Source organism: Phyllobates terribilis, unplaced genomic scaffold (assembly GCF_046119375.1).
Source record: "Phyllobates terribilis strain yellow unplaced genomic scaffold, ASM4611937v1 Scaffold_7__3_contigs__length_470593459, whole genome shotgun sequence".
Lineage (NCBI taxonomy): Eukaryota > Metazoa > Chordata > Amphibia > Anura > Dendrobatidae > Phyllobates > Phyllobates terribilis.
In genome coordinates, this window is record NW_027362767.1 from 224,538,265 (window position 1) to 224,610,353 (window position 72,089).

General features: G+C 39.4%; 1 protein-coding gene across 6 annotated transcripts; it reads left to right on the forward strand.

Annotated features, from left to right (window-relative positions):
- Positions 1–2,933: 2,933 nt before the first annotated feature.
- Positions 2,934–46,145, forward strand: LHX2 (LIM homeobox 2). Of its 6 annotated transcripts, XM_073639761.1 has the most exons (6): positions 2,934–3,137; positions 12,149–12,716; positions 15,567–15,769; positions 16,960–17,339; positions 41,690–41,895; positions 43,255–46,145. In XM_073639761.1, the coding sequence occupies exons 2-6, from the start codon at positions 12,426–12,428 to the stop codon at positions 43,540–43,542; spliced, it is 1,368 nt and encodes a 455-aa protein (XP_073495862.1). In that variant the 5' UTR covers positions 2,934–3,137; positions 12,149–12,425; the 3' UTR covers positions 43,543–46,145. The 6 variants fall into 6 exon arrangements, with proteins under 6 accessions (XP_073495862.1, XP_073495865.1, XP_073495861.1 ...); XM_073639764.1 differs by lacking the exon at positions 12,149–12,716 and having other exon boundaries at positions 2,935–3,137; positions 43,255–46,144; XM_073639760.1 differs by lacking the exon at positions 2,934–3,137 and having other exon boundaries at positions 11,790–12,716.
- Positions 46,146–72,089: the final 25,944 nt, after the last annotated feature.

Sequence of the window (72,089 nt, forward strand, 5' to 3'; positions counted from 1 at the left end):
GCTGTCTCAGAGATTTAACCTGTCAGTTTCCACTGTGAGGAACATAGTAAGGAAATGGAAGAACACAGGGACAGTTCTTGTTAAGGCCAGAAGTGGCAGGCCAAGAAAAACATCAGAAAGGCAGAGAAGAAGAATGGTGAGATCAGTCAAGGACAATCCTCAGACCACCTCCAGAGAGCTGCAGCATCAACTTGCTGCAGATGGTGTCACTGTGCATCGGTCAACTATACAACGCAGTTTGCACAAGGAGAAGCTGTATGGGAGAGTGATGCGAAAGAAGTCGCTTCTGCAAGCACGCCACAAACAGAGTCGGCTGAGGTATGCAAAAGCACATTTGGAGAAGCCAATTTCCTTTTGGAAGAAGGTCCTGTGGACTGATGAAACCAAGATTGAGTTGTTTGGTCATACAAAAAGGCATTATGCATGGCGGCAAAAAAACACAGCATTCCAAGAAAAACACTTGCTACCCACAGTAAAATTTGGTGGAGGTTCCATCGTGCTTTGGGGCTGTGTGGCCAATGCTGGCACCGGGAATCTTGTTAAAGTCGAAGGACGCATGGATTCCACTCAGTATCAGCAGATTCTTGACAATAATGTTCAAGAATCAGTGACAAAGTTGAAGTTACGCAGGGGATGGATCTTTCAGCAAGACCATGATCCAAAACACCGCTCCAAATCTACTCAGGCATTCATGCAGAGGAACAATTACAATGTTCTGGAATGGCCATCCCAGTCCCCAGACCTGAATATCATTGAACATCTGTGGGATCATTTGAAGAGGGCTGTCCATGCTCGGCGACCATCAAACTTAACTGAACTGGAATTGTTTTGTAAAGAGGAATGGTCAAAAATACCTTCATCCAGGATCCAGGAACTCATTAAAAGCTACAGGAAGCGACTAGAGGCTGTTATTTTTGCAAAAGGAGGATCTACTAAGTATTAATGTCACTTTTCTGGTGAGGTGCCCATACTTATGCACCTGTCAAATTTTGTTTGAATGCAGATTGCACATTTTCTGTTAGTACAATAAACCTCATTTCAAGGCAGAAACATTACTGTGTCCAACAGTTATTACATATATCAAACTGAAATAGCTGTTGCAAAAACACCAATTTTTATAAAACATTAAGCTTAAGATTAATAGGGGTGCCCAAACTTTTTCATATAACTGTATCTATTATCTATCTATCCCATATCTATCTATCTATCCTACATCTATCTATCTATTATCTATCTATCTAGCTATCCCATAGCTATGTATCTATCTATCCATCTATCTATTATCTATCATCTATCTACTGTATCTATCTATCTAAAGAAAAAAAGGTGCAAAGAAATGATGGGTGCAAATCCTCCCAGGCAAAACCAAACCAAATCCAAAAAATAGAACAGCACTCCAAAGTCAAAAAAATTGAAGAATTATTTATTGGCCCATGGTAAAAATGGCAACGTATCATTCCAAGTGAGGAAATTTCTCAAGCGTGGGAAAGTTCCTCACTTGGAACTATACATTGCCATTTTTACTATGGGCCAATAAATAACTCTTCGATTTTTTTTACTTTGGAGTACTGACTCTATTTTTTGGATCTATCTAACTATTTAATCTATTCATTAGTTACATCTATCTATCTACATTCTATATACATTTCTTTTATCTATCTACATATCTATATATCTGTCTATCTATATACATCTATATATATATATATATATATATATATTTATCTATCCATATATGTTGTCTATCTATCTATTTATATATATCTATTTGTCTTTCCATATACATCTATCTATCTATCTATCTATCTATCTGTCTGCCTATCTTTGCATATATCCGTATCACATTCCTTGAATTTTTGGTGCTTGCACTTTTAAATAAAAAAGACAACATTATATAAATTACATCCATTTATTGTATGAACTGTAATAACTTATAACACATATGAGTGATGTCTTGTGTGTATGTAGATGTATATAGCTCAACATCTGTAAAATGTCTACAAGACACTCAAGTTTACAGTATTTCGTTTACTGAACATTGTGTGTTTCTCTTCTGGTAATATTGTTTCCATATTTTTTATTATTACGGTATTTCAAAATATTTCCTAATATTAAAAAAAGAAGAATCGTGCAAATAATTTCACAATATCACTATAATGTCCACTCTCATGAGGATGATTAGGCTGCAATATCTTCATAAATTGTTGCATCTTCATACATAGAAATGTCTGCTGTATTTTTTGTGAGCAAAGAATGAGATAACAAATATGATTTGGGAATGTCTATTTATTTAATACATTATTATATATGCATAGAATTGTCTAAAGTATATATGATTGTAAAGGCTTCAATCTGCTCCCCTGATCTTCAGCAGTCACAAGAGGTTCATAGTATGGGAATATATATCAGTATATGATACATTTATTATTCCATGTTTTTTTTTAATCCAACTTTTTGGTTAACCTGGCAATTGTGCTTTGAGACACTGGGGTTTTAATTGATTTTGTGGCTTTTTTTTCTAATAAATAGATAAATAGTTGGTGTTCTATAAATGTAGATTTTCTTTTTCATCTGAAGAGATTTGGATGTAAATTAATTAATAGATATGGGATTTATATAGATAGCTAGATAGATTAGATAGATAGATAGATAGATAGATAGATAGATAGATAGATAGATAGATGATAGATAGATAGATAGATAGATAGATGATAGATAGATAGATAGATAGATAGATGATAGATAGATAGATAGATAGATAGATAGATAGATAGATAGATAGATAGATAGAGTAGTGATGGTGACCTGAGTTGTACTAAGAAGCCTCTACCTGGGACTTTGCTATGGAGAGCTGGTGCTGATGATGATAATCATTACCATGGGATTCTTGCTGAGCAGCATCTTTCTATATAGTCAGCCCCTTATGTGCCAAGGCATATATGCCAACTAAGTGAAGATGTGCTCAGTAGTGCAGACTGTACCATGCAGAAAAGAATAGGGCTGATTTATAGAGACTCACACACACTCCCTTCTCTGTGTGTTACTGTACATATGCATATAGCAGAATATACCCCACCCAGAGAACAGCACACAGGAGCATCCAGGTCTACTCTACCCATACTGTTTGGACCAGCAAGGTAAGAGCTCCTTTCTTTCTCCTCCATTATATGTCATGGGATGGCAAGGGAGTATGATTTGGTCTTAAAGCACCCCCAATCCCTCACCCCCTTCTGTCCATAGGGACCATAGCTTTTGTGCATGGTTGTTGCTGCCAGGTCCTGCTAGTTGCAAAAGAATTGAGTGTGGTGATAAAGTCTCAGTGCTGTATTAATTCCTCCCTGAGAGCCTGTTATTGGAGTGTTTAGTAGAATTCTGCTAATTTATGACATAGAGCCAGATAAACTTATAATGACATTGCACTGGAAATAAAGGATTCACCTTTTTATTATTTGCAGGGATCAGGAAAAACCAACTTCCATGCTCTTAGAACAAATAGATATATCTATAAGCTTTTGTGCAGTTCCATAGAAGAGGTGAAAGAAAGGAGGTTTAACCCTGGTGCTGCCTCAGTGGGATCCCTGGGAGGACGCAGGGAGCAGTGGATACAAAAGCATTTAGATCGCTTTGGAGCAGTTAATCCTGGGCAGGCTGGCCACCTTTTGTTTCCAAGTCCTCTGTGGGTTTTTTTTTTTTTTTCAGCTTGTCCTCTGTGCCTGATTGACTGCCCAATGGGTGCTAATTATCCAAATGTCGCTGCCGTCCTTTGACTGACTTGCCATGTATTGTGGGACAACTGTCATGCATTCTGTCATTGCAGATCATATTACAATATCATCATATGAAAATGGTCTCTCTTAGAAAAGAGGCTTGTGTGATCCAGCAGATGCTGGGAGGATTGCAGCCTTCCCTATACATATAGCAAGGGATTGACATTCAGAGGTGTAGATTTCTGCATTTGCATCATAATAATCAAGAATATGCCTGTATAATTCCTAAAGCTGCTGGCAGAAGGGTGTGCAGCCATTGTATAATGCAGATCTAGTCAAAGTAATTAAACACATACCTGTCTAATTAGTGCCAGCATGATACAAACAAAACAGATTTGGAAGGAGAGGGGGGTTTGGCTCATAGTAACACAGTACACCTGAGCCTCCATGGAGTAAATGGACCTCTACTTACTCTTCCTAGCTAATGATTTTTTTTTTACCTATTAAAAAATAGTAACTAATATTATATTAGTACAATAAAATCTGCTAATTATTAATAGTAATATAAGTATTAATTTGCTCTACATAGAGCCACAAAAAATCACACTAGTCCTGTCACTTCTGTAATGGTCCAATATACAGATCTCCTGTGTATTCCTCAGTGACAAAGATATATCTATGAAAGTATTAGTAATCAGAACATGAAGCATTGTCCCAGTGTATATTATATATATATACATATACATATATATATATATATATATATATATATATACATACATACACATATATATATAGAGAGAGAGAGAGCAGAGGAGTTTCAGAATAATTAAGTGATTGCGAGCAGCAACTTATACTGTAACATATAGATATACCTATCTTTCTATTATTTAGTTCTGTTCAAGAGCATGGAAAGTCCTCTATCCTCATAGGGAGGGGGATAATCTATCAGTAGCCTAAAGTAACCTTTCCCTCTATATGCCTGATCCTGCATTTAATTTATATGAAAAGCATATCTATCTATCTTTCTACCTGTTATATATTTTCTCTTTTCCTTTCTTTTTTTTACGTTATTTCTTTTTTTGTTGTTTTTTTTTTCTATTTGAATGGCTAGAAAATTTAGTAATATTGTTAAATTAAGTAATAATTAACTAAATAGGCAATTAAAAAAAATAGATAATAGATATAATTTATAGATAGACATTAGAGAGATAGATAGATAGATAGATAGATAGACAGATAGATAGATAGATAGATAGATAGATAGATAGACAGATAGATAGATAGATAGATAGATAGATAGATAGATAGATAGATAGATAGACAGATAGATAGATAGATAGATAGATAGATAGATAGATAGATAGATAGACAGATAGATAGATAGATAGATAGATAGATAGATAGATAGATAGATAGATAGATAGATAGATAGATAGACAGATAGATAGATAGAAAATGTATATAGAATGAAATATGTTTCTGTCTAGATATGTTATATATGTAGCTAGGGATATAAGAAAGTAGTTAATGATAGATACTAGATAAATAGATATAGAGAGAAATAAGATAGATATTAGATAGATAAATAGATATGAAGTTGATAGATATGAGGTTGATAGATGGATATTTAATGTAAATATAAAATGGCTAATGATGGTTGGATAGATGGATAGTCAGATATGTATAATTTCCCCAGCCTACTAGTTTTTTCCTTGTAGGAGCTGATGTGATGACTTGAGTGATGGTCAGGCAGGATGAGTAAAGGGATTGTGTATTTATTGCAGTAGTTAATGTACAGCACATCACACATCATATTCTGTAACAGAACCTATTACTCCTATACCAATAATGATAATACTACACAGCACATGCAGACTGTTGTGAGATGGATGGAATGTGAAAGCATTAAGCAGCTATTCCCATTGTCAGTGTGATTTGCAACTCCTGATCCTTCTATAGAGGTTTGCCTGCTGCTGTGTGCAAGATATTTTGTGGGACACCTAAAATGGAAGGTTGGGGGGGGGGGGGGAGATAGGAATGAAATGTGTTAAGTGGGGCTTTAGCAATTAACCCCCTATTTCCCTGGCTACTTGCAGCTCTTGCTTTGGTTGCACAGTAATTGGATACTGTTGTAATAAAGAATGCGGATGTTTTAAGGTTTTCAGCAACACTTCTCTTAAAAGAAAATCAACTGTAGACAGATTTCCAGCAGCAGGACCCCCTCCCCCTAAATACAAGTATAAAACCCAAACTATTCTTCATCAATTGTTGTAGAGCTCCATGTCAGGAAATGTATTGGGATACTATGATGGGACTAGATTGATTGATTTAGTAAACTCCAGCCACCATTCATGCAGTGCATTAGTAATGTGTCTATCTATTATCTATCTATCATCTATCTTCTATCTATTAAATATATATATCATCTATCTATATCTAGCTATCAATCATATACCTATTTTCTATCTATTTATAATCTTTTAATTATTTTATTTGAGTATCTTTCTATTCTTGTATAACTTTATTACTAGTTTTCCCTGTATTTAGCTAGTGTATGTTATAATATCATACTGAGAAGTGAATAGTTTGGGTTGCACCCTTCTGCTTATAGCCCACCTATCCTAATTCACTATTAATTAGCATATTCAACCTGACTAAGAAATTCAGATATTGAGCTGAATTTTTCATTTATCTATGCAGTACTTAATTAAGCAAACTCTGAAAGTTTAAATCACAATATGTAAACTTAACTCTTTTCATTTTGTCCTTAACCCTTTGCACTCAGTTGTCATCAGTATCCTTTGGCTTGGGTGCAAATAAAATAATTCAGATTAAAAATTACATTTTTTTTTCTCAATACAATGTGATTTAAAATATTACTATGATTATATAAATACATACATACATATATATGTATATTTGACATACACACTATATACCAGCTTTATATATGTTATATTAGACCTTATCTCTGCTCTATCTATACTCATTTATTCACTAAAAGTGTGTCCTATGCAAAGTTTGTGATGTTACTATAATGTGTGTTAAGTGACACACTCAGTTCGATTACAGTGACAGACTCAGCCCTGCTGCATCTGTAGCATCTCAGCATCTATCTATCTATCTATCTATCTATCTATCTATGTATCACTCATGTATCTACCCATCCATCGATCCTCCTATCCATCTATCCATCTTGCCAATCCACCCACACACCCATCCTTCCATTTTTCCAACCATCTATTTATCCATGCATTCAGTCTATGCTTCATGGCCACTATTTATCTAATCATCCATAGCATCTATCTATCTATCTATCTATCTATCTATCTATCTATCTATCTATCTATCTATCTATTATCTATCAATCATCTATCTATTATCTATCTATCTATTATCTATCAATCATCTATCTATTATCTATCTATTATCTATCTATCTATCAATCATCTATCTATTATCTATCTATCTATTATCTATCTATCAATCATCTATCTATTATCTATCTATCGGTCTATCTATCTATCTAATCATCATCCATAGCATCTATCTATCAATTATCTATCTATATATATCTATATTAAATCATCATCCATATCATCTATCTATCCTTCTATCTACCCATTAATCATCTATCTACCCATCAATCATCTATCTATCTATCTATCTATCTATCAATCATCTATCTATATATTAGCTATCTATCTAATCATCATCCATATAATCTATCTATTATCTATCAATCACCTATCTAGTATCTATCTATCTAATCATCATCCATAGCATCTATCTATCTATCTATCTATCTATCTATCTGTCGAATCATCCATAGCATCTATCAATCATCTATCTATATATTATCTATTTATCTATCTATATTAAATAATCATCCATATCATCTATATATCTATATTAAATCAACCTCCATATCATCTATCTATCCTTGTATATTTCTACCCATCAATCATCTATCTATCTATCTATCTATCTATCTATCTATCCATCTATCTATCCATGTTCTTTACCCAACCACATGTAACACACCACTTTACAGTAACCCCAGTTACCTGGATCCCACAGCTGGTAGACTGGTGATAAATCCAGCGGTGGTCCCTTCCTCTGTAAATGTAGTTAATATCATTGTGATATATTATCTGTGCCTATTTATGGCATGCACAGTCTTTGGGTGTAATATGAATGAGAGCTTCTTTCTACAGAAGAAATGTACAGGTATCCTCCAGGGACAACAAGAACTGTAGATCTGATCTTGCTGTCAAAAAGCAAAGTGCCTCATGTGTTAGCTGCACATCAGTGCCTGGAAAGTGAAGAACACATCCACAGAGCATAAACAATGCAGTTATCATGAACACAAAGCATGAGGTCCTTACCCCACATCCCATCAGCTCTACATACATCATTGTCTCCCTCCTGGATGTAGAGAGGGAGAGTGATCTGCTGCTTGTTACACCAGTGCAGGCAATGAATGGATTAGGCCCCATTTCCATGTGAGTAAAATGATTAATTACCCAATGTCACTGACTGATCTATGAAGACATAACACCACAGCAGACAATGTGCAGGCTGCCTCCAGCTACAACCATGTTTTAATTCCTGCTTTATTGTATGCTGTGCTATATATTAAGTCTTAATGACCGTATGAGACTTGGGAAACATATGACAGATCAATCACATCCTCCTCCTCACTTCTTCCCACTGATTCCTGCCTTTAACCCCTTACTTACCCGTGCCATCCCATGGTCCAGCCAACCCCAGCAGAGATGATCCTATTAACATGACACATACAGGGTTGAGCTTGTGATATGGATTGTGCACCAGGTTCCCAGCCTTGTGCCTTGTGTAAGGTCCCTTTGTTGGGCTTTAGTCACACTAGCTAGGCTGAGCTGGTACAGGCTCTGGGCTCCTAGTAGCTAGCAGATGGTATACTATAGATGATTGCTGCATACAGGCGTTGGCTGGGGATTCTCAGCATTTGTGGTTTGTTCACCTGTCATTTTAATGCAGAATAAGAGGTTGCAGGACCATCCCTGGACCCTAGGATGCTGCTTGTCAGCAATCTTTAGATGTAACCCTAGAAACAGGAACATCCATTTATACAAAGGCTAGGAAGCAACCAATCAGTGTAAAGATGAGAAGCGTAAGCTTTATATATTTACTAAACAGATCCGAACTTATAATTGCATGAAACCCATGCTTGTTATTAGTTGCTGCCCAATATCTGTGGCCATTGCCCCACGTCTTGTGCCAGGTTTAAACTTTTGGTTGTATTCAGTTTCTACACATATTTTGATATCACCATAATATGTCGCATTATTTCTTTTTCTGCAGATTGTGTATTATTTGGTTACTTTCCGACAAACTACTTAGCTAACTGTTGCCTAATATTGAAGGAATTGAGTTTATACATAATAGAAAATGTTCACCAAATGTAGTTAACTCCAATATTTCTGATTTTTTTTTTGGTTTTGTTTTTTTAATCCCCCTTTGACAAAAAAAAAGGTTAAACATTTATTTCCTTTTGAGCAAAAAAAAAAAAAACCCATAAAGCCGCCAGAACAAATAGTCTTTGCTGCTCTGGTACAGGAGACTCCTCTGCATTGGGTTGGTCTGAGCAGATCCCACAGGCGCCAGATTAGGCAGCTACTTACAAATTCTGAAAGGTTCCTTGTGTTTTATAAGGAAATCTCCCCAGGATAATACGCTAGCACTCTTTCACCCACTATCCAACATGCACAGACACACATAGGATGTGTTTGGGTCCCTGGCAGCAAGGGGGTTAACTGTAGAGTAGACATATATGTGCATGCTTAGGCTGTGTGCAGAGAAGGGGCTCAGTATGTGTAAGGATGGATTCATACTGCTTGTAAAATGTATAATATTCTATTGGTTTCAATCGGAGAAGTGACATTATAATGTTTTGTAAGTAACAGAATTACAAGATACAGTAATGCAAAAACTATCAATAATAATATAATATAACTTCTATTATCACTCTAATTTATACTTCACATTATCCATAACTATCTATCTAATGTATCTTTATCTATCCATCTCTCTACTTTATATATTTCCATCTATCTATATATATCAAGATATAGCTAGTTATCAATTATTTATATAATATCTATCGATCTCATCTATCTATCTAGTTTATCTTTATCTATCCATCTATCTATCTATCTAGTTATCAATTATTTATATATTATCTATCTATTATCAATAGATATATCTATTTATCTATCTATCATCTATTTTCTATGATTCTATATTATGTATCTTATATCCAACTATCATCTATCTATTATCTATCTATCGATCAATCTATCTTCTATAATCTATCTATATTATTTATTTTTTATTCATCTATCGTCTATCTATCATCTATCTATTATCTATCTATCTATCTATTATCTATCTATCTGTCCATTATCTATCTATCTATCTGTCTGTCTATTCATCTATCTATCTATCTGTCTATTATCTATCTATCTATCTGTCTATTCATCTATCTATCTATCAATCTGTCTATCTATTATCTATCTATCTGTCCATTATCTATCTATCTGTCCATTATCTATCTATCTATATGTCTGTCTATTCATCTATCTATCTATCTATCTATCTATCTATCTGTCTGTCTATTCATCTATCTATCTATCAATCTGTCTATCTATCTATTATCTATCTATCTGTCCATTATCTATCTGTCCATTATCTATCTATCTATCTGTCTGTCTATTCATCTATCTATCTATCTATCTATCTATCTATCTATCTATCTATCTATTATCTATCTACCTATCTATCTATCTACCTATCTATCTATCTATCTATCTACCTATCTATCTATCTATCTATTATCTATCTATCTATCTATCTACCTATCTATCTATCTATCTATTATCTATCTATCTATCTATCTATCTATCTATCTATATGTCTATCCATCTATCTATATGTTCTAACTGAAAGCGGAGGATTGCTATCTTTCATGTCCACTTGTGCCTGTGCTGATGCAGTGTGTCAGTAGCTCGTTAGCAGCTATGTTGTATCATTGGATCTATTTCATGTATAACTAAATATTTCATACACCAAGTGGATGGGGAGGATATATATATATATATATATATATATATATATATATATATATATATGTATATATATATATATATATATATATATATATATATATATACAGTATACACCCTGTGCAATGTCTCTGATGGATTTGAAGACTGAACCGCCGAATTTGTTAGACTAAATGTTTGGTTTTCTAATCAACAAACCTTTTTTTTCTAATTGATCTCTGTTAACCCTCTTGCTGCTGGAAAGACTGCGTACTATTACATACATTTTGCAAGGAGTCTGTGGTAATGTAGGAGTTAATCTCTCCTCTCATCCTCCCCTCCTCCCATCCTTTTTTTTTTTCTTCCCCTTGCATTTTTAAATTCCATCCACATTTCCAAAATGCTTTTGTATTAGAAGAGAGACCTCATGTATTCTCATAGATAGTGAATGTGAAAGACATTGATACTTTATAAGACATGACAAGGGGGTACTTAAAAAAAAAAAAAAGGATTATTGAGTATATTGTACTATTATAACTTCATTTACCCAGTATAACTCAGCTTTATATTTATGAAGCATGTGATTTAATTTGTTGCACAAAACAATATATTGTTTAATAACAGTAAATATTATGATTTATTATTAATTATTAAACATTATTATTAGTAGTAGTATTATTAAATGCAATGCTATATTTATAAATATAGTTTTATGCAAATATTGGTGCACTCTGTTAAAATGTCCTTATAGTGCTTGCTATTAGAAACAATGGATGATTTCCAAAAAAATGAAGCTGAAAGAAGATGCAGTGCCCATGTGTCCCCTCTAAGATTATGACACAGGTTAGCATATTATAAGGGAGAGCTGTACAGACCCTCTGCTGCATGCAAACTGCTGTGCCCCCCACCCCATACACACAGTGCTATCTATAATAAGCAGCCAGTGGCAGGCAGCAGCCAATAGGGAAGAGGCCTGTGATGACATCACAGGCCCTGTAGAAAAGGTGCAGAGCTCAGTGCACACAGGACTGCAGAACAGAAATAAAGAAGAGAGCTTCTCACTTTAAGGGATTACACCAAGTCCATGCAGAAGACCCTCCTCCCCCATTACTCATACTCAGCCCTGCCTGCAGGAAGATCCACAGGACCCACACACCACTCTCAAGTTGATTTGGGGAATTTAGTTGTGATCAATAAATAAGAAATTTATTTCTTCCTTGCACAAACTTCTTGCTCCTTTTTGAAGGTCGAGGACTGAGTTAAAGATGTAGCAAATGACGATTGGATCCTGTCCCTTCTGCACTGTGTAAGGCCTAGATGTCTAATTGCATCTTTTTCATCTGATCTTCATAGTATTTAAAGCTACAGGACAGTTGTGCTTGTGACCACACTGAGAAGTCCTTCAACTCCAGAGGCCACCTGAGGATCACCAGCACCTCCACCTCCACCACCACCACCAGCAGCAGCAGCAATGTCATCAAGGTTAGCCTTCTAGTTATCAGGATCATCACATGACATTTTTGAGGAAGGACACCTTCTTAGGACATTGACTTTTAACACCTGTGGGTTTTTGGTTTCATCGGCAAAGAACCATCCCAGGAACCAGTCTGCTCCACAGGGGAGACAGTCAATGCATGGCTTAGGACTCCTGTTTATGGAAGTAGGTTGCAGCTACAACAGCATCTGTAAAGATTCCCACCACACGTGTTCTTTCCACGCTCCAGAGATGCTTTTCCACAGTCTGTCAGGGGGGGAGATGCATGGGGTCATCGACGAGATGGACAGAAGATCTAAAACTGAAGCCTCAGCCATCAGCTCTGCCATAGACAGAGGGGAGACTGAGACGGTAGGCAGCGGACGGGATTCAAGTCTGGGGTGGGGAGAAGCCAAGGTTGAAGGCTGCAAATTTATCAAATCCGTGGTAAACAAACAATAATAATAATAATAAATGTTGTTACTACTAATATTAATAGTAATGCTAGAAGATGCTGCAATATTCACTGCAATAACTCCAATCATGTAGAACAGGAAGGATCTGTGTAATTAATGTGTATATGCAATGTGTATGTATATCTAATAGAACCAGGTATATATAGAGAGAGGGAGAGATCATAGCATTGAAACTTCACAAGAAAAACACAAAACAAAATAACTTTATACTACGAATTTATAAGAATCTTTTAAAAAAAGAACTTGTATAGATTAGATTAGACTTTATGCTACTATATGTATTGCATTGTAAAAAAAAAGAATGCAAAGTAGACACCAAGAAACAAAATATGCAGAATAATCCAAAATTATTGGACAGAACAGAAAGCAAAGAAATGTATATATATATATATATATATATATATATATATATATATATATATGTGTGTGAATATATATATATATATATAAATATATATAATATTCAGAGAGTAATTCAGGAGAAATGTGTCTTATTTTCTTTTTCATTTACTTGTTTAGAAAGTTATTTAAAAACTCCTAAGAGCTAAATAGTATATTAAAAAAATCCTCTGCAATATTTGCTATTTTACTCAATTAAGACACTTTTTTTTACCCTATTTTATTCCCCTTTATTTTGCCCATCAATGACTGCCATATAGAGAGTTTGTATTCCCAGTCCTGATACTTTTTCGGAAATTGCTTGGAAAATTATTAAGAGTGAGTTCAGACCATTGATCTGTATGTCCTGCGATCACCGGTGTCCCCAGTATAAAGTGAGTGACTCTATTCTGTGTCATCTACATTGTGCACAGTAAAATCTGGATTAAGAAAAGCAAATTAATTGCAAGATAAAATTGCCTTTTTATTTTGTCTTACTGCCTAATATATATATATTAAAATGTGAGTATTTAAAACATTACTGATTAATAACTACCTCCCAAAAATAAAATTTAATTTGTACAAAAAAAAAAATATATATATTTTTTTGAGGGACAGACTCTGTTTATTTTATTAAAGGGCGAGACCCCAGTTGCATCTATATATCTCAATAATCAGCTCTGCCATAGATAGAGACTGAGATGTAAGCCATGGCCGGGATTCAAGTCCGGGTTTGGGAGGGGCCCAGGTCTGCAGGCTACAATTATATCAAATCAACGATAAACAAACAATAGTGATAACTGTTGTTACTACTAGCAATAGGAATACTCCTGCTACATCCCACAGTAATTATAACAATAATAATAGGAAGGAGAACAGCAATATATGTGTATCATTTTCTTATATATGTTTGATATTATTATATTCTCAGTACTAAATACTACACCCAAAAATCTAATACAAGTGTAGATATATGTAATAGAACAATTGGATTTGCATGCAGCTTTAAAATAAAGAAAAAGGACAAAAGAATATATTTTTTTAAATAGAAGAGAAAAAAACTATGGTATTAATTCTGATCCAAAACCAAAGATTACAATTTGTATTTTTTTTTATTATTTCGTTAAATATTTTGAATAGGATATACAACCATGCACAGCAAAGAAAACTAAAATGGATTTAGTTATTTGAGATGTAGTTACAAATAATAATAATAATAATATCATTAGCTAAATGTTCAGTTATTATATGTAGTTATATATATATATATATATATGCACATATTATATATACATATATCAGATTGGGATGTTGCTTTTAGACTAACATATATACAATTATATATATATGTTATAAGCAATTAATTTTAATAACAGAAATAGTGTGTAGCTTTTTTTATATTTATAATGCTAAGAATATTAATGTTAAGAATATCAAGGTGAAATAAATAAGTGTGTGTGTATATATATATATATATATATATACATATATATATATATATATATATATAACCTCTGCTCTGTAATTCACCTGACCAGTATATGCATTTAGTTTGTACTCCTGGGGCTGTGGCTTTCCAGGAAATTGCTTATAAAATTATTGAGAGTGAGTCCAGTCCGGTGATCGGTATTTCCTGTGATTAGCCGGTGTCTCCAGTGTAAAGCCAGTGACTGTTCTCAGTGTTATTTACATGTGCACAGTAAATGGATATGGATTAATAAATGCAAATTAATAGATAGAAATACGATGCTTTGCAAACAGAGGTCAAGGCTAGGCGAGTGTGTGTGCATATATATATATATATATATATATATATATATATATATATATATATATACATATACACGATGCATTGAGCAGAGGTTTGGACACGATGACCCTGGAGGTCCCTTCCATCTCTAACATTTTATGATATACATAGTAAACTAATATATATATATGTGTGTGTGTATACATACATAGGCCCAAAAGTTTTTAATAGCATTAATTGAATAAAAAACAACAACAATAAAATCAAATGTGTGTATTCAATCTATATTGAACCCATTCATTTTCTTGCAATTATTTTGTGCTTTCTGTTATTCACTGATGCTAATGACATAGTGAGGGGTTGTTGTTTTTTTTATACTATATGAATTCCTATTGATTTTGTATACGTCTATAAAAAAAGTGATTATACATTACTAATCTTTTCCCATGATATCATTGTAAGCAGTGAGTGCTAACGTAAAAGATTGGGACGATGCTGATACAATTAAATCTTCATTTTAATGATCTCAGGCTCATGGCATTAAATCGCGCCATGGCTTTGTTAGTGATCATATTCCCTGAAGAGTTTTACATTAGGTCTTGATTGTAAGCTCTTGGAGGAAGTTGATAAAGCGCTGTGTGAATGATGGAAAGGCTGTGTGCTGATATTAATGTCTTCATATTTACCCCCCAGACGATGCCCTCCATTAGCAGTGACAGGGCTGCTCTGTGTGCCGGCTGTGGGGGGAAGATCTCGGACAGATATTACCTCCTGGCAGTGGACAAACAGTGGCACATGCGATGCTTGAAGTGTTGTGAATGTAAATTAAACCTGGAATCTGAGCTCACCTGCTTCAGTAAAGATGGCAGCATCTACTGCAAAGAGGACTACTACAGGTGAGTGCCACCCTCAATGCCCTGCAAGGGGTTAATATCCGATATTATCTATCTATCTATCTATCTATCTATCTATCTATCTATCTATCTATCTATCTATCATGTATCCATTTATCTATTGCATTTTTTACCATCTATCTATATATCTACCTATCTATTGCATTTTTTTACTATCTATCTATCTATCTATCTATCTATCTATCTATCTATCTATCATTATCTGTCTATTATCTATCTATTATCTAATCATCATCCATAGCATCTATCTATCTTCTATCTATCTCATGTATATATATATATATATATATATATCTATATATATATATATATATATGCATATATATATCATATCTATCTATCTCAATAAATACTTATAATATTAAAATTAATAATATTAATCAGAAAAAAAATAACATTCCCCACATCCCAGATCTCTGTTATTTCATATAATGTTTTATTAATACCGACCTTCGCCCCTTACAATATTAAAAACAACAAGTGCTCAACTTATAAAATCCCAAACCCACACCAGGTTGTGATTATATCACTTTCTCTTACAATAATACAACCACCGCCATCATAAACCACTAAAAATAATATTTCTACAATAAAACAGAATCCTCTCATTTCTTATAATCTTATAAACCTACTTTTTTCCCCATAAGGACATATTATAAGTGTTGCTCCTCACAGGGATAGACTTTTTTTTGCCAAGAAGCATGACAAATGTGTCATTCTAGCTCAGATTTTGGGGACCACTGTTTGCATATAAAAGGGGTACAGTCATATTTTAATTTTCTCAGTTTAAAAAAAATAGATGATTATTACGATTTTGCATACAGTGCTTATGGTATGTAGAATCTAATGTGCTTCTTAAAGGAACACACATCTCAATGTATATTTATTGCATTGGCTTTGTAGTCTGTAGCTCCATGTAAGCAACCATATATACTACTACTGCATATATATATATATATATATATATATATATATATATATATATATATGCCATTTATATAACACCTTTATAAGTGCAGCTCTAAAAACCCTATTCAATATTAACATAGATGTGTCAATGATCGTAACATCTTTTTCTGAACCTTTTTGTTTTCCATATTGGTCATCAGCTCTGAGGAAGTTCTACTGTGCATTGAATTGGCTATAACTGTGCCCTTGCTCTGTATTTGCAGGAGGTTTTCAGTCCAGAGATGTGCCAGATGTCACTTGGGGATCTCAGCCTCTGAGATGGTCATGAGAGCCAGGGACTTAGTCTACCACCTCAACTGCTTTACCTGCAACACTTGCAACAAAATGTTGACCACTGGGGACCATTTTGGGATGAAGGACAACCTGGTCTACTGCAGGCTCCACTTTGAGACATTAATCCAGGGAGAGTATCAAGTCCATTTCAATCACTCGGATGTGACATCAGGGAAGGGTTCAGGACTGGGGTCTGGGGCTTCCTCCTTGGGGCTGCCTTATTACAATGGTGTGGGGACTGTGCAAAAGGGCAGGCCTAGGAAGAGGAAGAGTCCAGGGCCTGGTGCAGACCTGGCAGCCTACAATGCAGGTAAGAAGCAGCAGCAACATTCTCATTTATTCCTAATGTTCTGTTTTCCTCTTGATTACACCAAACAGCTTCCATTTATTAAATCTCAACTGATAATAATAGCCTGGCTGGGGCTAATTATTTGCATCGAGTGCTGTCAAGCTGATAATTGCAGGAGCTAGGATCTTAGCTTTTCTTCACTTCAGGTAGAAATGCAATGAATTGCAATGAGGAAGAGGGGAAGAGGCTTCATCAGTGAGCTCATCTGAGCAGGCAAAACTAGCTGCACTGCCTCAGTGGATCAAAACTATAAAAGGGCTGTGAAACATACATATGTCAAACTACCCAACCTCACTAGATGTAAGGACCTGTGCATTGCAAGGGTTAAAAAAAAAGTACAATAAAAATGCAATGTAACACACTCAGAAAACGATATTACTATATTTATATTAACCCTAGAAATGCTGAAGGGGGGGGGGGGGTGAGCATTGTACTAGCCATGGGATTAAACAGGTGTTGCAGGTGCCAGGCCTGAGTGGAGTGCTGGGTAATCAGATGTGAGTGGCAGAGCAGCTCCTGCATCAGGTTCCAGTCTGCACAGAAGCGCTCAATAAATAACAGAAATAGGCTGTGATTGCGGCTTTCCTGACTGTATTTGTGTTAATAATTACACCCAGTAACACAATTCTGGTCCCTGCTTTATACATCACCTCATAAAGAGCAGACCAATTTCCCCTCTAAAATCATACCCAGCAGCCTATGAGTCATGTATGATTATTAATTGTATGTTATTGCCTATGCAAACTGTTCATTATAAGATATACATGTATAATTATATTTATTGTGAGTAGAATGCAATGTCTTCTATGAAAAGTTCATTAGGCAGAATAAGAAAAATCTAATATATATGTTGCTGTTGGCATTGGCAGTATTAAACTAAGGTCTATTATTAGTGATATTATAATGATTATAATTGTTGCTATTCTTAATAATGTGTCTGGTTCTTTAGAATCTCACAATGGAACTTTACATTGGTGCAGGTTTGCTTGGAGTAAACTAAATCAAATGGATGGAAAATAGACAATTATAATAATCTGGTTTGTTTAAGTAGGGAAATATTTAATGACATCTGATTTACTGATTATAAGTGGCACTAAAAGTTATATGGTTGTGTTATTTATTGATTTTTTTTAGAGTTGTTGTGAGTATGTGCATCCACAGAACTGGACAGATAACTTTTGTTCATGGTAAAGTTCTTGAGTGCTTATTGTACTGAGTGGATCTAATGCTTTCTTATATTTGACACATTGGTTAGAATGAGATTTGTTTACAAAAATACATAAATTGATGCAGATAAATTGATAGAATGAATATAGCCAGAATTGGAGAGATTAATAAATTAACAAATATATACAAGGACTAGCAGATTACACAGAGAAGTGAGATGAAAGTAGATACACATAGTAGTAGATATTAATAGAAGTATATAATAGAGGTAATAGATGATAGATAAATAGATAGATATGTGATAGGAAGATAGATAGATAGATAGATAAATTTGCAGAAAACAGAAGCAGCGTCGGTGCAACAATGGGTGCAAATCTTAGATCTCAACCAGGTTCATAGTAATTATAGTCCAAAAATGGAAGCACTCCAAAAGTTCAATGAAAAAGTGAAGATCTCCTATAAGATATTGATGAATACAAGCTTCTTATTTACTTTTTATTTAACTTTTGGAGTTCTGCAATTTTTGATAGATAGATACAAACATGCATACATAAGAAAGATAGAGAATAATAATAAATAATAATAATATATAAATTCTACAGAAAGAGAAATAGATGAGTAGAAAGTCTGACAAGCAGATATCTATAAAGATAAAATGATAATATAGAGATAGCATGGGGAAAAAAAAATCAAGAAATAAACTGCTGTTATTATATATAATTTCTGTGATATATATTATAATATACATTATTTTTGTGTGAAATTCTAATAACCTAGCATCCTCTCCCACAGCCTCCTTCCATGCTGATGTAATTATTTCTTCTATAATGTCACCTCTCAGGCGGAAATCAGCTTCTGTCAGAAACTTTTTAGAGAAGTATTTCTGGTCCAGTTGGCACCAAAGGGGTTAACGATTAACCATTTAGAGAACACAGTACTATCTGTATTAATCCTGTTTAGTCCCTGTGTTCTTTGTTAAGGGGGTAAAGAGCTGCCATTGTGCCCCAATAACTGTGCAGGGTCCAGGAGATTTAGCAGGGGCAATTTGGATGTGGATGGATCTTGACAAGCAGAAAATAGCTCAGAAGGGAACTAGGACTTCAAAAAGCCTCTAACCCTCTCCCTCTATGTGATCGGAATTCTTCCTCAGCTTCTACTATAAGGGGCTGATAGCTTTTTTTTAGGTCAGTAAATCAAAACTTGGGATAGTTTTAATACAGGAGCACCTGTAAAGTATAAAGTGGGATATACTACCTGTGAGTGGAGCCAATATTTCTCACAACTTGGTATCTTTTATTCCTTCTGGTCATGGCCTCTCTATATAAAGAAGGTTCTCTGGTGTCCTAATACAATGCTGTATGTTTGGGTCCTGGCAAGGATGGTGACCACAGACTATTAATGCCTGGGCTCATTTATAGTCATCAAACTAGATACAGGTAATGGTGAAAACTCTGATCACTACTAGAACTTATATTAATTGTAGCACTAGTAGTAGTAGAAGAGTTAATCATTATAATACTGTTTCTGATGATTAATCCTATAATATACTAATAGGAATAGCAGTAGTAAAGAGGATTAATAGTAAAAAAAAAAGTATAAACAATAGTGTTAATAATTATAATATTGATGAGAATCACCATCATTGTAATAATAATTGGCAAAATAACAGAAAAGGTGATATAAATAATAGACCAAGTATTTCAGTAGGCAGAGTAGTAATAATAGTAATTGCAATTATAATGGTAATGTTTGAATCAGCTGCAGTTTTTGTAACAGAAGTAGTAATTATAGTTGTAGCTGTTGTATGGATAATATTAATGTTAATAATGATAGTATACTACTACTGCTAATTATTTAATAATAGTGTTTCTGCATTTGCCATTCTTGGCTCCAGCATTGTGATAGTGTAATGTACCATACAGTGTATTGTAGCACTGACCAGTGAGTTACAATATTCTCCCATACATGTTGTTTGTTTAATCGGCTATTGACAAGCTGTTTACATAGCAATGGTACATGGAGAGCAGGGGGCTTTCTACCCTCCCCCCTGGAGAGCAGTCTTTGGGGTGAATGCTGAGGCTGAGTCCTTACATGGACTTAATTCCCAGGGTAGAAAGAAAGTATATGGATTGCATGGTGAAAGTTTATTGTGAGAGTGCTCTGCATTGTCCTGGCTTTAGTTTTCTCTGACTATTGTGAGTCTACTCCTTTCTTCAAGACAATGGGGGGTTTAATGTAAGAGGAAATGAGCTCCTGAGTTCAGGCTGCACCTCTAGAGGTAGGTGGAAACCCTGGATTGTATCCCCATAGCTTCCATGTACAATGTAGAGTGAAGCATTCAACCCATTGGGTCATTCATTCATTCTTTGTATTAAACTCCTTCCTTTCTCTACCAGAGTGTAAAGGGTTAAGGGAATTTCATAATATTAAGGATTATTCTAATATTAATAAGAATGTATAATATTGTGAATGCTTCTATTATTTACAGTTATCTATCTATCTATCTATCTATCTATCAATCATCTAGCTATTATCTATATATCTATTTATTATCTATCTATTATCATCTATCTATCTATCTATTATCTATCTATCTATCTATCTATCTATCTATCTATCTATCTATCTATCATCTATCTATCAATCATCTAGCTATTATCTATATATCTATTTATTATCTATTATCTATCTATCTATCTATCTATCTATCTATCTATTATCTATCTACCCCATATCTATCTATTTACAAAAAAGCATCACTAGCAAGTACTAAGTAAGCTATGGGTGCCAAGTAGTCTTCCAGGCATGAACCAATCCTCAGTATAGAATAAAAAATGAAGACAGCACCCCATATGCTCTCTTCATTTTTTTTATTCTATCTATCTATCTATCTATCTATCTATCTATCTATCTATCTATCTATCTATCTATCTATCTATCTATCTATCTGTCCAAACACATAATGGGTCATTCTTGGTATTAAACTCATTCATTTATTTACCAGAATATAAAAGGTTAGAAGAACTAATAATATTATGGATTATTCAAATATGAATAAGAATATATAATATTGAGAATGCTTCTATCATTTCAAATATTTATCTATCTCTCTAGTCATCTATCAATATCTATCTATCTATCTATCTATCTATCTATCTATCTATCTATCTATCTATCTATCTATCTATCCAAACACATAACGATACAGTACATTTACATTATATCTAACAATAGACATGTGTGCACACAAGAATTATAAACATTGCTGTTTCTGAGCTTTTTTTTTTAATATATTTATTTATTTTTTATACCAATTCCCAATGAAAATCCATAATTACATAACGATTATGTTGGTAGGAAATCTGATACTCTATAATCATTTTGTCACATGGGGCTTATGACACCCAGGAAGGTAATGGAAATATAATTAACACAGTCAAATAAATATAGAGACGAAAACAATACTAAGAAACTAAAATAAAATACTACAAAAACGATTAAAACGAATGGGGACTTCTATACATTTTCATGAAGAATCATTAGAATATAATAACTTCTCTTATAATATTAAATGTGTATTAACTCAAATAAGTAATAGAGAGCTATTTATGTAAAATATTACACAACTCTCAAGTATGACACTCCATTAATTGTAGGACAGGGCAATACTTTCTGTTTAAACCCTTCAAAAGTAAAAAGTGAACATAATCTAAAGATGCATTGTATTAAACAAAAATATATATATTTTTTTATTTATTATAAATCAATAAATATGATTGAAAGGAGCAATTGAGTTCCTGTTATGCAAAAGTGACAATGCTTTAATGTTCTCCTGGTGATGCTGCCTGCCTGAGAATTGCAGCTTTTCAGCTCCCCCTAGAGGCACTTTAGGGTATGTGTAGTGCAAACAATATTAGTGTCCATGAGGCTTTGGTGGAGAACATTGCAATTCTAGAACACCTATTAAACAATTACCACCAAAAATTCCCAATCATGACTTTAAATAAACTGATTTATACACTATTAATATAGATATTGTACATATAATAAGTCAATCTAAATGGGATTCATTAGAATTTTTTTTAAATAAGTTATTAGTAATTTGTATCAATGATATTTTATTGATACAGTTAGCCCAATGTAAACAATATACAGTGCACTGCACAGAAACAGAGGCATTAGGACAGGGGATGATGCAATCTGTACAGTGTTGCAGAATATGTTGGCACTATATCAGCAACATAAATAACTAAGGTTACAACTACAGATATTATTTAAAAAAAGCTTCTTGTTTGTAAAGTTAAAAAAATCTGATGTTACAGTCAATTTGATACATTTTTTTGATATTTTTATTGTATTTATTTTTTTTATTTTCTTTTTGTTTATTTATTTCAATGAGTTTTTTTTTACTCTCATAACCCAAAAGATGTAGAAGGGTTTAATGTTTTTTTTTTTTTTAATATTTCCTTTATTACTAGAGTACATTCTCATTTTTTAGATCCTAGAAAACAAATAACCTGATTGAACTGATATAAACTGAGATTTTTTTTCTGTGTGTGTGTGTTTGTCTCTTCTAGAATTATTGGTATCTGTCAAAACTCTGCCCACGCCAAGGGCGGTTTCACACACAGCATTTTTTTTTTTTGGGAAAAACGCCTATGAAGTTTTTGATGCAGAAGTGGTTCTAGGAAAACTAAATATAATTGTTTTCCTTATATTTCTTACTATTTTTTTTTTATTTACTGGTTTTGTTTGAAAAAAAAAATCCGCAGCAAAAATGCAGTTTTATTCTTTTATTTCTATAATTTTTACAAAAAAAAATGCTCCAGACTTGAACTGATAAAGTGCATCTGTAAAAAAATTAATAAATAAAAAGAAACAATTCTGTTTGTTCAGAGCCAAATGATTCTTTATGTTTTTTATAAAAAAAACCCCCGTAAAAATATAAAAATTTCACTAGTATATACAAAGTCTTAAGGTCTTCAAATCTATTTTAAACCTGTTTCCATATTGAATTATATATCCTGCCTTTATTATAATTGTTTTAAATAGGCTGACATTGCATTTGTATTAGGATTGCTTCAATGTAGTTGATTTGGAATTTGATAAAATCACAAGAAATAATTTAACATTAATTACAATTTTAAATGTGACATCATGATCCATATACTATTTGATATTATTTTGGCTCCTCTACACTGCACCAGCACATCTCTTTGCTTTGGAGAAGGAAGGGTTAAGATAATCTATGGCGTGCACAGTTAAATAGAATTAACATTTTCTCTGGGGAATCATATTGCTACAACTCTTATTTTAGCTTGTGATATAAATGGAATTCAATGTTAATTTATATGAAGGTTGATAAAGAAATGTTAACTTATTGCAATGTAGTCCAATATCCATATTCAGCACCAGTCCCCTGAGTTCTGGTGACATTAGTCAATCCCTGAATGGTAACTTTTCTTTCTATTATTCATAATACAAAATTATTCTATAAGAATGAATAGCAGTCCTCAATATTCTGCAGTTCCTGTGGCATCTTATGCATTTTGTTTTAGCTTTGTATTTTATTTATTTTTTATTATTTTTTGTTACATTTATTATTTTACTATTTTTATAGCATTTTTCCTCCCCACAGGGTCAGGCTGCCAAGGAGGTGATCTGCCATCACCACGAGGTTCGTTTAGCTAAAATCCCACTTGAACACATTGCATATTAGAGCCGGAAAATAATAATTACACCTTCCAATTTGATTGCTTCCATCCTGAACATCTTGCCCTGTTCCCTAGTTTCTTAATGACTCCATCCTGTATTATATATGCAGATTATTGGCTGAAATTAGTCATATCTAGAAAGTATATTTATTGTGTTTATTCTTTTTAATACAAAAAAAAGTTAAAGAACACACAAAACAAAACAACAAAATAAAAAATATCATTTAGGGTAAACATAGGTACAATAATATACAATCAATTGCATATATAATGCTATCACTAACCTATTAAAATAAAGATACCAATGTATTATGTATGGATTGTATTATCAAATTAGGAAAAAAATAAATAAAAAAGCAAACAAAAAAAAAAACAGACCTAAATCTCGCTGAACACTGAAAAAGTTTTAAAATATGCCCATAGAAGATGAAAAATATTCAAAAGATTAAAATGTTGACTTGTGAAATGAATTATATAATGATGGAATTATGTTCCCTCCAAAATTAAGGATGGGATCACAATAACAGTTGTATTCTTCAAGTTTTCTTAAATGTATCCAAGTGGTAGCATAATAGAAAGCTGCATTCACATTAGTGTTTGTTCTGAGAAAATTATGAGAAAAAGAGCATAAAATAGTGGATCTTTGGATGAGTGGATCCCATTTATTGCTATGGAACTTAACTGGATGACATAAAGAAAATGCAATAAAAACATTCAAAGTTGATAATGTCCCCGATGTGTTTTTGTACCCATTAAATGGAATCAGTTCTTAAAAACTGCATCAAGCAAAAGTGTCAATGTGTCCCTCATTTAATGAATTTTGTAACTCTGGATCTGAACACACCAGGACAAATCCACACTAATATTTTAGTAAATTTATAAATTTAAAAAAAAAAAAATCCAACAAAAACACCTGTGTGGACAAAACTTGTCGTTTTTTTTCTTTTTTTTCTTATAAAATAACTAAAACAACGCTTTGTATACCAGGCGAACTGAGGCAGTGTAATTTTATACATTGGTAAAATGTCTTCAAAATCCTTTCAAAGATAAATGGTCACTTTCTGCTGCATTTTTTTTTTAAAAGATTTTTTTTTACATCTATCCATGTTTTTTTTCTCTTTGTTTTTTTTTAAATTTAGGAACAATTTATTCATTTATTATTTTTAATGAAATGCTACAAAAAAAGTGTTATCGTAAAAATAAGAAATAAGAAGATAAGAATAAGAAAGAAGAGATTATCTCTCATGAAAAAAAGTAATCTAAAGCAACATAAAAGAAAACGTACTAATTAATACACATGTACATCATCTGAATGTATCAATATTTCCCTTAATTGTAAGGGAAAGGTTTTTAGTTTCTAAATTCATAGGTGTTTAATTGAAGTGACATCATAGAAGAAAACTATTAAATATTTACATTTTCAGCAATAAAGAAAAGTACAATCTTAAATAGCAGAAATCATAAAAAAAAGTTACGAAACTATTATTAATGATTAAAATATTCAAGTTCTGCTCAGTGTTTGTGATTACACCAATAGGACTTGATTTCTAAAAATACAATTAATTCATGAAATCCACATCAGTGTTTCCTGTAAAACCATCTCAAGGTCATTGCAAGGAATCTAATTTTTTTCTTCTTCTTCTTCACATAATATTAATATTATCCACAAATACGGCAATACATTATGCATGACCTTATCAGAGGCTATTTAATGAGTTAATTATATCTGTTCCCACAGTGGCAGACATAATGCAGTATCATTGCTGCCAAGCTGTCATTCTTACACTAGGACTTGTAATTAACTCTGCCACGTTTGATGGAGGTTTAATGGCTTGGCATGGCAGTTGAGTGACTCTGCAAGTTTTCAGTCTGTAAACTTCCTTTTGTATTTTCTTTCTTAAATCTTTTACATGACGATCATGTGATTTTTTTTTTTATACCTTCGCCTGTTTTCTAATAGAAGGTAGATACTTATACACTACATTTAAAAGGCTAAGGTGTGATATACCAGCTACACCCAATAAACATTTCATTTGTAGCCACTTTATACTTTCCCCTGTGACTGAAATCCATGAGGCCAGCTGTCATTGTATCAAATTGTTGTCTTCATGTATCAATCTGTGTATGTTCAAAGTAAAAATGGCATTATTATTATGGCGATCACAACATACATCCTAATAATGCAATACACCATTCATACCCATGTTATTGTAAGGCCTGATATATACTTATTTTTTTGGGTGGGGCTTAGGAGTTTTACCATATATATATATATATATATATATATATATATATATATATATAATGTGTACATTTGATGTACACATAGCATATATATATTTACCATACCGTACCATTTATATATATATATATATATATCTATATATACATATGTATGTATATATGTATACATATATATATAAGTGGGTGTGTATACATATATATAATGTGTACATTTGATGTACACATTATATATTTATATATTTTAATATTTGTATTTGATTTATATGTATGTATATATATAATGTTTATTTGTTTATTTTTTATATATATTTATAAATTTTAATGTTTGCATCATATATTATAATATATGTTTTGCTTGATAAAGTCTCACTTGCTCTTAAGCCAAAATGTCGCCACCTGTTCACATGGGCCAATGAAAATACCAGTTTTTGCATACTTTGCCATTAAGTGCAGCTTATTTTTTCTAAAAAAAATATCTCTCTATATATAAATACATATATCTATGTATAGATATATGTATCTATATATTTGTATATCTATAGATATAGATATGAAAAATTGGGTGGACTTAATAGCAAACTATTCAAAAAAACTGGTGTCTTCATTGGCCCATGTGAACAGGTGGCGACATTTTGGCTTAAGAGCAAGTGAGATTTTATCAAGCAAAACATATATTATAATATATGATGCAAACATTAAAATTTATAAATATATAATAAAATAAACAAATAAACATTATATATATATATAAAATACAAATATTAATATATATATATATATATATATATATTACAACAACTAAAATATATAAGTACAGGAATAGTAATGAAAGCAGTAGAATCAATCACTGATATTAAAATAATAGCAATAGTAATGGTATACTTTAACTGAGAATCATCATAGTAGCAAAAGTAATAATATTGTGGTACTTTTAGAATTGAAATTTTGTGTTCAATCTACAACATGCAGTAATAATTATATGTTTGTAGAAGTCGTAGTAATAATTATAGTAAGTAGTAACGGTGGTGGAAATAATAATAGAAGTAGTACTGATAAGCAATAATATAAAAAGGAGTTATGGTGGTGGTAAAAGTAGAAGTAGTAATATTAGCTGTAATAGTTGCTGTAATAAAACTAGTAATAGTTGTACAACCAGTAGTAATACTTGTATTAATAGTTGTACCAGTGCTGCTCCTCCTCTTACCACTATTTGATTAATAATAGTGTTTCTGCATTTGCCATTCTTGGCTCCAGCATTGTGATAGTGTAATGTACCATACAGTGTATTGTAGCACTGACCAGTGAGTTACAATATTCTCCCATACATGTTGTTTGTTTAATCGGCTATTGACAAGCTGTTTACATAGCAATGGTACATGGAGAGCAGGGGGCTTTCTACCCTCCCCCCTGGAGAGCAGTCTTTGGGGTGAATGCTGAGGCTGAGTCCTTACATGGACTTAATTCCCAGGGTAGAAAGAAAGTATATGGATTGCATGGTGAAAGTTTATTGTGAGAGTGCTCTGCATTGTCCTGGCTTTAGTTTTCTCTGACTATTGTGAGTCTACTCCTTTCTTCAAGACAATGGGGGGTTTAATGTAAGAGGAAATGAGCTCCTGAGTTCAGGCTGCACCTCTAGAGGTAGGTGGAAACCCTGGATTGTATCCCCATAGCTTCCATGTACAATGTAGAGTGAAGCATTCAACCCATTGGGTCATTCATTCATTCTTTGTATTAAACTCCTTCCTTTCTCTACCAGGATGTAAAGGGTTAAGGGAACTTCATAATATTATGGATTATTCTAATATTAATAAGAATGTATAATATTGTGAATGCTTCTATTATTTACAATTATCTATCTATTTATCTATCTATCTATTATCTATTTATCTATCTATTGCACATCTTTCTTTTGTATACATTTCATTAAGTAATACAGCTGGATATCTAGACTGTATAAAATCAACTAAAGGGGTTGTCCGACAGTAAACTTTTTTTTTTGGCCATCGTGTGATTAAAAAAAAATGGAGCCATACTCTCTAGGACAGACCATTCCGGAGGACTCTGCCACCTCCAGAAGAGGTAACTACCCAATTCGGAAATCCTAACACTGCTGCAGTGTATAATTGGCTGCAGCAGTCAGGTGACTAAAAGAGCTTGATGAAGTACTCTACTTGTCACATGACCGCTGCAGCCAATTACAGGGTGTAGCGGTGCTGGGACTTGTGAATGAAGCAGAAACCACTTCTGGAGCCCGTGGAGACTTCTGTAATGACCTGTGGAGTAGCCTTTGCTAGATCCGTGGGGGCGCTGGATGTTCATTTTTAATCAATGTGTCGGACAACCCCTATAACTTAATACATCACTGGAGTGTAGGAGGAACGTGGAGGAAACTCATCCAAGCACAGAGAGAACGCAATGCAAATATTGTTCTAAGTGATTCTATCACATCTGTATGATATGATTTTTAGCGTCATCACTGCTCCATGGAGCAACTGAACCCTGATACTGATATCTGTATGTAGGACCAGGAGTGGACATATCATTGGTGCAGCTGCACAGGGGCCCCAGAGGTAAGGGGCCACTACCACCTCAAAAGCAGCAAGCAGCTTCTGTCACAGCAGAACTATTGGACCGCAAATGGCCCACATACTGTCCTGGAACTGGGGCTCATGTCTGCCTGTGACCACCAGTGTGTAGGAGCTATTGATATCCATATTAATGATTTTGCGGCGCTGAACATCTTTTCCATAAACTTCATGGTGCAATGATCATACTTTGTATCAAGCCCTAGGAAGTCCCATCTTGGAAAGCACTTATTTGATTTGTTATACTTCTGTTTTACTTGTATTATTGAGCTTTGATTTGTTTTACGTGTGTTTAAATATCTTCTCTTATTGCACCATAAAAATAAACCACTCATCACGCTCTTACACAATCTAACCAATTCTGGAAAAACAGAGACACGGCTGCTTAAACATGGCTATAAATTCTACCAATAACATATATTTCATGTTTCTATCACAATATTATATTACGTTACCTTATTTTGTGTACTGTAAGAAAAAAATGGTCCACTCTGCTACATCTATACATATTATTAGCTAATAAGATCTCCTGAAACCACATGTATGCAGATTATTTGTCGGCTGAGACCTCTGTGTAAACTGTATGTTGCGGCATTTCAAGAAAAAAAATGACTTTGTGAATGCAGCAGAGCGTCTTGTGTTATCAAGGCTTTTCATGATATCATGGAGCCTTAACAGTGATTTTCCATAGGGATTGATGTAAACAGGCAGAAATGACAAATACAACACACTCAGACAAGAGGGATAAGCCCAGTCTGGTGCACAATGTGCTTCATTGTATTACAAGTGCTGGACTTATTCTTTCTGTGGAGTAATTCCCAACCAAATATCCAAACAGGGAGAAAAGGAATCTTAACTCTTTGCTGTATCATAAAGGTCTTTATCCCCAAGACCCCATATTTCTTACTGGCTGAGAAAATTTAGGGTAAAATGAATTTCAATACTGTGGGCAATTTTCAATACTCTGAAACCTGTCAATGGTACTACTAGATGTAGCAGAGGCCAAATTATTATTTATATCTTTGGAGCTGTATCATGTCAGTCATTAATGAGTTAATCTAGTTAGTTACCTTTAGTCTTATAAAACCTCCATATATATATATATTTTTCTCCAATTAAGTATTGCTGTTGTAGTGAAGGAGTAACATTAAGAACTTTCGCAGACGTGTATATATCAGATGTGTGCTATTTGATTATTGATCGGACAGCACATGGAAAAATTGATGTAAGTACTTTTATGCCCAAAAATGACAAAAGTATTCTCGGAGTGATACCTTTATTGGCTAACATTCTCGGAGTTATACCGTTGGTTAGCCAATAAAAGTGTCACTCCGAGAATACTTTTTAAATTTGTTATGCATAAAAGTATTTACATTGAATGAAACTTGAATGATTTCTCATACGCTCGCTCACACAAACGTTGATTCTCTCTTCCGAGAGAATTGGATCGATTATGTTAATGATACTCGTCTCAAACTCTGATCATTGTTTAAGCTGAGTGTTATTTTACTGTGATCTAGTTCTCTCGGCTGAGAGAATCGTATCAGAGGTGCGGAGAAGACGGAGAACTTAATTTTTCCATCCTATCCATTGTCTGCGTAAATCAGACTGCACTTGGACGACATCGGAGTGCAGTCCGACAGTTTGCACGCACCCGCAGACTTGTATGGGTGCGTGTGATCCCATTTGCGGAATCACTCGCAACTTGTTGCAACTTTTTTCTCATGCGAATCGGCATGAGAAAAAAGTGCTGATCTGCTCTGCCCCATAGTATAACATTGGGTCGAGTGCTATCCAATAAAACTTTGCATAGTACTCTGCCATGTTATACGCCAGTGTGATCGAGCCCTAAAGCTGAGGCTCAATGCCTCTTGCTTGGCCAAAGATCTCTCTGTGTCTGTGCTACATCATAGCATAATGCAAGTGAGTTGGGTTACAATGTGACCCGCAAACTACTGTGACTGCGACAGACAAGCAAGTTGTACAAAGTCGTAACTAGCTTGTCACTGTCGCAGCACCTAGCCGGTTGCAGAGCGGACCCACCTGCATTATACTGCAAAGTAGCGATCTTAGGTCATGCAACCTACAGTACAGACTAAAAGTTTGGACACACCTTCTCATTTAAAGATTTTTCTGTATTTTCATGACTTTGAAAATTGGACATTCACACTGAAGGCATCAAAACTATGAATTAACACATGTGGAATTATATACTTAACAAAAAAGTCTGAAACAACTGAAAATATGTCTTATATTCTAGGTTCTTCAAACTAGCCACCTTTTGCTTTGATGACTGATTTGCACACTCTTGGCATTCTCTTGATGAGCTTCAAGAGGTAGTCACCAGAAATGGTCTTCCAACAATCTTGAAGGAGTTCCCAGACATGCTTAGCACTTGTTGGCCCTTTTGCCTTCACTCTGCGGTCCAGCTCACCCCAAACCATCTCGATTGGGTTCAGGTCTGGTGACTGTGGAGGCCAGGTCATCTGGCGTAGCACCCCATCACTCTCCTTCGTGGTCAAATAGCCCTTACACAGCCTGGAGGTGTTTGGGGTCATTCTCCTGTTGAAAAATAAATGATGGTCCAACTAAACGCAAACCGGATGGAATAGCATGCCGCTGCAAGATGCTGTGGTAGCCATGCTGGTTCAGTATGCCTTCAATTTTGAATAAATCCCCAACAGTGTCACCAGCAAAGCACCCCCACACCATCACACCTCCTCCTCCATGCTTATCCTCAGAAGCAGAGGTGACTCTTGGTGTTCCTTTCCTGGGGCGGTCCTCATGTGAGCCAGTTTCTTTGTAGCGCTTGATAGTTTTTGCAACTGCACTTGGGGACACTTTCAAAGTTTTCCCAATTTTTCGCACTGACTGACCTTCGTTTCTTAAAGTAATGATGGCCACTCGTTTTTCTTTACTTAGCTGCTTTTTTCTTGCCATAATACAAATTCTAACAGTCTATTCAGTAGGACTATGAGCTGTGTATCCACCAGACTTCTGCACAACACAACTGATGTCCCAACCCCATTTATAAGGCAAGAAATCCCACTTATTAAACCTGACAGGGCACACCTGTGAAGTGAAAACCATTTCCGGTGACTACTTCTTGAAGCTCATCAAGAGAATGCCAAGAGTGTGCAAAGCAGTCATCAAAGCAAAAGGTGGCTACTTTGAAGAACCTAGAATATAAGACATATTTTCAGTTGTTTCACACTTTTTTGTTAAGTATATAATTCCACATGTGTTAATTCATAGTTTTGATGCCTTCAGTGTGAATGTACAATTTTCATAGTCATGAAAATACAGAAAAATCTTTAAATGAGAAGGTGTGTCCAAACTTTTGGTCTGTACTGTATGTGGTAGGCTTAGCTGCCATATAGTCCCAGCCTAAGTATTTCCCCTACAATGTGGATCGGACTTACCATTATATCTGTATTAAAGTACTTGAGCATCAATCAAGAGGATGACAATCTGAATCTTTAAAGACATATACTGGATTTACACATAACGACCGCCAATTGCCTACACCTAAGCTAATCTGCAGTTATTTAGACCAGCCGATCAAATTTCCATGTGCACAGAATGGTTGTTCTCGGCAGCACATCTCCTGTTCACACAGGACAATGTGCTGCCGAGAAAGATTAATTTTTTAAAAAATCATTGTACCCAAGGAATGATCATTTTGCTCGTTTGTCGGGTGATTGCCGACCTGTTTAAACCGTATGATAGATGGGAATGAGTGCTCGTTCTCCAATTATCTGCCAGTCTAAAAAAACAGGAATATACTTATAGATGATGAAAATTTAATAATCGGGCATAGCTTTGAGGGGTACGACTGAACCAGGCACCACTATCCCATAAGGCCAGTGCTACAAATAAGCCATGGGTCTATTAGGGCATGTTCACTTAGTAGAATAAAATCCCAACATGTATTTCTGCTGCAGAAATCCGAGGCTGACCTTAAGATGACTACTGCTGCAGATTTGCCCAATTATCAATCAGTTTGACTGATTTTTTTCCCACGGTTTGAGATTTTCCCGCAGCTTGTGAATAAGATTGCAGAAGGCCATTCATAAACTCGGGATAGAGATTATCGTCAGATGTGGACAGAGCTTGACGCAGAATCTCTCCCATATTCTGTGAACATACATTATTTGCTTTAGGGTCCAAGAACTGTAAATTATGGCTGAAATAATAAAATATCACGGCTAAAAATTGTCCTAATATTTTCTACATATAGCAGGACTGAGTTTGTCATTTTTTTTTACAATTATATAATACCATGTTACATTACTAGAAAGTACATGTGTGAATGCAGCACTTATCGACCATTTTTCCTTGCTCTGTTTGACATAACAAAATCATTAGTTGAAGCAGCAGATTCTTTGGAGTTTATTCCACAGAATAGTTTGGGAGTGAACACCCTTCTCTCCGCGTTGCGAAATGAAATGATTTGGCGTAGGCTTGTGCCAGAGTACTTTGCAAGCAATCAACAGATTTCATGTGTCACTATTACAATAACAAGTTTTGCTGTCCTTTGGAGACAAGTCAGTTAGTTTTGGCTGCGGCTAAAGCTAGCTTTTATTTTCAAAAGCAATTGATTTTTTTTTTCAAGCCAGACCAAAGAACTGCTGAAAATTGAAACCCATTTTTTTTTATTTAAACCACATAGACTTTGGTTTCCAAGTTGTTTGCTTTGATAATGATAAAAAAAATAAATAATCAAATGTCCGGGTGAAGCAGGAAATGTTTTTGACAAAACTTTTTGAAAGTTTTTTTTTTTTTATTTCCAAATGTGACCTTAGTAATAGGAGCCCCCTGGAAGATCATCTGTGATTGAGGATGGCTGCTACAAGCTTATGTAATGTACGTTGTATCAAGCTACTCGTTTTCTTGTGTCTTGTGGAATGTGAAGTGATCAGATATTATGTGGCGGTTAATGAGTTAAGTACGGATCTTCATGGACAATTGCCAGCTGCTAAACTGTCTGGCAGCCTATCAAATGGCATATCTGGTTTACTCTTCGGCATGGAATACCCCTACCATCTATTATTTCCAGTAATTATTATTAATAACAACATCATTTGTCTTCTAAATTATTTTTCTTATCATCATTTGCTTTTTTTTCCTAAAGGGAGAGAAGTCGTATGACATATATACTGGATCACAAAATAAGCCCCTATTGGGACCCCCAGCAGTTAGCTGTGATCTGTGGGAACGCCTGGCTTTAAAGTATTCAATTTCCCCATAGTGCCACCACTGGGAAAATGAAGTAATACACAATGCTGTTAAAGGCAATATGATGTATAGGTAATATTGGCTGCATGGTTAGCATTGTTGGTTTGCAGCGCTGAGGTCCTGTGTTCAAATCCCACCCAATACAACATGTTTGCATGGGTTTCCTCCCACACTCCAAACACATGATAGTGAATTTAGATTGTGAGCCCCAATGGGGACAGTAAAGCTCTACGGAATATGTTGGTGTTATGCAAGCAAAATAAATAAATAATACAAGACATGACTAATCCTCCAGAGCAAGAGATACTTTGCACAACTCTGTTCAATATGTAGCAACTACACATTCGTTGCTATGTGAATAACCACATACCAAAAAAGGTTTTCTCAATAAAAGATATAATTTTATTAGTACATCAAGATAAAAATACTTAAGAAAAAATATATGGTGGAGGGGGGCCATATATAGGGGACGTTTCATAGTGAAATGTATAGGGAGTGGATGTAATAGAATTTACAGTGTTATCTTCCCAAAATAAAATGATAAATTTGCATATAGATATAGCAGCAGGATCATTAAATACACAAAACATTTCAAGTTATATTCCTTGAGAAAGCCACCTGGCGAAACGTACATTGGTCCTGGGGTGTATTATCATATGTTATTCCCTGTTCATCTGGTATGTCCGCTTGTTTGATATTTGCTGTGGTTCCCTTATACCTATAATCTATCCACTTGTAATTTTTTGGAATTGTAATTCACAACGAGGAAACGATGTCAGACAAGGGTTTATACAGGACGAGAATTATGAATGAACTGGTTCAATGATGATTGTTCCACTCCTCCTTTTTGCTTGTTTAATTGATGAACAAGCAAACAATCTCCATTTACGTTACTCAATCTTCAAAAGATGAACTTTTTTTTTGCTCGCCTACACAATTTTATTAACAAGCGTCTTTGGACACATTGTTCAGTTGCTCAACCCATGAACATGTAGAGTCACTGGTGTTAGAATCTTACAGATTATCGGCCAGTCTAAATGGGCCTTAAAATGAATCTCTCAGCAGGTTTTTCCTATGTAATCTGAAGACAGCAGGAGATAGAGGCTGAAACATAGAATTCAGGGATGTGTCACTTGTCAAAGTGCATGTTGTTGTTTACTAACTGTGAAGGATTTATCACTGTGAAGAGATTAACATTGCAATAGTCTGGCAACGCCCCCTCCTGTGATAAGCACCTCACTGTCTATGGACTTTATACACAGAGAGCCTGGTGTGGGCGGCGTTAGCTTTCTCAGCTCTGCTTCATTCTAAATCTAAAAGCTCTGATTGTGTCAGAATATGTCACGCCAGATGTGGGAAAGACTTAGTGCAACACATAGGGAAAAGGGAAAGGGAGCCCAGACACTAGGGAAAGGGGGAAGTGGAGACCTCCTAGTCTGGTCTAGCGTCACCCTGTCTCAACTATCGTCCCTATAATGCCTCCTCAGCAATCGCCGCACGCATGCCTCGCTCTACTCTCCCTGGCGTATGGCTATTGCTAGGGATGGAAGGAGATGAGCACTAGTAGGTCTCCACTAAACTCTATAGACAACAAGGGTGGACAAAACAGGGGAAATGGCTTAGCTTTAGATGAACTCCAAATAAGCACACGGCCTCAAGGTCCAGAGAGGACAAAGTACTTCTCCTGCTAAGCTTTACAAGTAGAAATGGATATAGCCGGCGACTCCCTTTCAGACACACCAGATATATATACACCCAGGCAGAGAGCTAATTAGCAAGAGAGAGGTACCGCTCGGACCTAAAGACAGCCTCTTATCTAAGAGGCTGTCTGCAATGCCAAACGTAGAGATCTCCTGCAACCCACTGCAGGGCGACAGTCTGTCACCTCTGACACACCCGTGACAGAACGACTGCACCCAGTAAACTAAGTGATACATCGTTGGATTCACGGTCTCTTTGCCTACATTATGCTGCTCTCAAATAAGGTAGCAAAAACCTGCTGACAGATTCCCTTTAAATAGATGATCAGTGGGAGTGCCAGGTGTTAGACATTCACCTAAGGATAAGAGATCATCAACAATATTATTTCCCTTGAGGAACCCTTTAACAAATCACACAATGGGGTGAGATGAAACTCTGGGACTACTCTGGTATCTCATCATTATGACTATGTATAAGACCACGATAATGTGGATATAGGGTACTCAAGTAGAATGTAGCGATCCAAAATAATACATATACGACGTTTCAGTCCTATAACACAGACCTTCATCAGACATACGGATCGCGTGTGAATGAAAAGAAACCAAGCAGAGAGAAAAATGACAGCAGTCAGTGTGGATGTATTATTTTGCATTGCTACAATTAAAACTTTTTCTGCATTACTATTTGGAGTGCCAAGTTTTTTTTACACGTGTATAAAAGACCAGGTTATATTTCACTGGTTCATGATATTTGACCAATTCTATAATTTTCCCTTTAAGAAGATCTTCAGTTAAAAGAGCTATTATCACATTATCAATAGTAGTCAGTTATATATAACCAATCTTTGCTGCACAGGGACCCTGTACAGTAAGTCTTTACTATGGAAACAAAGTGATGAGTAATTAGCTAGTAATTCGCTTGGCTAGTAACGGCTACTAAGGCTTCTAAATATAAAGGGCCAAGCTTATAAAATATAGTGCAGATGAAAAAGTGGAAACCATGGCCCACAATAAGCGATTTGATTATTTCACAATTTTATGGAAAATAAAAGTTGGCTTTTGAGAGGTTGCCCAATAATTCACTTTATTTATCGCTACATGTTAACGCTTACAGGACCGGATAATTTTTAATTTTTGCTCTTTAACTTTTTTCTTCCCTTCTTCCAAGACCCAGAACTTTTTTATTTTTCTATCGATATAACCATGAGGGCTCGTTTTTTTTCCTGGCACAAAAAATAATGACCTCATTCATTTTACCGTATCATGTACTGAAAAAATGGAAAAAAAAAATCCAAGTGGAGTTATATTGTGAAAAAAAAAATGCAATTCCGCCATTGTTTTTACAGCGTTCATTTTGCAGTGAAAAATGACCTGGTTAGAAGATTCTCCAGGTCTGTAGAGTTATGGTGATACCAAACTTGTAATTTTTTTTTTATATATTTTAGTAGTGAAAAAAAAATTCTGAAATTTGAAAAAAAAAGAAAAAATTGTTTGTATCGCCATTTTTTTGAGACCCATAACTTTTTTTTAAAATTTTTCCATCAATAAAGCTGGGTGAGGGCTTTTCCTTTTACGTGCCAAGCCATTGCTCCCATTTTGGAGTATATACTATATATTGTATCGAACGTTGGAGAAGACCCTGGTGGACCTATCTAGGCTGCACAAGATCGATCTTCTTACAGATCATTCATCCATCAAGTCGCCATGGCTTGAGATCAACCTGATGGTCCCTTGAAACCCCCCCCCCAAAAAACCTACATATTGATCACTTTCAATGCATTTTTGGGGGATTTGTGGTGCTTCAAAAACACAAATCTGGCATTTTGATTTTCTTTTTTGCTGTTCAATGTATGTGTTAAATCAATTTATATTTTGATAGGCCGGACTTTTATAGATGTGATGATAACAAATATGATTATTATTATTTTTTTATTTCTTTATTTTAAAATTGGGAAAAAGGTTGGTGGTGATTTAAACTTTTATTTTTTTTTTAATTTTTTTTTTATAGTTTTTAAAACTTTTTTTTTTACTTTATTTTTTTGTCCAATTAGGGGACTTTAACCTGTGATTTTTTGATACTGTGGTATTGCAGTATATAGTATATATCGCAGTTTCCCCTGAAGCTCAGCCTATAACCAAGATGGTGGCGATGGGGGCCATCATTAGGTCCCCGGCTGATTGACAGCGGCATTTAAATAGTTAAACAGCAGCAGTGTTTTACAGCCCTGTATGGAGAGTATACAGCTCCTGAAGGGGTTAACGGAGTGTTAATTGTCTGTCTGATAGGCGTCCAACCACTACTATTACCTGGATTGACTGGTTTTGGTCACCTCAGATAAGTGAAAACTAATCTGTTTTTGTTGCCCATAGTAACCAATCAGATTCTAGCTTTCATTTTTCCACACAAGCTTTAGCAATAAGAGCTGCGTTCTGATTGGTTGCTATGGACAACGAGGCCTGCTCTTCCTGTTTCTGATAATTTTAATAAATGAGGCCTAGCAGAGCTGATGGCCGTCATCTCATGATCCATTGACCTCTTTTATTGGCAATTGCTGAGTTTGTCCTTTAGCATAAATTCACTGTAATGCCAGTTTGTAGTTTTACCAGATGTATTATGAACAGACAATGACAAATTCAGCTCTGCTGCATCTGAATTACAATGACCATGGGCTCCCATGTTGCACTTTATACTCTTCACAGTATTATCTTGCATTCGGGAAGAAACAGTTTTGTCGGATGAATAGCAATAATGTGCATCCAGTAATCATCTAACGAGCCGCTCCGATTTTGACTTTAATCTGAGTATGCATCTGCACATAGTAAACGCCACATCACTTTTCTGATTTGGCATGTTTGTCCTAACTAACGTAAAATGCTTTTGGCACCGGCATAGAGAATTAGAAGATTATTCTGCATTATGCTGGAGCGCTATCCCAGCGGCATTTACATATCACACTATAGGATCTCTTTACAACGTGAAGCAGCTTCTTCTCAAGTATGCAGCGTTCCCAGCCTCTGTTGGTGTTACCTCTGCAGTAATGACGTTGCCCCATTTCTTTTGCATAATTCAAAAAACAATGAGATTCGTTGCTCCAAGAAATGATAATGATGTACAGATCTTACAGGCCAGCGTCCTAGATACTGAGCAAGAAATGTACGGTGATAGTACTGGATCATGTCTACCTAAGTACAAAGTACTAGCAACAATGACGGCCATTTACTGCTTTTATTATAGAGGGTTTATATGTATCATATAGTGTAATAGTATTTCCAGTTATCTATCTATCTGTCCATTATCTATCTATCTATCTATCTATCTATCTATCTATCTGTCCATTATCTATCTATCTATCTATTTATTCATCTATTATCTATCTATCCATCCATCCATCTATCATCTATCTATCATCTCTCTATCATCTATCTATTATCTATCTATCTATTATCTATCATCTATCTAATATCTATCAGTTATCTATCTATCCATTATCTATCTATCTATCTATCTATCTATCTATCCTCTATCTATCTATCTATCTATCTATCTTTCCATCTGTTATCTATCTATCTATCTATCTATCTATCTATCTATCTATACATCTAGCTATCATCTATGTATCACTCATGTATCTACCCATCCATCGATCCTCCTATCCATCTATCCATCTTGCCAATCCACCCACACACCCATCCTTCCATTTTCCCAACCATCTATTTATCCATGCATTCAGTCTATACTCCGTGGCCACTATTTATCTTTTTTTTTATCTTCATTAAATCATTTTTTGGCCATCTTGTTTTTCTTTTTGTGCCTTCAGATTTTGCATCAAATTCATCAAAACAAAAATCACAATGTAAACATTTAAAAATATTAAGTGGTGATTTTTTTGCCTCTTTTTTTTGCTCCTTTCCAACATAAAAATTTGCATGTTAGTCTTTAACAACGTATTAAAAAAACGGAACAATTTTGTACTCTACTAGTGTACTGGAGACATACAACAGGAGAGGCAAAAAGCCTAGACAGATAATCAAAGTCCATCATAGTGAAAAACTAAGAAACTTTATTCTTAAGATATATGTAGGTAGGTGGGATGATACAGGGAACAATAAACAAATGCACATAATTAAAAACAAGCACACAGGAGAGAGTACCCATATATAGCATATACAGTATATCGATTACAAAGATCAAAATCAAAGCATATAGTCTATGGATATCAGGGCCCTAACATTTTTTTCATATATACCCATGTAAATCTGGATGAAAGGACACCAATATTGTCACACATGTATGCATCTATTCATGTTAATCAAATGTAGGGCATACCTGAGGCAAGTGCCAATTACTACAGGGACTCAAACCTGCTCGCGTCCCCTGACGCGTGTTTCGGCATGAGCCTTTGTCAAGGGCTACAAATGCACAAAACATTTTGCAACACTTTGAAAGGTCTCAAATAAAGAGAATTAGGGTAACAAATCTGGATAACCAAAAGTAGGCCTATAATGCCTAAAAATAAAAAAAAACACAGGCAAAGCCAAATGAATTCAACTATCTATCTATCTATCTATCTATCTATCTATCTATCTATCTATCTATCTATCTATCATCTATCTATTATCTATCTATCTATCTAGTATCTATCTATCTATCTATTATCTATCTGTCTATCTATCTATCTATCTATCATCTATGATCTATCTATCTATCTATCTATCTATCATCTATCTATCTATCTATCTATCTATCTATCTGTCTATCTATGATGATACTTTACTAAAATTAATTGGTAAGTAAAGCTCGCAAATGACTTGGTACGCTTTATTAACTAAAAGGTAGAAGGCAGTTATGATTTTATAATTCGTGGTCAGAACACTATGACCTACACAGTTAATTTTTGGACAAATGATCAATAACAGGTCATCAGCATAAGACGGCATTAGAAATAATAGAACCTGACGTAAATGCAATATGTAATGCCACCCCCTTCTCCAGCCCAACCAGTATAATTAATTTTATATGTTTTGGGAATAATTATGAAAAAAACAATAGAAATATCATACAAACATAAAAGAAAACAATGATCTGGCATTGAAAGGAAACATTAAATGACAGAATTTAGTTGCAGGAAGGTTCTCAAGCAAAAGTGTCCTTGCTCTGCAGGAGGTAGGGGGCAGAATTTTGGGATACCACTTCCCAGGTTGTATTTTCTGTGTAGTTTACATGTTTTTTTTTGTATTTTAAGCAGTTTTGGCTTTTTATGGTTTGGCATCTTTGCCAAGTTGGCATATGGTAGTTGGGTGGGACCTGTAATCTGAAGACTGTTGAAATGTCATTATGTATTTATGAATTTCATTATCCACCAAAGGTGTTTTAAAGCAAAAGTCCAAGATGTTGTATTGTTCATGATTTTCCACTGTTGTGGTTTCCTACTCCCTGGATGTGTACTGCGTAGTTAGTTTGATTACTATGGTCACATGATATTTATTCCTCATGTGTCACAGGTGGATGAACTGAAGCGTATGCAGATAATTACCCAACCAAAATTTTCCAAGATTTTTCTTCTTTCTAATTCACATTCGTGGTACAATGAATTGTAAGAGAACTACAGTATTGTTTTGTTACTGCAGTTAATAACATCCCCTCTCTTATTTCTTGCTAGCTCTAAGCTGCAATGAAAATGATGGAGACCACATGGACAGAGACCAACAGTACACCCCCAACCAGAAAACCAAACGCATGAGGACCTCTTTCAAACACCATCAGCTGCGGACAATGAAATCTTACTTTGCTATTAACCACAATCCAGATGCCAAGGACTTAAAGCAACTAGCACAGAAGACAGGCTTAACCAAAAGAGTTTTACAGGTATATATAGAATATGTACACAATACCATTATATGTAATTCATATATAGAAATAGTACAGCGAGCGAAAAAAATCAAATGAATAAATATATATATAAAATAACTGATGATAAATGTTAAATTAGAATTTTGTACCACCTTATGTATAGTGGAATTCTATATCTTAATGAATGAAAAAACTACACACAAGTAGAAAAATGACTACTCAGTAAAGGTACGGGTATATATATATATATATATATATATATATATATATATATACAAATCCAAAAAATGGAGGCAACACTCCAATGTCGGATCGTGAGAAAAATGGATTTTAATCAGTCCATGCGACGTTTCAGCTCAAAATGGCACAGCCTTTCTCAAGAATTGAGAAACGCTGTGCCATATTGATCCAAAATGTCAAGTGGGCTGATCAAAATCTATATATATGTATATTTATATATATTTATTTTATCATATGAATGAATGGGTGCTTTTACTGTACCATGTGGTCTATTGAATCTACAATATTCTTTCTAGCTTTACTTCTCTGGTCATCCAAGTTGTCCAACGCAATTAACATTGAATGGCTACTTTATTAGAGACACTTGCCCTTTTCCGATTACAGCTTCCCTGCATGGAAATTAGACAGGTGAGCACAATCTGCAGTATAAAAGCCGCAAATTTTCGATGGGTTTTTCACAGTGTGAATCCATATAAGAACGAGAAAATCAAGCAATTTAAGCAACTTCGAATGAGGCATGGTCATCGCTGAAAGACATGTAGGGGCTAGTATTTCAGCCATCATGACTTTGTGGAGCTTTCTCATGCAACTCTTTTGATAGTATCATAAGAGTAGGTTGACCCAGGAAAAGCATCTATTGGAAAGGATCCAGTTGGGTAAACAACTGATCAACAAAAGCCGTCACAGGAGGATAAAAAGAATTGCAGAGATTCTGAAGGCCAGTATAACAGCCTTTTAGATGGATGTCTCTTAGAGATGAGCAAATCAATTGACAGGATTCTGGTCCAGTGTCCAGGTCAGTATTCCATAGCTGTTGGACAGGAGCCCTGTGAACTGCCTCCTACCTGCCAGCATTGACAGCTTTTCTTTTGATTAGCTGGCCTGGCGCGATATTATTGTTGCAGCGTGACGAACACATGACCACACTGATAAGCTGGAGATGCTGGGAGGTAGGAGACGGGTCACAGAACTTCCAGGTAGTGGCCATTGAATGCTGACCTAGCCGCTGGACAAGAGTCCTGCAAATGTATTCGCTCCTCTCTAGTGTCTCTAATATTGTGGAGATTTGGTGTATTATAATAATGATTCTTATCCAAGACCTACATATATTAATGTTTTTTTTTTTTTTTCTAGGTATGGTTTCAAAATGCAAGAGCCAAATTCAGAAGGAACCTTTTGCGGCAAGAAAATAATGGTGTGGACAAAACATCAGATTCTACTCTTCAAGCCGGGACTCCATCAGGACCAGCCTCTGAAATTTCAAATGCCTCAATGAGTCCCTCTACTACCCCAACCACATTAACAGACTTAACTAACCCCACCATGCCAACTGTGACCTCCGTACTGACTTCGGTGCCTGGCAGCTTGGACATACATGAATCTCGAAGCCCTCCACAGACAACACTCACAAATCTCTTCTGATGACTCTTCCTTTCTTTAAAGAAAAAAAATATTTTTAGTCGATTTCCAAGTGTATTTTATTAGAGACTTTGTTCAATGAATAATTTACATTTTTGGTGGAGAAGAATTCATTGTACCGGTGTTTTGATAAACTGAAGGATTGCTTGGAAGATGTATCTGCAACACAACATTTGTGTCACTATACAGTTTTGTGGACTAAACAAGGGAAAGAACCATTAATTTAAGTTGGCTGAATCTTCTGTATTCTCAAAGACTGTTACGTGCCTTATATACTGTCTTATCAACATACATTTTCTCTCTGTATATTTATGACCAGAACAAAATTGTTAAAAGTTTGTTACTTTTCAATTAGTCCTAAAAAAAAGTTACTTTGTTTTAGACATTTTTGGACAGAACTTTGCTCTGAGTGAGTAGTGTAAAATTTCAGCGTTTATAGATAATGTGGTGGTTTCTGTCAATGACTTGCAAAGTTTGCACTGGTACCTACATCCAGATGGGATTTTGGGGGACAACATTAGTTAAGGGGAAAGGAGATTTTTCATAGAGCTTTTTGATTTTTTTGAGGTTTGAAATGTATCCTAGAACATCTTAGAAGGTATTTCTATGATGTTCAAGTCATTGGTTTGACCCCGTCTGTTTTCAGTCCAGTACATTAGCTTATATGACAGAAGATAATCAGCTAGTTGGAGAGATGTATTAAACATGATGAACACTGATAAGAGAACAAATTAGCGAATAACATAACTAAAGGCCCAATGAAAGTGAGTCTGCCATTATGGTTGGAAGTTCACTTATTTTGCTTTAAAGCTTAGTAACATTGTTCACTGTGAAAACTGTTTTATAATTGGATTAAATCAAGTTATTTTCTGCAGTTAATGAAATATGTCACAGGCCACCAGTGATCTCCATATGAGCTATCAAGCTATACTGTATTAGTTGTTTATATACATTTCAGACTAGAAATCTACTCATGACTTAGGAATGTGTTGGACATGACTACAAGAAAGCTAATCTCCAAACCACCATACCTGACCACTCGAGAATCCACTAAAGTCTCACAACTAGAGATGAGTATTTGATTAGCACTACCTTGGTCAATCAACCTATCTGGTCCTCTGCGGCATGATCTTGTTTGCATTTGGCATCCTGACTGCCTGTGGGCCCTACTAGGTCTGGGTCCTACAATGCCACATGGCATTAGGCAGCATAGCCTAGTAAGTACCGGCACGATAGTAGGCTTCATGCTATGTTGCCTGGCCGAGGATGCCAGGAACGAAAGTGAAGACCGGCTTCCACAAAGAACTCGTCATAGGACGAGGGCAAATCGAATTGCTCATCTCAGACTAAAGAGGTTGCCCAGTATTAGAAAAACTGGAATGCTTTTTTTTCCCCAAAACAGTGCAACTACTATCTACAAATTTTTTGTGGAACCTCATTCACTTCAATGGAATTAAGCGCGATACAACTCACAACCTGTAGACAGATTTGGCGGTGTTTTTGGTAAAAATTAAAAGCAGTTATATCATTCTAATCCCAGAAGAACCCTTTTAGAATTTTCCCAGGGATCCCTCCACGAGGCTTTGATTAGAAACCCACATTTTGATTAGAAGAACATTATATCATCTACAACCCTCAATGAGTAACAATATGGGCTAAACCAGAACGCAATAGTTGTCTTTTAGAGTAAACCTGTCTGACATGCTCGGCTACGCGACGTCATGCAGAAAATTGCACTTGGTCATTTTACCGCACTTTTAAGAATACATGACCTGTAAATTAACTACATCATGTTTCTGACTTCTAACAAATCAAGTAGAACTGCGTACAACCATCCCATAAAATCTCCTAGAATGCAGATGTGGAAATTAAATAAAAAATAGGCACATGATACCACTCCTCAACTTAAAACATATCCCGTTCAGTGCCACAACTGCCCGAAACACTTTGGAATATGTTACAGGCCAGCTCCGACTCTGAGAGTCTCCAGAAGTATTTAGAAATGATGCCCTTTATAACTAAACTCCTAGTTAGTGTTCATTAATAATATTGATAAAGCAAATTCAAACCAACCTTGTATAAATTGATGACCTGTGTGTAATTTTTTTGTAAAGTTATGTTTGGTCTCTAAAAAAAAAAAAAGGTATAAAGCAGGAAAAAAATATACTAATAAACAAAAGCTGCTTCATTTATTTTGTTTTGGGCCCATTCCATTTCTTAGCACAGAGGTACTCTTGATTTTGGCTTTCTTTCAGATGTTGATCTATCATCTCCATTAAAATTGTTTACCACCTGATTGGCAAGTGGTTCGATAAAAAAAAATAATGGGGGCTGTAGACCAACAACGACGTGAGCCAAGATTACGGTACAGCTGCTTTAGAATATTGTGAAAATTTTCCCCTTATTTGTAATGTTGGATAAGGTCAGAACAATTCTGAGATGTTGTTGCATCTTTTGGATGGATAACTTTACCTCAGCAATGCGTAATTTTTAAGATAGAATGAACGTATGCCTTTTTTGTTCTTGTTTAATACAGAAACGTTAGTGTTCTTGATATGAAGAATAAATTTTGTCCGTGACATAATTCATTGTTGCAAGGAAGTGGATTTACTATTATTTCACCCATTTTCATTTTATATAATTTTACAAAACTTGTAACTTATAAAGAAATGCTGGAAAACAACTGGTCTTCAAATTTGTTGGGTACACACTTTATTATGAGGCTCAATGTTTTGAGGAATATTGTATATGTTAATATGTCAAATCTTTTAAAGCACCACTCCGGTGTTTTTTAAAATTAAATTTTACTGCTGGAGTGGTATCTCTATTGCATGCTCCCTGCTCTTAATATACTTACCAGTTGCTGTCTTCTTCTGTTCTCGGCACCGCTCCGGTTGTCTTCTGCTCTTTGTGACATGCCGAATTGCTCCAGTGTTTGCTGGTCGTCAATTCTCCATGTATGTCTATGAGAGCTAGAACGAGGCCTTCATAAAGTTACATTGAGAGCTTGTCATCGTTACTTCTGACATCCGGTCAGTCAGGATCTGCACTCACAAGATGGCAGAACAGGACTGGAGCGGTGCCGGGAAGAGCAGAAGACGACAGCTGATAAGGATTTAATTACAGGCAGGGACCAAAAATTAGTGATACCAAACCAGCGGTGAAATAAAAAAAAACTGCCAGATTGGTGCTTTAAATAGGCCGTCTGTTGAATGGATCCAAGAACGTTAGATTTCTGGGACCCCGACTTTTAGCTTTTATTTTTGGGGAAATGAACAGCAAGTGTCAAATTTCTCTGCTGAACCACTTCAGATGATAAGGTGCAATACAAATCAGTGTGCTGTCCACATAATATGCAATTATCCTACTCAGAGAGGAAAAGGACTTGAACTCTAGTACTACCTATTGGGGGTAGCAACCCTAAAAGTAAATATTGACCCTTTAACAATCCTTGTCACATGCAGGATAAAAAGCCAAACCAGAAATTCCATTTGCAGACACTTATTTCGGGGTGTTTGCCCCTCATCAGTGCAAAGCAGGAGATCTTATTTGGCTAAGTGAAAGGCCTTTGACATGGGGACTAATTTGGAATGCTTCTGCTTGTAGAGAGTGCCAATCTGGCATAGGGACTCTTATAGGCCATTCAATGCTCCTCTAGGAATTTAAATATGCAAATATCCTCCTTGGAGAGGAAGATGTTTATAACTTTATTGTCACCTATTGGTGGTAGCAATATTGAACCTTTAACGAAAAAGTCAGTATTGACCCTTTAATGAACCTTACCCCACTCCATGAGTCCAACATGAGTAACAGATGCTATTTGTAGACTCTCCTAAGTCTGGCTAATAGATGAATGGGAGATCTCCAAACAGTGTCGGATTGGGGTACCAAGGGCCCAACAGTAACATTAATTCTGGGAGCCCACTCTTTAGCTACATGCAAATATTATTGGCCAGGGATGGAGAATACTATTTAGTTTGGCGCAGCTGTTTAATGTATTTTCAGCCTATGCTTCCATAAAGTATTAAACAAGGTTCTGTATGCTGCTTTTGTCTGCATACAGTATAGTCCAGGGGCCCCCAACTTTTCTGACCTTGAGAGCCTCATTAAGTTCTGAGAGAGGGTCGCGAGCCACATCCATCTCCCGCCGCTCTCACAGTAGTGGTAACCAAAGCCCCCATTACAGCTATAATGATAACCAAAGCTTTTCCAGAGAAATCACTCCGAAGCAGTGTACCAAGATCCAGGGGTTCCCACAATACCCCCATTAAGTATTCTTCCATCAAGCACTCTCACCACACTGTCGCATTAAGCTTCAAGCACCTCATCTGAATGGTGGTATCATTCTGTCTCCAGTGTACCAAACTTAAATTATCTCTAAACCCATAAGACCAATATATGTGCATCTACTGTATATTTCCTCGTCTGTGCAGGGCTGCTCACAAAACTCACCGTTTTGCTCTTCATACCTGCTGGACCTGGAGCTAATGCAATAAGCTAGCAGACAGCCGTGAGCCACAGTTCATGGGACCGCGAGCCAGCCACATGTGGCTCACGAGCTACAGGTTGGGGACCGCTGGTATAGTCCATCAAGTGTACTGTGCCAAGCACTGTTCATGTGAGGTATCCACTGCTGCATAGGGGCCCACCAGGGGATTTACCACCTCCCCTGTGGGCCAGTCCATGCCTTTCTCCAAATGCTAATCTGGAATTCACTAATAGCATAGTTGCCAATTTCTCTATTAACGTCCCACTGGGAACATCTCCCATCACAACCAGAACATGCGGAATGTTTTGAGTGAGTTTTATGTAAAACCTATCCACCTTCAACCTAGGAGTCCAAGTAAATCCGGTACAATTGGCAGTTATTTGATAGGGTATTAGACATTTTATTTTATACAATATACAATATGACCCCTTTAACCAAGCACAGCTATAACCTAAAATGTCGAATCTTCACCTTTGCACAAAGTGAGCTATATTGTGTACTAAACCAGTGTCACCACATGAGCATGAAATTTCTGAAAGCACCGAATATTCAAAGATCTAATTGCACCTATAGGCATTAAACTTGTAACACATAGGTATTGTTCTCTAGGTGACTTGGGGACCAGATAGGGCACTGGGGTCCCAAAATTTTTGAAATATCAAATAAAACATGGATATTATCTACGTTAGAACATCTTTACTACTACTTCCAAAATCGCAATTAGTATTTCAAGTTACGCAGTATTAATTCATTTAATAAACATATATTTTTATTAATCTATAATAATTAAAAGGTTTGGGATTAAAAAATATATATTTTTCTTTTATTTTTTTAAATAAGGGACCAATTTATTTAAACCAGAAAACAGTAGTTAATTTTTGGGGTAAAATTGTCCGACATGTTGTTCAAAATATTTAATATGGTCTGTCAATTCACTTGGATGGGGCAGAGCTGCAGCACCCGACAATGCCAGTGGACATGAGTGGTGCTATTTCTCATAAAAAAAGGAGATCCATTAATGTCTAGATCTAGACAAAGTCCTTAAAACTTGAGAAAAGCATGATATAGAGAAAGTTACTAATTAGGATTCATACATTTCCCTTTATTGTATGGGTCTCGTTGTCTATTTATCTTCTCTCCTGTTAGATGCTTGTTAATAACTGCTTGGATTTTTCATATACAATGTCATGTTCATACATTGAAATGAATTTACATGTTCCTTTTCCATTCGAAAGTTTTAAGGGAACAAGAAAAGTCTGCGATAACACTTTTCACACTCAGTGCATTTGTTTCAGACCCACTTCAGTTATTCAGTGTGAATGCAAACATAACATACAATGTCTATTTGAATAAGGTTTTAGTGCAAGGCTGTTGTAATCCGCTGCTTTTCAACGCATGAAGCCAGTGTCAAAAAAGCTGTATTGTAGAATAGATACTTCACATGTTTGCTGTGCTGGTCATCGATTTCTAAAGGCTGGGGAGGGGCAGGACTAAGGAATAGAGGGCAGAAATTGGGGATAGAATGGAAGAACACCAACAAATATGTTCACACTTTAGGCAGACAAGGAAGCTCTTTAATTAAAATTGTGGTTGCTAACAATAATTCCTGCTTGGTTTTGGGGGTCTCTACCCACACAAAATTTTTATTCTAGTAATACTGCCAATCCTAAAAATTTGACATAGCTAGCTAAAAACAATACAACTTTGATAACTATTCTGCATGCACAACGGTCGGATGGAAGCAATTTACATAGCGGAAAACTGCAGCTCTGTACATTTTTTAGTATTGCAGCTTCTATCCAATTCAAGTGTATGCAGCTCTGTGCTGGTCTAAAAGCTAGCAAATGTGGGCAACAGCCTATGGGCTACAGTCCTCTTACAGTGGTTGTCCTGGACTTATTTAAGATTGACTTATAGGTCATCAATATGAGATTTTTGGGGGTCCGCAGCTCTGTACATTGTTTAGTGTCTGCTGCCGAGCACTGAACATTATCTCCAATTCCCATGAATGGGAGATAAAGCTCAGTATTTGGCAGCGGCCACTAAGCAATGTATGGAATGGCGGACACCCAAAAATCTCATATGTATAGGTCACCAATAAGTAAGAGAAAATAGGCTGTAGACCGTTACCCAAATTTGCTAGCTTTAGGATCTGCACAGATACAGTGGGGAAAATAAGTATTTGATACACTGCCGATTTTGCAAGTTTTCCCACCTACAAAGAATGGAGAGGTCTGTAATTTCTATGATAGGTACACTTCAACTGTGAGAGACAGAATCTAAAAAAAATCCAGAAAATCACACTGTATGATTTTTGCATAATTAATTTGCATTTTATTGTGTGAAAAAAGTATTTGATACAATATAAAAAAAACTTAATATTTGGTACAGACACCTTTGTTTGCAATTACAGAGGTCAAAAATTTCCTGTAGTTCTTGACCAAGTTTTCAAACACTGCAGCCGGGATTTTGGTCCACTTCTCCATACAGATCTTCTCTAGATCTTTCAGGCTTCGCGGCTGTCGCTGGGCAAAATTGAGTTTCAGCTCCCTCCAAAGATTTTCTATTGGGTTCAGGTCTGGAGACTGGCTAGGCCACTCCAGGACCTTGAAATCCTTCTTATGGAGCCACGCCTTAGTTGCCCTGGCTGTGTGTTTTGGGTCATTGTCATGCTGGAAGACGCAGCCACGACCCATCCTCAATGCTCTTACTGAGAAAAGGAGGCTGTTGGCCAAAATCTTGCTATACATGACCCTATCCATCCCCCCTTAAATACAGTGGTCGTCCGGTCCCCTTTGCAGAAAAGCGCCCCCAAAGTATGATGTTTCCCCCACCATGCTTTACGAATTGGACGGTGTTCTTGGGGTTGTACTTATCAGTTGATACCAAAAAGTTCTATTTTGGTCTCATCTGACCACATGACCTTCTCCCATGCCTCTTCTGGATCATCCAGATGGTCATTGGAGAACTTCAAACGGGCCTGAACATGTGCTGACGTGAACAAGGGGACCTTGCGTGCTCTGCAGGATTTTAATCCATGACGGCGTGGTGTGTTACTAATCGTAATGTTTGCAACTGTGGTCCCAGCTCTCTTCAGGTCATTGACCAGGTCCTCCCGTGTAGTTCTAGACTAATTCCTAACCTTTCTCAGAATCATCCTTACCCGACGAGGCAAGAACTTGCATGGAGCCCCAGATCGAGGAAGATTAATAGTCATCTTGTATTTCTTCCATTTTCTAATAATTGTGCCAACAGGTGTTGCCTTCTCACCAAGTTGCTTGCCTATTGTCCCGTAGCCCATTCCAGCCTTATGCAAGTCTACAATTTTGTTCCTGGTGTCCTTAGACAGCTCTTTGGGCTTGGCCATGGTGGGAAGGTTGGAGTGTGATTGATTGAGTGTGGGGACAGGTGTCTTTCATACAGGTAACAAGTTCAAAAAAGGGCAATTAATACAAGGAATGAGTGCAGAGTAGGAGAGCTTCTTAAATAAAAACTAAAAGGTCTGTGAGAGCCAGCATTCTTGCTGGTTGGTAGGTGATCAAATACTTATTTCATGCAATAAAATGCAATTTAATTATGTAAAAATCATACAATGTGATTTTCTGGTTTCTCTTTTTAGATTCTGTCTCTCACAGGTGAAGTGTACCTACGATAAAAATTACAGATCTCTCCATTCTTTATAGGTGGGAAAATTTGCAAAATCGGCAGTGTATCAAATACTTATTTTCCCCTTATTGTATGTGTATCACTCTAAAATTCATTGGGGTTGATTCATTAAGACAGGCGTTGTACACACCAGTCTTAGAGCACCACTCCAGCTGTTTTTTTCATTTTACCACTGGAATGGTGCTCTAAATCTAAGGTCCCTGACCCTACTCTTATACTCACCTGCCGCTATCTTCACCTTTTATCACCGCCACTCCATCCAGTCTCAAGCAACTTGTAACCTGCGGATCATTCCAGTGTTTTATGGAGCCAAGTCAAAGTGGAAGGCACCGTCAATGTACTGGGATCAACCTGCCACATGTCCAAATAACTTAAAGCAGAATCAGAAAAAGAAGACATGCATGACGCCAGGGATCACTAAGAAATAAGCATGAAAATGTGAAAATTTTATATATTTTATATTTTATTATCAAAGAACACACACAATAATAAAAATAATTAAAATCCAAAAACACATGACATTGCCCGCAATAGGGCTATGTCCTATCCTTCATGGCACCACAAAAATAGTAGCCACAGCCTAATAGTGGAATACAGGTATGTATGTTCAAAAACTATTATTATTTATTTATATAGCACCATTGATTTCATGGTGCTGTACATGAGAAGGGGTTACATACCAAATACAGTTATCACTTACAGTAAACAAACTAACAATGATAGACTGGTATAGAGGGAAGAGGACCCTGCCCTTGCGGGCTTACATTCTACAGGATGATGAGGAAGGAGACCGTAGGTGGGGAGTTGCAGCAGCTCTGGTGTTGGTGAGGTGCAGGTCCAGTGTTGGTAAGGCAGCAGCTCCAGTGGTGTTGAGGAAGCAGCGGGGTCAAGGCAGGCTGTAAGCTTGTTTAAAGACATGGGTTTTCAAGCTTCGTCTGAAGGATCCAAATGTGGAGGCTAATTGGACGTGTGATATTGGGGGATATTCGGGAGAAGTCTTGGAGGCGATTGGGTGAGGAACGAAAAAGTTTGGAGGAGAGAAGGAGGTCGTGGGAGGACCGGAGGTTACGTGAGGGAGTATATCGGGAGATTAGTTCAGAGATGTACGGAGGAGAGAGGTTATGGATGGCTTTGTAGGTCAGTGTTAGTAGTTTGAACTGGATACGCTGGGCAATTGGGAGCCAGTGAAGGGATTTGCAAAGGGGGGGTAGCAGAGGAGTAGCAAGGCGAGATATGAACTAGTCATGCAGCAGAGTTAAGGATGGACTGGAGAGGTGCAAGAATGTTAGCAGGTAGGCCACAGAGGATGATGTTGCAGTAGTCGAGGCGGGAGATGATGAGGACATGCACAAGCAGTTTAGTAGATTGAGGGTTGAGGAAAGGATGGATTCTGGAGATATTTTTGAGCTGGAGGTGACAGGAGGTGGCGAAAACTTGGATGTGTGGTTTGAAGGACAGGGAAGAGTCAAGAGTTACTCCGAGGCAGCAGATTGTTGGTACAGGGGAAAGCGTGATGTCATTTATTGTGATAGAAAGATCAGGTGGGGAAGGTATGTGTAGTGCCGGCGTCCCTGCCCTCTGCTAGGCAGGGACGCTGCTCCCCTCACCGCTCTGCTCCGTGCCCGGCATCCTCCCCCCGCTCTGCTGTCAGCGCGCGCTCCGTCCCGGCGTCCTCCTCCTGCTCTGCTCTCAGCGCGCGCTCTTTCCCGGCCCCTGTGCTTAGGGCGCGCGCGCGCTCCCCTCCTCTTAAAGGGGCCGCGCGCGCCGCCCTAAAGAGTCCCCGGCCAATGGCCGGAGGACTTCATCATATATAAGGCACCTCCTCCAAAATGGAGGTGCCCGAGCAATGTTGTTTGCACCTGTGTCTCACCTGTGCTTCAGCCCTCAGGTCCCGTTGCCAGTTACCTGCCAGTTTCCTGCCAGTTACCTGCCAGTTACCTGCCAGTTACCTGCCTGATTCCTGCCTGAATACTTGTTACCTGTCTGCCAGTCTGAGGTCCGACGGTCTGCCTTACTACTCCTGTCAGTCTGTCTAAAGGACCAGCCTGCCCGCTCACCTGGGAGCGCATATCAGCTACCTGCCTGCTTGCCTGAGGTCCGACGGTCTGCCTTACTACTCCGGTCAGTCTGTCTATGGACCAGCTTGCCCGCTCACCTGGGAGCGCTTCTCCGTTATCTGCCTGCTTGCCAGCCCGGAGGCTCCGTTGTCACGTGCTGTGACCACCAGCTATCTCAGAGACTCTTGCCCGCTCACCTGGGAGCGCATCCCCGTTACCTGCCTGCTTGCCAGCCCGGAGGTCCCGTTGTCACGTGCGGTGACCACCAGCTATTCCAGAGACTCTTGCCCGCTCACCTGGGAGCGCTTCTCCGTTACCTACCTGCCTGCCAGCCCGGAGGTTCCGCCGTCACGTGCCGTGACCACCTGCTATTCCAGAGACTCTCGCTTGCTCACCTGGGAGCACACATCTACCATCTGCCTGCTAGCCTACCCGGAGGCTCTGCCATCACAGGTCGTACCTACCCCTTACCCAGAGACTGCCCTGATCACTTGCCGTAACTCCCTGTCCGTTCACCCAGAGACTGCCACCCGCTCCCTTACAAGGGCCGCCCCCTTGTATAGTAGCTCAGAGGTTCCGCCTCCCGGACCCGTTACAGTTTGCTCGGGCCATGGAACCCGGTGGCACCCAAGCTCCCTCGCTCACGGACCTGTGTCATGAACTGTCCCGTCAAAGGTCCCAACAGGAGTCCATCCTGGGTCACCTGCGGAATGTCAATACTCGCCTGGACACTCTGACTGCACCACCTGCAGCCACTGCCAGTACCATGACTCGCAACCCGGCAGCTCCGCTACCCACTAATACCATGGTAACCTATCCCGGTCCCCGGCTGTCTGCACCTCCTCGCTTCGGAGGCGACTCCGTCCAGGCTCGGGGCTTCATAAATCAGTGCACCCTGCACTTTGAACTTTTGTCCCATCAGTTTAATTCCGACCGGGCCAAAATTGCCTTTATCATGTCCCATCTCACCGGGGAGGCCCTGGCCTGGCTAAATCCTCTATGGGAGAGAGGAGACCCCCTGGTGTCCAACTTGCCTGCTTTTCTCTCGGCTTTCCGGAAAGTCTTCGACGAACCCGGACGGAAGACCTCATCCGCATCCTCTCTGCTACGCCTCCGTCAGGAGGGTCTCACCGTGGGCCAATATGCCATACGGTTCCGCACCCTTGCCTCGGAGCTGGCCTGGGATAACGACGCTCTGGTATCCGTCTTCTGGGAGGGTCTGTCCGGTCGTATTAAAGATGAACTTGCTGGTCGGGACATTCCTACCTCTCTCGATGATCTAATAACCCTTGCCACCCGGATTGACCTACGGTTCCAGGAGCGTGCCAAAGAGGTCACCCGTGAGAGAAGGATTCCACGTTTAGCTCCTACTTTCCAGAAACCCGTCATTCCCTCCATCTCTCCCCAGGTACACTCTCCTGAGCCTATGCAGGTCGACCAGACCAAGATGGTCAAAACCCGTCAGGACTCACGCCGTGCCGAGGGGAGCTGCTTCTACTGTGGCAGTAAGGAGCACCGGATCCGTGCCTGCCCGGAGAGGTCGGGAAACGCCTGTGTCTAGGTTCGCTCAGAGAGGTCCACCTAGACAAGAATAAATCCTCTCCATCCCTGCTGTTGTCAGTTTCGATCATCTACGGGGAGAACCGTTATTTCGAACTAGCCCAACTTGACTCTGGAGCAGCCGGGAACCTTATTTCACAGTCCCTGGTTGAGAAATACCGCATCCCCACCAAACCTCTGGCTGTACCCTTGTCTGTCGCTGCCGTGGATGGGGGCCTCTTACCTCGCCCCATTCAACTCATCACCGAATCCATTACCCTGCAGGTGGGAATGCTGCATTCTGAAAGTATCTCCTTTCATGTTCTGCCTGGACTCTCTCACGCCCTCTTGCTAGGTCTGCCCTGGCTCCAGAGACATGCACCCGTGCTAGACTGGCAAACCGGAGAGGTCCTTCGCTGGGGACAAGACTGTCATAAAACCTGCCTGGTTCCCGTCCATCCCGTCCGTCCCTCTCCTACCCCAGCTAATCTACCTGGACTTCCGATTCCTTATTGGTCTTATGCAGATGTCTTTAATAAAAAGGAGGCAGAGACATTACCACCACATAGACCATACGACTGTCCCATCGATCTGCTACCCGGTACTACTCCTCCCCGTGGGCGTATCTATCCTTTATCCGCTGCTGAGACCCGGTCAATGTCCGAATATATTGAGGAGAATCTGGCCAGAGGATTCATCCGGAAATCTACCTCCCCGGCGGGAGCAGGCTTCTTTTTCGTCAAAAAGAAGGACGGCTCTCTCCGTCCCTGTATAGACTATAGAGGCCTAAACCTGATCACGGTGAAGAATAAGTACCCCCTTCCGCTCATTCCAGAATTATTTGATCGTCTGAGGGGGGCTAGGATCTTCACCAAACTGGACCTTCGTGGGGCGTACAACCTGGTTCGTATTCGTCAGGGGGATGAATGGAAGACGGCATTCAACACCCGGGATGGCCACTATGAATACCTGGTAATGCCCTTTGGTCTCTGTAACGCTCCTGCCGTCTTTCAAGAGTTGGTCAATGACATCTTCCGGGACCTTCTCTACTCCTGCGTAGTGGTGTACCTGGACGACATCTTGGTCTTCTCTCCGGATCTCCAGACTCACCGGAGGGACGTTCGTCAGGTTCTGCTCAGGCTAAGGCAGAACCATCTCTACGCTAAATTTGAGAAGTGCCTCTTTGAGCAGACCTCGCTTCCGTTTCTGGGCTACATTATCTCTCAGACCGGCCTACAAATGGATCCTGAGAAACTGTCTGCCATCGAGAAATGGCCCCGACCGGAGGGGTTGAAGGCCATTCAGCGATTCCTGGGCTTCGCCAACTACTACCGCCTCTTCATACCACACTTCTCTTCCCGGACGGCCCCAATTTCTGCGCTCACCCGTAAAGGTACTAATCCCAAAGAGTGGCCACCCGAAGCAGAGGAGGCCTTTCTTTCCCTTAAACAGGCCTTCTCTTCCGCCCCGGTGCTGCATCGCCCAGATGGCAACAAGCAGTTCTTCCTGGAAGTTGACGCCTCCTCCTCTGGAGCCGGAGCGGTACTTACTCAAAAATCATCTTCCGGGAGGATGGTAACTTGTGGCTTCTTCTCTAAACTCTTCTCCTCCTCTGAGCGCAACTATTCCATAGGAGACCGAGAGTTATTGGCCATCAAACTGGCATTGGAGGAGTGGCGTTACCTGCTCGAGGGGGCTCTTCACCCGGTAATAATTTACACTGACCACAAGAACTTGGCTTACCTCCAGCATGCCCAGAGACTTAACCCGCGCCAAGCCCGGTGGTCCTTGTTTTTTGCTCGTTTTGATTTTGTCCTTCATTTTCGCCCGGCTGACAAAAACGTCAAGGCGGACGCCTTGTCTCGATCCTTTCTGGTGTCTGATCTCGAGGAGGATCCGAAACATATCATCGATCCCGCCAGAGTAATGCAGGTGGCTCCCGTGAGTCTAAATCGTCTTCCTCCTGGTAAGACGTTCGTACCAGTACCTGATCGGGAGAAGATCCTACACTGGGGTCATTCGTCTAAACTAGCTGGCCACGCCGGTCAGAAAAAGACCCTCCAGCTTATTACCCGGCACTACTGGTGGCCTAACCTGCACAAGGATGTAATAGACTTTGTTTCTGCCTGTGTGTCCTGCGCCCGCAACAAAGTTCCGAGACACCTGCCGGCCGGCCGCCTCCTACCTCTGCCAGTACCTGCTGCCCCCTGGCAGCATATAGCGATGGACTTCATTACTGATCTGCCCGTCTCTGCTGGTTGTACGGTCATTTGGGTGGTCGCTGACCGCTTCTCCAAGATGGCTCACTTCATTCCACTGCCAGGTCTTCCGTCTGCACCCGAGCTGGCTAAAGACTTTATCCGCCACATCTTCCGTCTTCATGGCCTGCCCCGTCACATCGTGTCGGATCGTGGGGTACAGTTCACTTCCCGTTTCTGGAGAGCCACTTGTAAATTGCTGGACGTCACCCTGGACTTCTCCTCCGCTTACCACCCACAGTCTAATGGTCAAGTGGAGCGGATCAATCAGAACCTGACCAGTTACCTTCGGCACTTCGTTAATGCCCACCATTCTGACTGGGTGGATCTCCTGCCATGGGCCGAATTCTCGTACAACAATCACGAGAGCGAGTCTTCCTCCAAATCCCCGTTTTTTGTAGTCTACGGTCAGCATCCTCGGATCCCGTTTCCCGTCTCCACCTCGGCGGACAATCCGGCTGCGGAATCTCTTGTTAACAAATTTTCCTCCATATGGGAGAGTACCCGGTCCGCACTCCTTCTGTCATCCGAGCGTATGAAAAGACACGCTGACAAAAAACGTCTGGACCCTCCTCAATTCCGCCCTGGGGATAAAGTCTGGCTCTCGTCCAAATATGTCCGGCTCAAGATCCCTTCCTATAAGTTAGGGCCTCGGTTCATCGGCCCACTGGAGGTCATCAGTCAGATCAACCCGGTGGCCTATAAATTGAAACTCCCGGCCAACTTATGGATTCCTAACTCCTTCCATGTGTCTCTCCTCAAACCTGTGGTGCTTAACTCTTTTTCCAAGTCTACAGGTACGCCTCCTGCTCCGGTTTCTGCTGAGGACGAGTTTGAGGTGGAGAACATTCTTGCCACCAAAAGGGTAAGAGGAAAGACCTTTTTCCTGGTAGATTGGAAGGGGTTTGGTCCTGAGGAGAGAACGTGGGAGCCCCGGGAGAACATCCATGCCCCTCTCATCCTAGCTAAATTTCTGTCTGGCCTAAAAAAGGGGGGGCCTAAAGGGGGGGGTACTGTAGTGCCGGCGTCCCTGCCCTCTGCTAGGCAGGGACGCTGCTCCCCTCACCGCTCTGCTCCGTGCCCGGCATCCTCCCCCCGCTCTGCTGTCAGCGCGCGCTCCGTCCCGGCGTCCTCCTCCTGCTCTGCTCTCAGCGCGCGCTCTTTCCCGGCCACTGTGCTTAGGGCGCGCGCGCGCGCGCTCCCCTCCTCTTAAAGGGGCCGCGCGCGCTGCCCTAAAGAGTCCCCGGCCAATGGCCGGAGGACTTCATCATATATAAGGCACCTCCTCCAAAATGGAGGTGCCCGAGCAATGTTGTTTGCACCTGTGTCTCACCTGTGCTTCAGCCCTCAGGTCCCGTTGCCAGTTACCTGCCAGTTTCCTGCCAGTTACCTGCCAGTTACCTGCCTGATTCCTGCCTGAATACTTGTTACCTGTCTGCCAGTCTGAGGTCCGACGGTCTGCCTTACTACTCCTGTCAGTCTGTCTAAAGGACCAGCCTGCCCGCTCACCTGGGAGCGCATATCAGCTACCTGCCTGCTTGCCTGAGGTCCGACGGTCTGCCTTACTACTCCGGTCAGTCTGTCTATGGACCAGCTTGCCCGCTCACCTGGGAGCGCTTCTCCGTTATCTGCCTGCTTGCCAGCCCGGAGGCTCCGTTGTCACGTGCTGTGACCACCAGCTATCTCAGAGACTCTTGCCCGCTCACCTGGGAGCGCATCCCCGTTACCTGCCTGCTTGCCAGCCCGGAGGTCCCGTTGTCACGTGCGGTGACCACCAGCTATTCCAGAGACTCTTGCCCGCTCACCTGGGAGCGCTTCTCCGTTACCTACCTGCCTGCCAGCCCGGAGGTTCCGCCGTCACGTGCCGTGACCACCTGCTATTCCAGAGACTCTCGCTTGCTCACCTGGGAGCACACATCTACCATCTGCCTGCTAGCCTACCCGGAGGCTCTGCCATCACAGGTCGTACCTACCCCTTACCCAGAGACTGCCCTGATCACTTGCCGTAACTCCCTGTCCGTTCACCCAGAGACTGCCACCCGCTCCCTTACAAGGGCCGCCCCCTTGTATAGTAGCTCAGAGGTTCCGCCTCCCGGACCCGTTACAGTATGCAATATGGGGGAAAGATGATGAGTTTAGTTTTGTCCACATTGAGCTTGAGGAAGTGAGAGGAGAAGAAGGAGGATATGGCTGATAGACATGATGGGATTCTGGACAGCAGAGAGGTGACGTCTGGGCCAGAGAGGTAGATCTGAGTGTCATCAGTGTACAGATGGTACTGGAAGCCATGGGACTTTATGAGCTGTCCCAGGCTAAAGGTATAGATTGAGAAGAGTAGGGGTCCTAGGACAGAGCCTTGAGGGAATCCAACAGAGAGAGGGCGGGATGAGGAGGTAGTGTGGGTAGTGGGAGACACTAAATGTGCTGTTTGGAAGGTATGAGGAGATCCAGGATAGGACAAGGTTTTTGACGCCAAAGGAAGAGAGGATCTGTAGTAGGAGGCAGTGGTCAACTGTGTCGAAGGCAGAGTACAGGTCAAGAAGGAGGAGAATAGAGAATTGTCTGTTAGATTTGGCTGTAAGTAAGTCATTAGTAATGTTGGTAAGGGCAGTTTCGGTGGAATGGTGGGGGCGGAAGCCAGATTGTCAGTTGTCGAAGAGAGAGTTAGATGAGAAGTGAGAGGAAAGTTCAGCGTGAAAGTGTTGCTCAAGGAGTTTGGAGGCAAATGGGAGCAGCGATATTGGGCAGGAGCTGGACAAGGCGGTTGGGTTGAGGGATGGCTTTTTGAGGATGGGCGTGATTGTGGCATGTTTGAATGCAACGGGGAAGGTACCAGAAGTTAGTGATAGGTTGAAGAGATGGGTTATGAGTGTGGGGGTGAGTTTGGGGAGGAGGTGGGATGGGATGGGGTCAAGTGCACAAGTGGTGAGTTTTGATTTGGAGAGGAGACGAGTAAGGTCTTCTTCAGGAATGTTGGAAAGGGAGGTTATGGGGGAAGTGCAGTGGTCTGGAAAACAAAGGGGTTGTGGTGGTCGGACAGTAAAGACTTGCCTTGTTTGGTCAATCTGGTTTTTGAAGTGTGTGGCAAACCTAGCCAGAATGGCTGATGAAATTACTTTGAAATGACTCTTCCTCTCCTGTGCATTTGAGCCTCAGGATGTATTGAGAATCTCGCTATTGGGAGCGGGATTCTTCTTGTTGGAACATCGTAATTTTGTATCATCTTGCTATTTTGTCCTTTTAATCATTGCTTGGTGTGTGGGCTGTTATCCCAGTACTGCATGAGCATGACTGGTTGTTGTTATTTAAATGCCTGGTTCCAATATATTTTGTTGTATACAACAGCCATTCTGGCATCTATATGGGGGTTTAACAACTACTAGTGGTGAGCTACGTTTTTTCCCCCACCGCTTCATAGTTCTTAGTGGACCAACACAGTCTCCACACCTGGTTTTGCTCATTTGGATGTATATATGTCTATATTCTGCATAATAGCAAGAAGTTCTGTTCTGTAAAACATTTCGGGTATGCATACCTGTATTCCAGTATTGGTCTCTGGCTACTATTTTTGTGGTGCCATGAAGGATAGGACATAGCCCTATTGCGGGCAATGTCATGTGTTTTTGGATTTTAATTGTTTTTATTATTGTGTGTGTTCTTTGTGCAAAATAAAATTTTCATATTTTCATACTTATTTCTTGGTGATCCCTGGTGTCATGCATGTCTTCTTTTTCTCATTCTGGTTTTAGTGTTTTATGGAGCAGGTTGAAGGTCACATCTAAATACAAGTCTATGAAAGCCTCGTTCTGGCTCTTATAGACTTGCATTGAGAATTTGTGATGTAACTTCTGACTTTCAGCCAGTCAGAAGCTGTGGTCAAAAGACGGACCAGAGCAGCGTCGAAAAAAAAGGTGAAGACGCCGGAGGGTGAGTGTAACATCCCTGGCGGCGTGCTTGCATGGTGCACCACCTCCTACCATGCAAGACCGCAATCTTACCTGTCAGTCCATGCTGCACTCTTTGCTCCAGTACCTGCTCTGTCCATGTCTCTTGTCTGATTGCTTAGGGCGTCGGCGCGGCTTTCTGCTTGTTTCTTATAGCTACTGTGTGCACAGTCCTAATGCGTCCCCAGCCTATGGCTGTGAGTCACTGGACACTTAAACCCCCTCTAACCAGTAGGAGGTGCCTGAGCAACACTTTCTCTCAGTTTGTCCTTTGCAACTGAATTGGCAGGTCCTGTCCTGTATCTAGTCTGTTCCGCCACCCTTGGGGCTGTATACCCAAGCCTGTTTCCTGTCTGTTCTGCCACCCTGGGGGCTGTATACTCAGGCCTGATACCTGTCTGTTTCTGCCACCCTGGGGGCTGAGTTCCCAGGCTCGTTTCTGTATCTTGTTTCTGTTTCAGTTCCTGTCTGAACAGTGTCCTAGCCCGTTTCTTGTTTGTTTCCATGTTTGTACCTTCCCTTTTCCTGCAGTGTCTAAACCGGCACCTAACTCCAACTCATTATCTCTGTACTTCTGTTTGTGAGTTTTGTGTCCACTCGCTACTTCATTGTAAGTACCTTGTGTGTATCTGGTTCTGTTCGTTCTGTTTCCCTGCCTCCGTATTTACCTCCTGTGTTCTAGCTGTCTTCCTGTATCTTCCAGTCTGTTCCATGTGAACAGAGCCCTGTCCTGTCTGCCTTCACCTTCTGCTCTGTTCTGCTCTGCTTGCTCACCGCTCCAGCGGTTCCGCTCTGCTCCGCTTGTTTACCGCACCTGCGGTTCCACTCTGCTCTGCTTGTTCACCGCTCCGGCAGTTACGCTCTGCTCCGCTTGTTTACCGCACCTGTGGCTCCACTCTGCTCTGCTTGGTCACTGCTCCGGCGGTTCCGCTCTGCTCTGCTTGTTTACCGCACCTGCGGTTCCACGCTGTTCCACTTGTTTACCGCTCCGGCGGTTCCGCTCTGCTCTGCTTGTTCACCGTACCTGCGGTTCCACTCTGCTCTGCTTGTGTACCGCACCTGCGGTTCCGCTCTGCTCTGCTTGTTCACCGCACCTGCGGTTTTGCTCCGCTCTGCTTGTTCACCGCTCCTGCGGTTTTGCTCTGCTAGTCCACCGCACCTGCGGCTCTGTTCCATTTTCTCAGTCTGTACTGGTTCCTATCCAGCCTGCATTCATACCTGCCAGTATCTACCTGTCTGCATTCCAGCCGTGCCTGTCAGCACCTGCCTGCCTTCATACCAGCCGTGCCTGCTAGTACCCACCTGCCTTCATACCAGCTGTGCCTGCCAGTGCCCACCAGTCTGCATACCAGCTTCCCTCGAGAAAGCTGTTTGGTACTCCACGTGAAACGCGTGTCGGGAAGCCAGTACCAACCATACCATTTTTGGAGGCGCATCGCTGACAAGGGGTAAGCAGTACCGAGGCTTACAATGTTTGTGTGCTCAGGCTTTGATTGTTTTTGGGGGCACCAGCTCTGATTGTATCGCTGCTGCCTGCACAGCTGATTACACTGCAGTATACATACATTGGTTGCTTATCTTTTCAGCTGTTTCAGGCATTGCAGCTCTATAGACTGCTTGTGCACACGGACACCCCTCAATAAATTTTCCCAGGTGCTGTTACATTTTCCCTTGTCAGTGCTTGCGCCTCTTGCTGCTATTTTCCATCTCCCTCCTGCCCATATCTTGTCTGTTTTTACTATTTTTGTATTAAATTAACTATATGTATCAATAAAGTTGAATTTGCCTTTATAGAAAAATTGAAAAAAACTCTGTGTTGTTCGCTTTTTATACCAGCTAACCTGCCTGTTCCTGCATTCCCCGGTGTGGGTCAACAGCTGTGACCGGGGTCTGACCTGGAGTAGCACCTGGTCCCTCTGCTCGGTTCCTCCCAGGTTCACGGAGTCGACTAAGCCGCCGTGTGACCTTGGTCGGATCGGGTTGATACTTAGTTACGCCCCTCCAGGCACTCCTCGGTTCATGGTACAGTGGGATCACTAATCACGCTCACGCCAGTCAGCCCGGGCGTGAGCGTAACAGTGAGTATAAAAGTAGAGTCAGCCTTACAATGAAAGCATCACTTCAACGCTGAACCCCCCCCCCGCCGGAGTGGTTCTTTAATGAAGGGATCACTGGAGTACGATGTGCCAAATTTATTAAAAGGTACACGCCACTTAATGAATTTGGCACAGCTTCTCTGTGGCAAGCGGCTCCGTGCTCCTCGCCAGTAATGCTACTCTAGTCAGAGTCTGGAGTAGCATTTCTGATGTAAAAAAAAAAAACAGCCACTTTTGGAGAATTTCATGGGCAGATGTAGCCAGCTCCTTACTAAAAATGCCAAAAGTCGCACACTTTTTGCACAACTAGGTGTTGTGCAAAAAAATTGCAACTTGCGACTTTAAAAAGCGTTTTACGCCATTATTCTGGCATAAAAGCTTTGATGAATCCCCCCTATTGTCTAAGGGACTGTGTGAACTTGCCCTAGTGCAAAATGTAGCTTTTACTACCATTTTGTCAGACAGCCTGGACATTTCCACCCGTGTTCACCTGAGCTGCTGAGTAATTACACACAGCTGCTGCCTGCTTTCAGCCTTGATGCCATTATCAGAGAACTTGCGTCTATTTCAAATATGAAAAAAAATATATATCAAAGCGCGTAGCAAGGTGACACATGGAAAGGAGACTCTCAGTTTTCATTTTTCAGGTTAGTTCACAAATATTCCTGGTTGTTATTTTTGTGGTTCTTTGCTTTGCTGTAGCCCCGAGATACCAAACAGTCGCTACCATTTCCCAACAGACGACAAACAGTCCCAGGGAGGATTAGCAGCAGAAACAAAACAAGCAGATGTGTTATTTTCAGTTACACGGAGAGGGGATAGAAGCAGCTTAGTATTCAAGTCACCAATCAATCCCTGGCAGCTTTTACGTTTGAAAGGAACCTGTCACCTAAAAATAAGTTACCTCTTTGATTCGCAGAATTTTTATGTTTTTAATGTGGAATGATGTTAAAAAAATTACTTTAGGCTCTAGTCTTCATAGTTATAACGTCAATCATACCTTAAAGTGATCCTGACACACTTGTGGGGAGATACCTGTCATTCAAGGGGTGCGGGGTGTGGAGAAGCTTGGCCCTTTGGGCTTAACCATGCAGCATGGTTGACTTTTAAATGTATGTTTTCTTTTAAAAGTTTTTCTTTAAAAGTTATCAGAGTAACACTTACCTGTCTGAAGTGATGGACCCAGTGTCTGATTCATGCTGCCCGTAGTTCGGGCAGTATGAAACGGCAATCAGGTTCACTTTAATGACTCACTCACACCACCGTACTATCAGTCCAAGTGGAATCCGACAAAAACTTGGATGGCACTCGGACCAATGTTAGTCTACGAGGCCGCGCACATGTCCATTTTTTTCCTCGGACTGAGTCAATCTGAGGATAAATTTGCAACATGTCCAAATTTGATTCGATATTTGGTTCGCACTCAGCGATGCAAGTCAATGAGTGCGTGGGAAACATCGGACGGCACTCGGATGACATCTGAGTTCAGACCCATTTCAGTGCATTGACACAATTAAGAAGATGGAAACATTTTGTTCTCCTTCTTCTCAGTGTGCTCCGATTCACTCATCCGAGAGAATCTGATCATACTATGATCAAACTCTAATTTGAGTGTCACTTGCATAATCAGTCTGATTCTCTCAGATGAGAGAATCTACAGCCATGTGACCCTAGCCAAAAGAGGTGTTTCTATCCAGATGATCATATTTATCACTTACCATAAATATGAAACTGTTTACCTGGTTTCCCTGGTATATGGTCCCCTCTTCTTTGCATTGTAGAAATCTAAAATCGATTGGCTACTCTACTGGTGGTAGTAGTGCACATGGAAAATAGATAATGTATAATCAAGAAGGTCCTGGCACTCACAAAGGTTTTTCATTGATTCCTTTATTCAGCAAAACTGGACATGTTTCAGCCCATCCAAAGCTTTTGTCAGCAGTAAAAGAAATGACCAAGCGGTATACATATATACACACGTGGTCAAAATTGTTGGTACCCCTCGTTTAATGAATGAAAAACCCACAATGGTCACAGAAATAATTTGAATCTGACAAAAGTAATAATAAATGTAAAATTTTTGAAAATGAACAAATGAAAGTCAGTCATTGCTTTTCTGCTTCCACAGAATTTATAAAAAAAATTTAACTCATGAAATCGGCCTGGACAGAAATGATGGTTCTTCTTAACTTAATATTTTGTTGAACAACCTTTTGAGGCAATCACTGCAATCAAACGATTCCTGTAACTGTCAATGAGACTTCTGCACCTCTCGACAGGTATTTTGGCCCACTCCTCATGAGCAAATTGCTCCAGTTGTCTCGTGTTTGAAGGTTGCCTTTTCCAGACGGCATGTGATGCGCCCAGGGGATAGGGACGACTCGGCGCCCGGGCCTTGTTATTGCCTGATCTCGGGGGATGTCACGGTGGTCGGCTCCCGGGCCCGTACCCTGGGGTCACTCTTAAAAGAAGGGGGAAGTTATATGGGATAGGGGAATGTTCGTGACGCCACCTGTGGTATCTGATGAGGATCACCAGCGCTGCGACAGTCCTCTGAGGCCGGTGTTCAGGCAGCTTAGTTGGTGCGGTTCCCCACAGGTGGAGTGGGGCCTCAGGGCAGCGTAAGTGTAGGGATGCAGGACAGAGGGGACCTAGCCGGGTCAAAGGAAGAATAGAAGAATAGGCACGCACACTGGAGTTCACTTCAGTACCTTTACTGGTGGTGTTTCTGGCACGGTCCAGGGTACTTCAGGGTGAAGGATGCATATCAGGACTCTCCCCAGTGAGCGTGTGTGGGGCCTCCTGTTCCTTGCCTTTCCTTGATAAGTTTCTGACCTGCCTGGAGCTAGGCCTAACTTGGTCTCTGTCTTGCACCTGCTGACCTGGTGGTAGGGCCTTCTGTTGGAGATCACACTCCCTGGTCTCCTGAGCCTCCGTGACTCCTGACCCTGGTATAACAGTCAGCTTTTTGGTGTTCCTGGAAAATATAGTTCGGCAGGGGTTCCGGTTAATCCTGCTGGGGAAATAGGCCCCCTGTAGGCGGGGACCAGGTTTCCGGTAAATGGTTTCGGGGTGAGCTGATTAAGCTCCTTTGCCCCCTATGTTGCTCTCTTTCCACTCGCCTTCGGCTACACTCGGGGCCCTCACTAGGCTTCACACTGCAGCAGGCACACTGCGCTTCGCCGCTCTTTTGGCGTCGGCACGCCCTAAGCTCACTAATCTGAGCTCACTGAGTCTGAACTCTCTCTTGGGGAACTGGCTGAGCTCCACTGCAGACTGACTTCTCTCAGGCTCATCTCCTGCAAGAACTGGAGCCAACTCTGTCCCCTGAGGAAACGGTTCTCTAGACTGCCTGCCTAACTCCACCCTCCAGTATACATATCCCTATCCGGGCTCCCTCTGGTGGTCTGAGGTGGTAGGATGAAGGTGTGTGAATGCTATGAGGGCCTCTTGTGGAGAATTCCATCCATGCACCCCTCTGGGATCTGTGGCACCAATGCGCAGCAGGGCGCCACACATGTTTCAGCTCTTTCCAAAGATGCTCAATAGGATTTAGGTCAGGGCTCATAGAAGGCCACTTCAGAATAGTCCAATGTTTTCCTCTTAGCCATTCTTGGGTATTTTTAGCTGTGTGTTTTGGGTCATTATCCTGTTGCAAGACCCGTGACCTGCGACTGAGACCAAGCTTTCTGACACTGTGCAGCACATTTCTCTCTAGAATCCCTTAATAGTCTTGAGATTTCATTGTAGCCTGCACAGATTCAAGACACCCTGTGTCAGATGCAGCAAAGAAGCCCCAGAACATAACAGAGCTTCCTCCATGTTTCACAGTAGGGACAGTGTTCTTTTCTTGATATGCTTCATTTTTCCATCTGTGAACATAGAGCTGATGTTCCTTGCCAAAAACTTCCATTTTTGTCTCATCTGTCTATCAGTATCATTCGTATTATCCGTCTCTTTGATTTGTCATCAATTTTCCTCCTGTGGCCACGTCCAGGGAGATTGGCTACAGTCCCATGGATCTTAAATTTCTGAATAATATGTGCAACTGTAGTCGCAGGAACTGCTTGGAGATGGTCTTATAACCTTTATCTTTCACATGCATGTCTATAATTTTCTTTCTAATCTCCTGAGACAACTCTTTCCTTTGCTTCCTCTGGTCCATGTTGAGTGTGGTACACACCATGTCACCAAACAGCACAGTGAGTATCTGTTGCCCTATATACAGGCCCACTGACTGATTACAAGATTGTAGACACCTGTGATGCTAATTAGTGGACACAACTTGATTTAAAATGTCCCTTTTGTCACATTATTTTCATGGGTACCATCATTTCTGTCCAGGCCTATTTCATGAGTTTAATTTTTTAAAAAAATTCTGTGGAAGCAGGGTTGAAAAGCAATGACTGACTTTCATTTGTTCATTTTCATAGATTTTAAATTTATTATTACTTTTGTCAGATTCAAGTTATTACTGTGACCATTGTGGGTTTTTCTTTCATTAAACGAGGGGTACTAACAATTTTGACCACGTATATATGTAATGAGATCTCAAAGAAGTGACATCAATGTTCTCATTATGAAATACAAAGATCACATTATAAAGTAGAATAGAATAAAGTAGAATCCAATGTTTGATGTTTCAGTTTAAATAAAACTTGAATATATACAACATGATATAATTATTCACATCGTGAAAAACTAGACAAATTAATTGTTTATCGTACAGAATAAAAAATCACAGAAAAGAGAACTGAATATATAGGTGCTTCTCACTAAATTAGAATATCATCAAAAAGTTAATTTATTTCAGTTCTTCAATACAAAAAGTGAAACTCCTATATTATATAGAGTCATTACACACAGAGTGATCTATTTCAAGTGTTTATTTCTGTTAATGTTGATGATTATGGCTTAAAGCCAATGAAAACACAATAGTCATTATTTCGGTAAATTAGAATACTTTATAACAACAGCTTGAAAAATGTTTTTAAAATCCACAATGTTGTCCTACTGAAATGTATGTTCAGTAAATGCATTTAATACTTGGTCGGGCTCCTTTTGCATCAATTACTGCATCAATGCGGCAATGTGGCATGGAGGCGATTAGCCTGTGGCACTGCTGAGGTGTTATGGAAGCCCAGGTTGCTTTGATAGCAGCCTTCAGCTCGTCTGCATTGTTGGGTCTGGGGTCTCTCATCTTCCTCTTGACAATACCCCATAGATTCTCTATAATAGATTCTCTATGGGGTTAAGGTCAGGCGAGTTTGCTGCCAATCAAGCACAGTGATACTGTTGTGAGTAAAACAGGTATTGGTACTGACATCCTGCATGGGGCATTATATACGGGGGGAAGTGACATCTTGCATGGGGCATTGTATGGGGAGGAAGTCACATCCTGCATGGGCCATTATATGGGGGGAAGGAAGTGACATCCTGCATGGGGCATTATATGTGAGGGTAGTGACATTCTGCATGGGGCATTATATGGGGGGGAAGTGACATCTTGCATGGGGCATTATGTGGGGTGGAAGTGACATCTTGCATGGGGCATTATATGGGGAGGAGGAAGTGACATCTTGCATGGGGCATTATATAGGGGGGGAGTGACATCCTGCATGGGGCATTATATGGAGGGAAGAGGTGACATCCTGCATGGGGCATTATATGGGGGGAAGGAAGTGACATCCTGCATGGGGCATTATATGGGAGGATAGTGACATCCTGCATGGGGCATTATATGGGGGGAAGTGACATCTTGCATGGGGCATTATATGGGAGGGGAAGTGACATCCTGCATGGGGTATTATATGGGGGGGAAGTGACATCCTGCATAGGGCATTATATGGGGGGGTGACATCCTGTATGGGGCATTATATGGGGGGAGTGACATCCTGCATAGGGCATTATATGGGGGGGAGTGACATCCTGCATGGGGCATTATATGGCGGGTGGAGTGACATCCTGCATGGGGCATTATATGGGGGGGAAGTGACATCCTGCATGGGTAATCATGTTGCGGGGGACAGCCTGCATGGGGCATTATGTGTGTGTGTGGGGGGAACAGCCTGCATGGGACATTATGTGGGGGGCACAGCCTGCATGGGGCATTATATGGGGGCCAGTATCCTGTATGGAACGTTATATGGGGGCCAGTATTCTGTATGGAGCATTATATGGGGCCCATAATACTGTATGGAGAACTATGTGTTGCCCATAATACTGTATGGAGGACTATATTGTCATGTCTGCACTGTGTGCTCCGAGGATTCTATAGGATGCTATATTTATACATTTCTCTGCGGTATCTGTGCATCATGAATCGCGGTATGTGTTAAGGGGCCCAATGAGACTTTGGTCTCAGTGGGCCCACTGAGTTTGGTAAATATGGCTGTTTTTTTCTGTGATGTTGTTTGAATTTCAAGTTCTTTTCAGTGAACTGCTCCTAGAAATATTCACGTCACTTAGTGTTTATATGTTGTCATGGACATAAATAACACCACATACCCCTTGCATTTTCCTGTGAAGAAATGGCAATAGGGGGACCCTGCAGAACCTCGCTGTTGCACCTCTTGTGATGGATCTACACCCCGCCTCCCGCCTGACGTCACAGGGACAGGAAGGCAAAAGGAAGCGAGTAGAGGTGGCCCACTCACTTACTGACGTGGCACCACACTCGCCCACAACCCTGACAGGCTGAGAGGCTCCGCTCACTAGCTCCAGTGAATCAGAGCCTAGTCGGCCTGGGAGATCTGCCACCAGTTTCTATTTCATATAACGGACTAGAAACCCGCCCGGTAGCATGTTTGTTGGACCGAACAACAGGCGTAAGGATCGTGGATCGAGATAAAAGAACAGCCCAAGATTAAATTATATATTTAATTGCCATAAGGACACACTAAACAATACGCTATATGCATAAGGGTTATACATATATAGTGGTCAGAGTTACAAGCACAAATGCATGGGTACAAAGATATAAAGCAGTTATACAAGTCAGTTACCGGTTTAGATGGATGACCTGGCTTTCGGGGGAAGGGCTGCCACATGGGAGACTTGTGGGCCTTCACTTGTTTGATGGACTTGTCCCACATGTCTTGATGGCACTACCTCCTCAGGAACAAAGACTCTGGGCTCAGGGCTGCTGAAACTGATAAACTCTCTGGATCCTGCCCACTCCTGCCCCCAAGCTGGACACAACTCTCCTCCCCCTGGCCTCTTTCAGCTACAACTCAAAAAATTAAAACAGGCTATACGTCCTTACTGGACTGTCCTAGGAAGCTAGTTCTGGTGTCATCGGACCCAGCTGGGCCCCTGCTGCACATGGAGACCAATCACAGTGGCCCTAGGGGCTTCTGAAAGGCTGTGCTGTATATCTCCCTATCCTTGCTAGCTGGGCGGTGGAGAAAGGGCTGGTGAGATTCTCCCTTCCTTCCAGTTTCCAAAAATCTGGTTTGTTTATCACTGGTGTGTATCATTTTCCCATAACTACTGTTGAATTATGTTTCTTGAACAATAGAAGCACATGGTGTGGGGGATGGGACATCCTGTGTAGCTGGCAGCTACTATGGGAGATCTAATTACTTGCTTCTCAGCCCCCTCATTTGCAAGCTGCAGTGTATTCAAAAGAGTCGGATTACACTGTGTATGGAGATTTCTGTAATCACCGTCAGGTAGTACACAGTGATTGACAAGGGATTACCTTGAATATCTTCACAGCTCCCATTTAGGCTTGGCCAATCCCCATTTCACATAAGAGGAACTTTTGTTTCGGCTAAAGGATAGTATACAATAAAAACTGATGTCCAGAAATGGCGTTCCTATGTAACATCCGGTATGGAGGAGCATAGTCGCTGAAATCACCCACTCTTGACAAGACTGGAGCTTTCGTTGTTGTTATGACATCAGGAGGGCTTAGACCCAAGTATCTGCCTCACCAAGTCATTTTTTTTTTCTAATTATGAATGAGCGAAAACATTTGATTGGAACTGAATTCTACTCAAATTTTACAAAAATCCCCACTTGCCAAAATGCGGATTTTTTGTAATTTGCTCCTGCGCGGATTCAGCAAAATGGAGGCCAATGGCTTCCATTTCTCTGGACCATAAAGGGTCATCAAAAGGTTAAAAAAATCACCTTACTTCTCACCTATTTGGTCCCTCCACTACTCACCGCCACCTGTCCGATCCTCACCGCAGCTTCTGGTCCCCTGCTACTCATTTTGGAATCCCCTTCTCGTTCTTAGCCAGGACTTATGTGCATTTGTGGGGAAGTCTACGGTGCACTTTATTATGTCATGATGCCTTGACCTTCCTCACATTTGCACAGAAACCTTTCAGGCCTCATGAAAACTGAAAGTCCTTACTGAGCGTGAGAGGGGATTCCAGCGTGAGTGGTGTGGGATCAGAAGCTGCAGTGAGGACCGGACAGGTGGTGGTGAGTAGTGCAGGGATCGTAGAGGTGAGAGGTAAAGTGAGTATTAGTAATTTTTTAATTTTATA

Bases quoted from the DNA above. Each gene is read 5' to 3' on its own strand.
- LHX2 (XM_073639761.1), top strand. From the start codon at position 12,426: ATGCATGGCTTAGGACTCCTGTTTATGGAAGTAGGTTGCAGCTACAAC. The intron at 15,770-16,959 runs GTGAGTGCCACC...CTGTATTTGCAG, and splicing joins TGCAAAGAGGACTACTACAG to GAGGTTTTCAGTCCAGAGAT. The intron at 17,340-41,689 runs GTAAGAAGCAGC...ATTTCTTGCTAG, and splicing joins CCTGGCAGCCTACAATGCAG to CTCTAAGCTGCAATGAAAAT.